At 41.2% G+C, this 69374-nt stretch overlaps 7 protein-coding genes across 9 annotated transcripts; 4 read left to right on the top strand and 3 right to left on the bottom strand.

The window, feature by feature from the left end:
• Positions 1-4884: 4884 nt before the first annotated feature.
• Positions 4885-13277, bottom strand: cpsf2 (cleavage and polyadenylation specific factor 2). Its single transcript, XM_029496283.1, has 15 exons — positions 13141-13277; positions 12605-12771; positions 11713-11872; positions 11506-11611; positions 11288-11417; positions 11088-11203; positions 10498-10685; positions 10011-10301; positions 9733-9833; positions 9339-9542; positions 9105-9257; positions 8615-8837; positions 8182-8496; positions 6998-7132; positions 4885-5857 (listed from the first exon to the last, which is right to left on the bottom strand). The coding sequence occupies exons 2-15, from the start codon at positions 12751-12753 to the stop codon at positions 5765-5767; spliced, it is 2364 nt and encodes a 787-aa protein (XP_029352143.1). The 5' UTR covers positions 12754-12771; positions 13141-13277; the 3' UTR covers positions 4885-5764.
• Positions 13278-13507: 230 nt separating this feature from the next.
• Positions 13508-15291, top strand: ndufb1 (NADH:ubiquinone oxidoreductase subunit B1). The gene is made up of 3 exons (XM_029496811.1): positions 13508-13585; positions 14549-14693; positions 15114-15291. The coding sequence occupies exons 2-3, from the start codon at positions 14554-14556 to the stop codon at positions 15148-15150; spliced, it is 177 nt and encodes a 58-aa protein (XP_029352671.1). The 5' UTR covers positions 13508-13585; positions 14549-14553; the 3' UTR covers positions 15151-15291.
• A 108-nt stretch (positions 15292-15399) lies between these two features.
• On the bottom strand, positions 15400-19908 carry riox1 (ribosomal oxygenase 1). Of its 2 annotated transcripts, none has more exons than XM_029496785.1 (15): positions 19811-19908; positions 19547-19687; positions 19207-19358; positions 18853-18952; positions 18364-18477; positions 17852-17958; positions 17662-17769; positions 17282-17316; positions 16994-17172; positions 16764-16868; positions 16528-16669; positions 16229-16349; positions 15967-16066; positions 15787-15873; positions 15400-15541 (listed from the first exon to the last, which is right to left on the bottom strand). In XM_029496785.1, exons 1-15 carry the CDS (start codon positions 19895-19897, stop codon positions 15482-15484), a joined length of 1638 nt encoding a protein of 545 aa, XP_029352645.1. In that variant the 5' UTR covers positions 19898-19908; the 3' UTR covers positions 15400-15481. The 2 variants fall into 2 exon arrangements, with proteins under 2 accessions (XP_029352645.1, XP_029352646.1); XM_029496786.1 differs by having other exon boundaries at positions 19541-19687.
• Positions 19909-20919: 1011 nt separating this feature from the next.
• LOC115038028 (NADH dehydrogenase [ubiquinone] 1 alpha subcomplex subunit 12-like) lies at positions 20920-22161 on the top strand. Its single transcript, XM_029496842.1, has 4 exons — positions 20920-21048; positions 21470-21555; positions 21681-21768; positions 21873-22161. Exons 1-4 carry the CDS (start codon positions 20960-20962, stop codon positions 22051-22053), a joined length of 444 nt encoding a protein of 147 aa, XP_029352702.1. The 5' UTR covers positions 20920-20959; the 3' UTR covers positions 22054-22161.
• A 1663-nt stretch (positions 22162-23824) lies between these two features.
• On the top strand, positions 23825-48946 carry extl3 (exostosin-like glycosyltransferase 3). The gene is made up of 6 exons (XM_029497174.1): positions 23825-23880; positions 39559-42161; positions 42942-43069; positions 44141-44285; positions 44380-44508; positions 45961-48946. The coding sequence occupies exons 2-6, from the start codon at positions 40026-40028 to the stop codon at positions 46168-46170; spliced, it is 2748 nt and encodes a 915-aa protein (XP_029353034.1). The 5' UTR covers positions 23825-23880; positions 39559-40025; the 3' UTR covers positions 46171-48946.
• Positions 48947-51463: 2517 nt separating this feature from the next.
• Positions 51464-56410, bottom strand: LOC115037980 (synaptotagmin-14-like). Its single transcript, XM_029496781.1, has 7 exons — positions 55507-56410; positions 55206-55343; positions 54080-54342; positions 53062-53499; positions 52595-52775; positions 52246-52302; positions 51464-51799 (listed from the first exon to the last, which is right to left on the bottom strand). The coding sequence occupies exons 1-7, from the start codon at positions 56408-56410 to the stop codon at positions 51483-51485; spliced, it is 2298 nt and encodes a 765-aa protein (XP_029352641.1). The 3' UTR covers positions 51464-51482.
• Positions 56411-63923: 7513 nt separating this feature from the next.
• On the top strand, positions 63924-68321 carry LOC115037666 (cytosolic 5'-nucleotidase 1A-like). 2 transcript variants are annotated; one of them, XM_029496348.1, is made up of 6 exons: positions 63924-64103; positions 64232-64399; positions 64850-64979; positions 65153-65275; positions 66438-66622; positions 66893-68321. In XM_029496348.1, exons 1-6 carry the CDS (start codon positions 63990-63992, stop codon positions 67256-67258), a joined length of 1086 nt encoding a protein of 361 aa, XP_029352208.1. In that variant the 5' UTR covers positions 63924-63989; the 3' UTR covers positions 67259-68321. The 2 variants fall into 2 exon arrangements, with proteins under 2 accessions (XP_029352208.1, XP_029352209.1); XM_029496349.1 differs by having other exon boundaries at positions 63965-64103; positions 64263-64399.
• Positions 68322-69374: the final 1053 nt, after the last annotated feature.

The following is a 69374-nucleotide window of genomic DNA, read 5'->3' on the forward strand; positions in this document are numbered from 1 at the left end:
CCCTTTTATTTTCTTGTACCTGCCAATTATTCCCGTGTCCACCTTGGCCAATAGCTTTTACTAACAGTACATCAGAGAGCTCAGCGTGCATGCACACAGGAAACGTCTCAGGAGACACCCTGATTTTACTCCTTGCAAAAGCTCCTCAGTCGGCTGCAGGGGAAATAAAATATTCATCATGAGTGATGAGCATTCTGTGGCATCACCGCAGGTTTATTTGTATGCCTGCTCAGGTGTGATGAGTAAACAGGGGAGGGAAGCGCAACAGAAAGTCTAATCTGTGTATTCTGAAGGCAAAAGTTGTTTCCTGTACTGCTGTCTTCATCTCCCACTACACGAACACTCAGCCATTCAGCTGTCAACAGCATCGGGAAAGACATTCAACCACAGAGTCAACGTTAGCACTGTGAGGCAAACAGCGCTTTTTACTGCATGATATCCACTTTTGCACGCTCCAGAAAACTGCTGTTTTATCAATCATGGGTGTTTCATGTCTTTTGACTTTGATCTACTTCTTTATCTCTAAAAAAAACTGTTACATAACACGTGATGAGTACCAGAGAGACATATAGACAGCAACAACTGCTGCAATTATTTGAATTATTCATTTAGAGATTATCAATCTGTTTTCAAAACAGGTAACATCTTTAAACTGCTTTTTTCATTAGGGAAACAAATCCAACAGTTTCATATGTTGTATGACAAAGAAACATGGGACATGACATGATAAGCCGTTATCTGCTAATACTTTCATTTTTGGTTGAACTATGACTTGAACAATAACTATCGATGACGATTCACTTTCAGATTTATTAATCTTGTTTCATTTTAACATAGAAGAGCTGCCTTCTGACCCTTTGGATTTGAATCCTTAGTGGTGAAAGTAGCTCTTTAATCTACTAAATCTACTGGTCATACTTGTATCATGTTTAATGCAGTCTAATCTTAAAGCCCTGCAACATAAACATATATCATCCTTATAATATTTGAGTCATCTTAAACTGTGCAACTGTAAATTGTGACTCAGTGGTTGTTGCAAACCCTATTTCTGCCCAGTCGCAGCAAGGCAGGTCAGCTCTTCCGCCTATTATACTGAAGCCTGAGGCTGAAGCAGAAGGTGTAGCTGCTCTACCAAACAGAAGAAAAAGGTTGCTGACAGCGACTGAGCCTTTTTGTAAAGAGCAGCACATATATAACTTCATTGTTTTCTCTGCAAAGCAGAAAAGCTAAGGACAGGCGGACAAAGAGAAAGCTATTCTCCTTGCGAAGAACAGAGCGGATAATCCCATTCACACTGACCACAGAGGTCAAAGCAGCAGAAAAATACAGCCTATTCATTCCGGGGTGATAGCATCAGAGTTGCAGACACAGGCTAGAAAGTCCATATTAATACAGACCGCACTTATATGAAACAGGGGACAATTGAGGGTGCGATCTTCTCTTCGCCCAGTGCTGGCGGTGGAGGGGTATGCAGTAAAGTTAGTGAGCCAGTAAATTTCCCTGCTGTGTGATTTCATCACCGTGCACACCTCCATACTGGACACAAACGCTATGGGCACTCTGTAGTAGGAGGGAGAGTAGGAGTTCTTTATGTCAGTTGCTTGTTATTCATTAGAAGGCACAAGGACTGAAAAATGAAATGAAACATTCATGGACAACTTATGAAAAATGCTTTTGTTTAAAGAGAACTCCACTAATTTGAATTAAAATGAGCTGAATAACTGGGACATTGTGCTTCTCTGATGTCTGCAAGGCAGCGCGCAGAAGATTGGAATGCACAAACACAAACAGCTGTAGCGCTGAATCACTTTTCTGGATTCAAACTCGTCATCTACTCCTCTTTACATCAGCTACGTTCACTGCCAATGATTCAGCCTTATTACAAAGCCCTGTGTCATGTAAGGTAGTCTCCCTGAGTTTATGAGAGATGTCTGCAGGGGTAAACACAGGGAACTTATCCTCTTCATGTTTTCTGAGCTTGAATTAATCATCACCAGGGTCTTCTCTCAGCTCTCAAGGTGGTGTCAGCCATGTCACATTAGATGGGAGCGCTTCCCTCTGATGTGCTGAACAGAAAGAGCAGGCCAGCCAGGTTGGATTCTGCTGAATGGCTGGAAGCGCATGTCAGCCTGAATGCAGTTTTCTAAGAGGCTAACACTGCCATGATCCAGGAGCGTGTTTCCTCATCCTTTTGCTTGCATGGCCTCAAATTACGGAAAACCAATTTGTCAGGTTTGGTTTTCTGTGGAAGGGGAGGAATGTGCCGTTTGTAATCAGGCCAAGCAAAACTATCTCATGTGATTTGTACTAAATATCCAGTCACACAAACATGATCACTAAGCCATCCACATAGCTCTGCCAGAGAGCAGGACAGAATCAGTTGCATCAGGCATGAATGCACCCAACAAATCGCATTGTTTTATCTAAAAGGCAACATGGCAGCTGCAGTATTGTGGACTGTGGATAATCTGGCAGTGAGTGCCTTCGTGGATTTATGCTCGTGAGCATTCCCCGCTTTGTGGATGGGGTGTGAAGAGCAGGTTGCATAAGAGGATCACCTACGTAATGGTGTAATTCAGGATTCCTGCTCAGCACAGCCCTTTTATGTGTATCTTAAAGAGTGGGTGGATATTAGTAGTTCCTTTCCTGGGGGACCATAGAACTACAGAAAGATGTTCAACACTGGGATAACCCACAGAGGCAGAAATTAGGGAAGAGGGGGAGGGAGTGAGGCTCTGAAATTTAGAGGAGAGAAATATGAAGGGAAAGATACCTCAGAGTGTCAAAAGTGGAAATTATTTAATCCATAATGATTATTTTCAATTTCAAACACAATCTAAAAGCATAAATGTTATCATAGGGGGGGCACAGGGTTGAATTTGGGTCAGTTTACGGCTCTTTAATGTGACTTCATTTGAACCTCTGGTGTAAAAACTCCATAAGACCAAATCTCATTTTGCAAAGTCAATCTGCTTTAACAGCAGAAACAAAAACAGTGTTAGCTCCCTGGAAACTATTTTACTTTGATGCAATAACCATTACAGTAATGGGTTGTTTTCACCTCTATAGTTACCTAAATTATCAGATTCTGCTGAAACTTGCAAAATGAGTCACATGAATTGTATTTATCCATTATTTGTATGTGAATATTGCTTAGAGCTTGAAACAAATCTCTTCATTAAATTATTTTTTCCTCTACTCATTGGTTAAGAGAAAACTGTCGCAATGGTGTACATTAGTAATACTACAGAAGTATGATGGCACCATTTATCTATCAACTAGTGTTCTTTTACAGCCTGTGTCAAACCTTGTGTGACTGTAATAAATTAAATTTTCATGTTAGTTTGGGCAGACTGACAAGGTCCATTCTGAGAGCTGGAGACCATGAGACTTTTGTGCCTAATGATATCTTTGAATATTGTGAGGTTTCATAAAAATTTGTCCCCTTTTCACATTATTACATTGATGTCATTGGCATTAAGTGGTCTGCTTAGTGAGGAGGCCTGAAATTCAAAAAGGATTAAATTCATTCATCCTCCAATCCACACAGATGAATGGATATGCAGCACCAAGATGCTTTCCTTTTGAGTACAGCTGCACGGCAGCTCGAACAGTGTGAAGAGCAGAGGGCCGCTCACCCTGCAGCCAGGTTATAGAAACATGATTTGATGTGGCCCGACCCGACAGACTGGCAGGGGCACTTGTTGAGCAGAGAGCAGATCTTGCGCTGGCCTCCAGGGGGCAGAGCCTGCCTCTGTGCCCCGGGCCACTCTGCCCTGTGCTCTGGGCTTAGCTGCTCGTTACATTAAAACAGGGGCTTCTGTGACAGAGTCAGCATTATGAAAGCTAAGAGGATTAGCTGATGGACATTTCTGGCGTTGCCGGTCAATTATCAAAATGAAAAGCAGTGACTGGGCAGGGCTGGCATGCTCTGTGGCACAGAAGAGCTCCTCTCTCCTCATCTCCATTCTACCTCTCTATCTCTCACTCAGCCTCAGTCTGTCATAGGTTACAGAGTTTCAGAGGGAAGAAAAAGAAATAAATAAAAGGACCCGCTGGTGCGTTTGTGAACATAAAAGTTTTTTTACTGTGTATGTGAGCCATGGATTAAAAAAAGAGCATTTAAATTTTAATGTTTCTAAAGTGCAAGACTGTATGTTATGCAACTGTATAAAAAGGGGCCTGCATGTCAGCTAGCCATCCAGGCTCAAGTCTTACTCCCCCAGCCACGAGCATTATCACCACCTTACGGACGCACGCCTTCTGCCGCTGTCCCTGTGTATGTGTATCCTCCCTAGGATTGTTTAATTGGTTATCAGTGTAGGAGGCGTCTCCATCAGCGAGCGTGTCATAACACTGTGGGCATGTGTGAGGTTGGAGTGTTGGGGAGCGATGGAGATGCCTGTGGGGGAGGCAGTTTGTTTTGGTACGTCCATAAAAGTGGCATTTCACAGCTGCCTGTGTTAAGGATCTACCCCCGGGATTCACACAACACTGCAAACGTAATCAACCAATTCAATGTGCCACCACGGCTGCAGCGGACACATCACTCCGGTGATGACACCCAGCCCCCCTCCTTCCATCCTCAACACTCCCCCTTATCAACTGACTTTCTAATACTCTGGTTACACCTCACTGGGGAGCAGTAGAGGTGAGGCTGTATATTCATGTGTGCCAGAAAAATTAAAAAATTTAAACACACTGCTAAACCATTTATATATTTTTTTTTTCTCTATTGTCACAAACAGCCAGAGAGGTAAACTGTTTTGTTTTTTTATATATATATATATATATATATAAAAAAGGTACAGTTATTCTATCTCACCACATAGAAGGATCAAATACATGCAATCCCAGTTATTACTTCAGAGACGTCATCATCTCACGCCTGTATTACAGATGGTGCAGCTGAATGGGGAGATGGGATATGGGTATTGAGAGGCTGGTTAGATAGGGCTGAAAAATGTCTCCATCTGCTGTTAATGCACTAACCAGTTGACCTAGTAAGCAGAAAAGCTTATGGGATGATGGAACAGAAAGCACATGCAAAACATTACATTTAATATAGGCAGGTCTGTGTAGTATTGTGAAAATAATGTATTGTGTTTGGTGCCAAAATTAAAATTTTCATTTTCCGTTCAACGCACATCTGCATTTAAAGAGGACTTGCATCCATTTTACACATGATCAGTTGACAAGTCTTATTGGTATTTCAGCAGTTGTTCTCGGTTAAGACTCCTCAATTAAATACTAGTACTTTGTTGCTTCCTATCTTCAGTTAAATCAAATATTTTCAGTAATTCTTTTTGCTGCCTGTGACCCTGGTGATGTAGATAAATGGTAGATGGAGTGTTGACAGAATGTAAACTACTTTATGAATGGATTTGAATATGACTGTGGCTTTTGAATTTCAATACCCAGACCGAGGTATGGACATCTGACACAAACTTGAACACATATATGAAAATGAAAACTATTTTTAATCACATATGAGAAGGGGGTGCGGGTTGAGAGCATCCTGTAGTCCATCTAGCGCTTTAGATTGTTACTGTACAGTGAGAGGAGTTTTAGGGATACGAAAAAAAAAAAAACAACAACGGTTCGCTGGAGGGGAACTCTATAAAAAAGAAAATGTACAAGGTTTGCAGTAGAACAGTTGGAGCCGCCCATGGGGCAGAGGTAGCCCAAGTGTAGTACACTCTTGTCCTCTGGGTAAAGTTCTTGTAAAAGGATTGTCTCTGTAATGCCACGGTGAGCTCTGCTGCTATACCACAGCGTACTGCTGATACAGCAGCTCCCGGATCTTATAGTAGTCCTCACACAGGCAGCCTTCCAGGCCAATGCGCCCGGCCTCCGTCTGGACAAAGAGCATAAAGGTGCAAAGGTCATCTGATTCCTCACAGAACATGCACAACAGTTTAACATTTGAAAGTATTTATTTGAGACCTACTGCTGACCCCTTTCTTTTCTTTTTGCAGCGTCTAATGAATCCAAATCCATCATGAGTTCCAATTTAAGTAGCACAAGTACACACAGACACACAACGCTCCTTTAACAGTCTCAGTTCTCTTTGATTTCATTTTCTGGGTTGCATCTATTTTAGGTTCTCGTCAATTATGCATTTTGTTGTTGGTATCTTGGCTCACTCCTACTTTTCCTTTTACTTGAGTTGTTAAGTTCGGCCTGTGATTCTTTTTTGCGTGTTGTCTTCTGAGGTGAGACATTCCCATTTGCCTTTGAGTTTTGATACGATTTAGACTGTATTTGTTTCATTTTGGTAAAAAATTCCATTTTGTGTTGAGCACTGGAATTTTATTTTATAGTGTGTCAGTAAAGAAACCTTTAATTCATCACTTGTTCTTGACATTTCTAGCTAATTATAGCCAGAAGCTTTCCAGTAAAAAAACAAAACAAAAACAAATAAATAAATAAATTATTAAACTTGTGGTTAACACAAAAAAAGACACTCATAAATTACATACAGCCTCCTGCTGCTGCTGCTGCTGCTGCATTTCTTATGTCCTCTACTCTGAAAAGTGCAGCTGGCTTGGGATGCACAATAGTCAAAGAAAGACACTGAATGTGTCATACCTCTTCAAAGCAATCTGGCTCAAAGTAAACAGAAGCTAAGGCGATATATATTTATCCTGTTTCAGTTTGTTTTAGCTATGCATTATTTCTCCTTAAGCAAATTATTGTCTGATCTGAGGGCTACAGGCAGCAGAGGAGAAAGAAGGTCTCAAGAGGCCTCTTATGTTGCTTTTTAACTTGTGTGGACATGTGATTATATTCAGGCTTCATTCATGCTGATAAATATGATTTGATATGGAATAAAATCTGGAGCGCAACATTTTGATTGTGTGGTTTTTGGGGAAAACAAGCCTGCTCCCAATGTCTTTTCTGCTGGCTGCTTTCTCTGTTGAGATGTTGGGGTGACTTGCCTAGTGAGGGGGCTGATGGACAGCGTGCTCAGAGAGCCGGGGGGAAGGACACTCACCCTGCGGACGGCGACCATGTTGTTGCATACCAGCACTCCGCCCACAAACTCAGCCTGGATGCCTTCTCTCAGCAGGACCTGTTTAAAGTCAGACAGGCGAGGCTCGTTGATGAACACCGACTGATGCCCTGGAATCTGAGGGGAGAAGAGACAGCACCAGTCAGAGTGTTTCTCGAAGCCGTGTCTCATTTCTATGAAAAATTACTTTTAGCCTGACATTTTATTGTAAGCTGGTAGTTCTTAATACACATTTAATAGGATTTTATACAACAATTCTCCTCAGTTGTGCAAGCAACAAGAATAAGGCTGGTTATGTATTTGTTTTCCATACATCTTCATTATCTGTAGTAATTGTGGTACCAAGTTCCCCTTATCTCGTTCTTATGTAACTACAGCAGCATTCTCTAAACTCAGTGAACTTTTGGTTCTTGAGCTGTTAATTTCACTGTTAATTGGCTCTTTACGGGATAACGCTTTAGAACTAAAGTGTCAGTCTTCGAGGTTTGAGAAATATCTCATGACATGACAAAAGATTTCTCATTCACTGCAGCTGCTGGGTCTTATTGTCTCTGATTCATCTCGAAATTAGGTCATTTGGTGATTTGACAAGCCTTTCACCTAAAGACTCCCATCCTAAGGCAAATAAAGGTCCAGCAGCCTCTGTAGCTTTCCTCTAATCTCTTTGATGAACCCGACACTCAGCAGTGACAACACTATTAACCTGTCACAGTTAACACAGGAAAAAATTATCCACCAATAGTTTCTGGTGTTCTGCTGATAATAGAAACCAATATAGAAAGTCCCTTTTTCTAACTCCACATGGATGTTGGAGTTTCACCTGTGGTAAAGATTCTTCGTGCTCAATTTTACGTAAAGAACTTCATTTAACTGAATAAGAGACAATCCTAGTCAGACAATGGAATATACTGAAACCTCCACAGCACAGGATTCATAGATCATTTGCATATTTACATTTTTATTTTAGGGAGGTGATGAAGATGCAATTGTAATTCAAACTATATTTTTTTTTTAGTTTGCAGAGAAAACTTTTAAGCTTATTAGCCACAAACGCTGACACTGAATTTTCACACACATACCCAAACGCTAAACTCATATTCAGCAATAATGAGCCATCATTGCAGCAAATTTGCTAGACAACGTAGGGTCTACATGGATTTCCTTACCTCGTGTGGAGGCAGTGGTTCTAGTGTGGGAATCACATCACTCTCTTCAGAAAACTCCTTCTCATCCTCTCCAAATAGGTTCTTAATTGCACGCTGTGCAGCCACTGCTGTGGCACTGTGATCAATGCCAAGATCAGGGGTGATATCCATGGACAGATCGCCATCCTCGCCCTCCTCCTTCACACCCTCCTCAAGCATCACACCTGTGTCCACCTTCACCACACGCATGTCTAGCACACCATCAATCCAAGCTAGCTCTGTATCTTTGGCTTTGCAGAACTGCAGAGAGCTGACCAAGGAGTCTTTCAACCGCACCTTTTTTGTAAGGAAACAAGAGAATACAGAAAACGGCCTGTCATGGAAGGCTTTATGTTCTGGTGCAGTAACTGAAAAGAGGCAACAAGCAGAGCTTCAGAATTTTACTGAAGCTGACCTGGTAGATGTGTGTTTCACTGGTGGCGTCTACAGTCTCCTGCAGTTTGGGTGTGTAGACTTTGATGTCCTTGCTAAAAGCTTTGCAGGACTCAGCGAGGTCCAGGCTGGCTTCTGGTGGCCCATGAACAATCACAAGCTGTCTGGGCTTCATCTGATTGATAATCTTCTTGATGGAGTCTCCATCAGAGCGACCTTCGTAGTCTATATACATTATCCTCGCCCTGTAAAAGAACAAAGGCACAGTAAAGCCTTTTAGAAATACTGATTTGTCAAACATTGCTTAACACTAGTGCAGATGAGATGCCTTGACAGTTAAAAGCTAGGAAGCTTTGCTGACAACACCTAACCTTTTTCAGCATCATTTAGCTTGGCATTCAAACATTTACACACACCTGGAGGTCACCCAACAACCACAACACTATACTGTTCTGCACTGTACGGGCTGTACTATGTGGGGTGACAGTGCTATGGTTGACATGATCACTGACCTAATTTCAAGATTCTCAACACTGGAGATGCATTTGGTGGGAACAACAGAGAGATCTTGGTCCATAGGTTCATCACCATTGGTTAGCCCGGACTCCAGTTTACTTTTCTCCTCCTCTGTGGCTTGCAGTTCAGGAACCAGAAACTCTTCCAGCCTTTAAGAATATTACAGTATTTTATAGATAATGCCAGAAATATGCTGAGTGTAACTAATCTCATATGAAACACTGCAGTACCTGATGATTTCCCCATACTCGTCCCACTTGATCCTTTCCTCATGCGCAGGAAACATTGGATAAGACTTCTTGGCCTGTTTAAAGAAACTGCCTTTGCGACTCCCCTCGCCCTTCATCATCAAGTCATGGTGTTTGTTTTTTACTGTAGCTGGCTGATCCAGATCATCATCCAAATCACTCTCATCACTGGAGTCTACATCCACCCTGCAGCATCAGATAAATAATAAATAGAGTAAATATGAGATACAGTTATCTGAGAACAGACAGCAGTATGTTGAGTATGGAAGTCTTGCAAGCATCATTGCATACATTTGTCTACTAGATCATTTGCACTTCACATAATTTGCTGATTTAGTGTTTTGCACTCCAAGACATACATAAAGGAGGGACCTACTCTTTTGCTTGTTCAAGTTTCTTGGCTGCTTCTTTCTTTACTTTCTCCTTTTCTAGGTATTCCTCCAGCTCTTTGCCTTCAAGTTTCACTCTTTTCCGCACCTGTCCATGAAAATAGTGAAAGGATGGATATGGTTTCAATGACAGAGTGACACATTTTGTTGTTTCTTCAGCTACATCTGAGTGTGAGAGACAGGAGCCTTCCATGGGGCAAGTGCTCCATGACAAAGCTCAACCACCTCTGTCATAGTAAATCAGCATTGTGACTGATGTTCTGACCTCCAGATCGAGCATCTTTTCTCCGGGGTTGTCGATGAGGTAGCGAGCCAAGGTTCCAGGTGTAGTGCGGTACGTCAGGATTATGGAGTTTTTGGTGTCTTGGCACCACTGAATGAAAAGTTCTCGAGAAAAGCCAGACTCTAGGTCTGGCTGGCTGCAAAGCACTACTTTGGGGCTGGGCACCCGGGCCAGGTCTGCCAGACTGTGGCAGAGAGTCAAGTGACGGAATTGGAATGGGTTGTTTCTCTTGTCCTCAAAACACCTCATGAGCTTGTCACTCATCCACTCCACCTGCACACAAACAGTAGATTATACGACCTCTGAAAAGTGTTTATATTTTACTATTATTTGCTGCCTGTCCCTGCACCAGTGAAACCAAGACAATATTATATTTCATTGCTTTTGACAAATAAAGATTCTAATTGTAAAAATCACTAAATTAAAAAGTATGGAATACTAGATCTAAAGTATGATCAGTGAATAATACCTGGGACTTGGAAAACTCCACCACATTGTAGCTGACATTGTTAAGAAGCGCTAGTGGGTAAACTCCCAGACCAGCATCCTTTGTCCTCCAAATCTGATCTAGGAGCTGAGCCAGCTCCAAGACACGCCCAGCCGTATCCACTGCAATAAGGACATTACCATCACCACGCAGAGTCTCCATTACATTAGCTGTGAGAGAAAAAGGACACAAAATTTATCTGCTTTTATTCACCCATTAAATGATTTTATTGAACAGTAAAACAGAAATAAAGCACAAGAGAAACAGAACAAAGAACACAGGGGGTCATCTAAAAGAAAAATTGTCATATAGTTTAACTTTTGCCAAACAGAGGTGCAAAACATCACAGTGTCCAATTATTTTCTGCACAGACTACACACCATTTCTGTCTTGAAGAGCAGAAAGAGAAGACTTTAAGAATTAACACGTTGCTTCTCTGAGTTTCAATTTTAATATGGAAGAAAAAGTGAGGATTAAAAGTTCAATTTGTTTGGCCAAAGTCTTTGTTATATTGAAATCAATAAATATTCTCTAATGCACAGTTATACTATTGTCTTATGAAGATCACTTACTAAGGAGCTGCTCATCCCGTTGTTTACGACGTGGCTGCACATATGTTGCATTGAAGGAGTCTGTAATAAGTAAAGATGGTCGACTAATGCTCTCCAGCGAACACCCGTTCAAGTGGCTAGAAAAATAATGAGGACAGTAATTCAGAGCCTAAATTACGAGTAAAAGTCCAGTTTATATGTTTTAGTTTTGCCAGTCTTACATTTCTCTCTTGTGATTGAAGTCCACAGCATAAACAATCTCCTCCTCTCCATCCTTTACAATTTTCCAAATGGTTCCTCCTATCATGTGACCTGCTGGTAGTGGTGTGATGGAGAGACCATGTCCTTTGCCTGTCAAGTGCAAAGAAAGACACTTTGGTAACTGTGATACTTAACTCTAGGTATCTCAAAGCCTATGACGATCTGCAACTAAACTCACCTTTTAGGTTGACAATCTGAGAGTATTTCAGCTGCTGGATTTTATCAAAAGCACAGTCCACATCATCAAGAGTGAAGAGAGTGAAATCTTCACTGTTGTTTCGGGACTAAATTGAAAAGAAAAAAGTTTAAAAAGAAAGTGGAGGCACATAATGGGGCTCCAGTAATCAATAATCAAACAAATACTGTCTTCCATTTCCTTTCTTACCTGATATAGATCATACATGAACATCTGACCCATTTTGTAAACAGGGATTGTAGCATAGATAGTACAGTTTAGACCCAGTTTCCCCACAGCATATGGTAGCGCTCCCAGGTGTATTGGGTCAGGGTGAGAGAGGAGCACAGCATCGATCTGATGAACATACCTGAACAAATAAATAGCAATTTATATACATTCATTGGGCAGATGTTTTCCCCCCACATTGTATTTTACAAATAAGATACAAACCACACTACAAGGTATTAAAAAGAAATCATCACATGTATAAAATAAGTGCCTAAAGTAAATGAAAGAAGCTAGAGAAGTATTAAGAGAAAGATTTGGTGTATAAGGTTTGTTAACATTGCCAGAAGTAGGAGGATTTGAGACTAATTTTACCACCAGCAGAACACAAGAGATTTTCTGCCATGCAGTGATGGAAGGAAAGGGCATCATGCTTTCGGATGCTTTGGCAGCCACTCTGGAGGTGATACGTTGAGTTTTGCAAGCTATTGAATCCTATTTACTTTTGGATAAGAAACCCTTTCTTATCACCACTGCAACGCCCCTACTACATACAATCTCTTGAATTTTGCTGGTTACATCTTTTTTTAAGTTGCCTATCAATTTTATAAAGTTGTACATGGCCTGGTACCTCATCTTTTGAAGAATATTAAAGCAGAAAAATTACGTTATCAGTGGCTTTAGCCCACAATGGTCAGAACCACCTATAGAGGTGATTATGAGCCTTCAATGAGACGGAATTCCTCAGAAAATCCCGTCATTCAAAGGTAGTATACCATCCCAAGTTCTTTAAAGGGTGTCCTCGTGATCACCAGCTACGACCAAATGAACATCATGCATTTGAATCTACAAGATGACCGGGTATGACCATTACCGTTTCATAGCATCAATGATGTCCACGGAGAAGTTCTCATCCCAGCCACAGTCAAGGAGGAAGCGAAATTCATCCACCTGCAGCAGGTAGCAGAGGGCCGACTCCTCCTGGACCCCCGACACGGCTGTCAGCTTGATAATGGACGTCATTGTTCTTCAGCTGTCAGGCTAAAAGTACAATGAAGTTACAGTTTCTCTTTGGTCGAGAGAAATGCAAAATAAGGACATAATAGCCTATAATACTAACAATAATCACACTTTCCCAGTAGAATCAATTAAATCAACGAAGAAACGAACACATAGTGTGGTCCTGTTAATAAACTAAACTACACAACAGCATAAAGTTGCACAGGCTGCCTGTGAGATGCGGTTATGGCATTTTGAGACAGTAAGTGAACTAAAGTAAACACGGTTTGGTTGCTAGCCACAGCTACCTCACACAATCAATAACGATGCCCACTTAGCACGCTAGCGACATTTTAGCACCCGGGATATCGATAAATGGAGACAAAACGGACAAATTAACGTGCTACACACCATTAAATGTGAGAAAATAAAAATCTTCTCGAGTTCTGATGCACAAAAAAATTATGTGGAATCTTTACAATCCCAACTTTACGACATTTTAGCTACCATCATCGAACACACTTCACTAGCTGGCGGACATATTTGCCGCTGCATCATGGGTGAAAGGGCAAAGGAGCTTACCAAGTGTAGGGGTTACGATAATCACGATTTCCTGTCAAAAAACCCAATGGTGATTATTTATCACACTGCATTTGAATATGCTGGCATGAATAATATTTAAAATTCATATAAACACATTCTGTTGCTTAAATAATCTGCTTTTTGGCGTAAATATTGATATATATAATGTTTTTCTTAGTTCAGTTACCGCTGCTTAGGTGACTAAGTGGACGAGTCCAATGTCCTCTGCCTAGTGAGGGAAGAGCTGAAGGCCGCAGCCGGGTGTGAAGAGAAGGTACTTTTTCATTTTACCCCACAGTCCTTTGTCTTTGTTTGTTTAGCATTTAAGATGTATTATGTTTACTGTGCTAAACGTGAAGTAACCATTTTAACTGAGAGATCGTTCTCAGTGAAAACCTGACATGCATTGCAGATGCTACATAGCTAGCTGTTTAGCTAGCCAGGCGCTGGTAACCATAGTGCGACTTGTATTTAAAATGTGTGCAATCTGGCCATATTCTCAAGACCATAAACACTCTTTAGCGCATTGCAAACGATTATACATCAGTTACCACAAATTAGTTTTTAAGTTGAGATAGGTGTTTATTTAATCAAAACCAACTACACCTCAGTATAAAAACACTGCTACAAGAAAAGGTGCTGCTGTCAAATACTATTCAAGGAAAAACTATTTACATATCAGATAGAAGTACTTCAAAAATCCAAATAAAAAGCACTCATGTATGCTAATTCGCCATATAGTGCCATGTAAGCTTGTGCTTTATCTGCCAAGGTGCAGCTGGATATACAAACCATTGCTTTGTATTTCACTGTCATCCGCTCAGTCCACTTCAGATGAAAACAGTCCAATACAACGTTCATGAATGCACTCATTCTCAGTGTTACTAAGTATATGAATTTAGCAGTTCACCCAGAACGACGTAGATTTATCAGCAAATGTCATTTTACTGTAGGCTATTCTTTGCTCAAGTCAGATGGATACTTGAATGTATTCAGCTTTTTTTACCATTAGATTTCTTTCAGTTGAAAGAGAGTGCGATAATCAGACCCAGAGTTCAAGGAAACGCCAATTAATCTATTGATTTCATGTAACCACATAAAGCTGTCATGAATCCATTAGTTTTAAATGTGTGGGTAATGAATCAGTGACTGCTTGATTCACTCTGCACAGTGATAATTGTAATAGGATATGGCAGTAAAATTAGTGTTGCAATGTGTCTTGTGGTTGTTTCTGTAGAAACCATGGTTAACTTTGTAGCACTTGCACGTGAGCACTGGGTGAACATTTTGGTGCCCATGGGATTTGTGATTGGATGGTACCTTGACAAACAACAGGACCAGAAGTTGACGGCTTTCAGGAACAAAAGTGTTTTGTACAGCAGGTGAGAAAAAGCAAATATCTACATCCATGTAAGAACAATTCAAGTTGGTAAATTAAGTTGCTAGTGCCATTTATTCAATGGACCTATTATTATGCATTCTGTTTATAGTTTTCTTCAACCCAGCAAATATTTGATTAAAAAGCCTATAGAGGTTACAGATGCGACAGTGATAGCAGTTACTTAGTATATGAGTCCAGAAAACATTTGACAATCACAAAAAGGTGATAACAGCCTGTAGTGTTGTGATAGTAAGCATTTTAAAAGAACTGCTTAACAAATTAAATTTAGATATGGTTCCTACATTTAGTTTGAAGTTTGATTGTGAATATTTATTCTTGGGCGGACTGACTGAAAAGGTAATCTAAAGCCACCTCTGTTTCACGTACAATGCTCATATGCAACTTTGTAATTTCTTTGTAGGGAGCTGAAGCCCGGAGAGGAGGTGACCTGGAAGTAGAAGACTCCTACCTGAAACATGTCCTATTACCTGTGGTGTGAATGACTGTTGGGTGGCCCTCAAATGAAATTATTTAAGATGAATTCTATTCCTCTGCTTTTGAGTTGTATCAACCAATAATAAACATGCCCTTTCTCATCAAACTCATCTTTTTGTCAAAACTGAGTTATTTTATGCAGAACACATGCAGAATGGATAATTCAGGACAACCAATGAAAATGACTTGGAACAACTTTTTTTTTTTTTCTTTTTTAATCAAAGATTGTAGTTAGTACAAAGGCTATTCAAATGCACTGATGCAGTCAGCAACACTGAATGAATCTGAGGCCATTTACAAAAGTTCGGCAGTGTGAATAATACCCCTCTCGAATAGCAGCTCGGCCAACACAACCTGGGTAACACAGGAAAACAAATAACAAAATAAAATATTCAAAATCAATATGAATGTAAAATGGGAGTGTGTTTTAATAGGTCCTTGCACACGGGACAAATGGAGGGACAGACATTTCTCCAAAACATCTGAACAAGCTACCAAATGCAACACCTTGCCCCATGTCACCATTAAGAGAAAATGAAGCCTGAACATAGAGTTGAATTATAGCGCAACAAAGATCATGTTTACATAGAACACCATACCTTATCTCCTGCAGAATCACATGGGAAGCTTCCAACTGTTACAAATGTTGGATAAGAATGGATCAGAAACTCAACAGCTTCTGTGTGCTGAAAGGAAAAAAAAAAAAGATTATTAGGCAACAACAATGTCAATAGGACATGATGTACGAGATATTATTTTTGCATTGCTCTGATCCCTACTTCTGGATTTATTTCGAAACTCTTGAGCTCCTCTTTGTGGTACACTCTGGAGTTGTCTGTGGTGTAATAAAGATGTACGCCTTCTCCATCACTGCATAACCTGGCAATAGAAATACTAAATCAATTGCATCTTCCTGCAGTAATGGATCATTGAAGCAGTTGATTTTGACAAGAAAGACACCGCGGTCTGCATTTTGAAACATTCCATTTTGATTATGCCTGCTGTGAATATGCTGCAAAATCTATTCAAAACTTCAATTACCTGGCACATCCAGCACGGAGGAGTCTCACTTGGGTCTGGGGAGTGATGCATCCACCCACATCCATAACTCGCCCACGTTCCCACCGCACAGGGGCACCTTTAACGCTACTGGCCAATTCCTCTGTAGAGGATGCAATGAATATGTCAGCTAGAAGCATAATGTATTCATTATTCATACACAATCTGCAAAAGTTGAAATGGGGATCCAGGAAACCACAATTTTCTACTCTTCCATGGGGTTTGTGAACTCAATTAATCAAAAGTGCGGTGATTGTGGACTGACATGTCCACCACATCACCTGGAGTCAGCACAGGAGGCAGACAGTCATGGAGGAAGTCTTTTGCTTTCTGATCCACAGCAGCATCTACTGGGGCGTAATCCACAAGTTTCTTCATAAGCGTCTCAATTCGTGAGAGGAACTTTGACCTGCGTGTGTCGTCCTGCACAAGAAGAACTTGTCTTGAGTCGATAAAGGGTTAAAAGACGGAAGTGTGGCGAATTAACTAGTTGTTTAAACAATATCTGATTCTGTACCTTGTCAGAGTTCTGTATTCCCATGAACGTCAGGTAGTCAAGAGGTAAGCCCTGTCTGAACTCCACGTCCTCCTCCATTGCTATTTCCAATGCTGCTGGAACCACCTATAAAGACAGTTGAAATGTGTAAGGTTTTTGGTATTTATAATAGATTTAACAGCAACAAAGTGGGAGTTATACCAAAACCACTTTTGTAAGCTAATGTAAAAGGAAAGTGCAGAGAGCATTACCTTCTCCAGCAGGTCTCCCCAGCTGTTCTTCTGGTAAGATGAGATGGTTATGTGCAGGGAGTGAGCGTCTGGCAGGCAATCACCTTGGTGGATGAACCCCCTGGGAAAGTAGAGGAGATCTCCAGCTTCCAGCACGACCTCCAGGATTGGCTTTCCGATATCTGCCTGATCAAAGTTTGCTGGAGAGAAAACCCAAAATGAAAACTGTAACACATCCTGAAGAATTACAAATGAATGAGCAAAGGTGATATGTGTGCATGTTTGAAATCAAGCTAAATTGCCACTCACGACTTGAAAGTACAGGCAAGACTTCATCCTCTGTCCTAAAAAAAGTTTCAATGTGTTTTTTAATATCTGTGTCTCAGAGATTGTTTAGTAGAATTAGACAGTCAAAAACAAAGTGGACTAACTTGATATCTTCAATTATTTTTGTATCAAGGCTACTATATTTTATATTTGTTGAATAGAAACGACAATGGTACATGTGATGCGTTTCATTATGGATCTCCTAGGGATGTTTCCAAGCCAACTCTCATGGCCCTGCTTCTTAAGTATCACATTGTGTGAACAAAATACATCCACCTTATCTTTTTGATGCATAGCTACATGAAATTTGACAGTGTGAATTTAACTTGGTGCTGTACTTTTAAGAGGTTGATGAATCTGACCTTGGGTTGTACACTCTCCAGTGTTTCTTCCCTTCCAGCTGAACCACAAAGGCTTCAATGTCGTCATAATGTGGAGCAAAGCCTTGTGTCCCAGGAGGTGTCAGGTATCTAGTGAAGAAAAACACCCGTTCAACACTGACACCAAAAAAGTGAAATAGCTTACCTTAATGTTTTACTGTCAAACACTCACACATTCGCTCCTGCCATGCTGCCAAACTGCTCTTGAAGGATGGACAGCACATTCCACACGGTGGAGGAGAAAGCCTGGGGGTTGAGCATTCGGAGGGAGCAGCCCCTCTGCAGAACGGAGATACAACAAATACCATAGTTACTGATCTGCAGTGGGAACACTGCAAACGAAGCACTGCTATGGTTAATGTACAAAATGACTTCAAAGTTTTAGGACTGCAAATATTAAACGCAATATATCCCTTAGTAGGTAATTATGCATCTAACTGCTTTTAAATTATGGTGCCCCTGGAAATTTTGAAAGCTAGATGAAACTTTAATGCCCACCAGCTCCCTTTCTACACAACCCCACACCCACATAAAGTTGGTGTAGATAATTTTTCTGCAAAAGGACTCAGCTATTAGAAAAGTAATCAGAACCATAAGAACACATAATTAATGTAATTTGGATGACAAATAATCACATGGTGTGCATTCACAAATCAACTGCATCCATTACTTTCTGCTCTTTACCTCATAGAAGTCCCAAACAGTGAATGGTAGAGCTCTCCCTGGAGGATTGTGCGTCTCCCTCTTGCCATTAGTGTAGCTTGTGACATCCAGGTTCACTCCGTACTGGACATCTTCCTGAAAATCAAACCGAGCAATCAAGTAGTTTAGTATGAATTATTTCTTTCTTAGTTTTCTATACATTTTTCTTTAAATTTAGCACATAGTATTGTAGTTAAATCTCTGAAGAGACCAGGTAGCACACCAAACAGAAGCATGAGCTGATAAAATACCCCCCCCAAAAAAAAAGACGAAAAGATATACAGTTACTGGGCTTTGTTTGACTTTTCAAGTGCTTACACAAGTCTGATTTCTGCCTTAGATAGATTCCTTTTTTTTAATTCATTTTTTTATATATATATAAAAAAGAAAAACTATTCACATTAAATATAATCTTTCAAACTACAAGTCCTACAGTATAGTGTATATAGATAACAGATTTCATATCCTTACCTCTCTTAATACACGATCAAACTCTGCTGTTGAAAACAGTCCCTTGTAAAAATCCGGATTCCTCCGTTGAACCAGAATCGGCTTCTTTTCCCATGTTTCTCTTATGAAGGAAAAAAAATGAATGAAACTAAACAATGAAAACTTTAACAGGGTTTTGAATTTAAAAGTTAGGCACAAGAATTCACCTATCTCTACATATGGGAGATTTTTAATGAGTCATAAAAATTGGAGGATGGAAATCAGAAACTCTTCCAATTTCAAAACAAATAAGATGGTCTGGGTCTGGTCTGATCTGGGTTTCACTTCTACATGATCATACAGGCAGAGAGACACCAGCAGCTGACCCATATGTACCTGAAGAAGGCTTTGATGGGGATGGGGTTGATGAGCCACTGGAACAGTTTGCTCGCTCTCTCCCTACTGTTGTTGACCTTCGCCAGATCGGCCAGCAAAGCATCTAGGGCCTCACCATCTCCACACTCCTCATCCTCCTGCTGCTGCTGCTCCTGGAAACCCAAAGACTGAATGAGGATTAAACTGCACCTTTAATTTTTGTCAAATTCAGACCAGTCATACTGGAATCAGTTACAGGGACATAAAATATTGACATTCAGTTATATGACTCACACCTTAAATGGATGTGTGATCATCAAAATGACATCTATCTTTGCTTGCCTGCAACAGACACACTGACCTCAGCAGTTCCCTTCAGACTCTCCTGTCTTTGTGAAGACTTCTTTCTTTTCTTCTTTTCAGGCCTCACTTGAGCTTTGAATGTGCTGATCTTACTGACTGCAACTCCATTCTCCTTTTTCTTCTTCTTCTTAGAAACCACCTAGAGACCCATACATGATGCAGACATTCAGGTAGTTTCAGTAGTGCTGCTACTGCAGCTGTGAGCGCAGAGAACAACATACAGGACATACATTATTATTATTATTATTTTAATACTGTCTACCTGCAGCGAAGGCTTCTTAGCTGAAGGGGGGCCCTCTGATGAAAACGTTTGGTACAAAGCAAAAGCTGACATGTGTTTTCTCTCCATTTTCCAGTGTCTACGTCATCACACTGCGCCGATGGGTAATGCCTTTTCTTCTTCTTCGCATTTATCGGCCGATTGCTATACTAATTTATAGGTGCGTACCGCCACCTACCGTGCCGGAGTATGTAGAACGGGATCCTGTTTACAGTAACTTATTCAAAAATGGAAAAAGGGTGTTCTAACACCTACTAAATTCTGTTAAACAATCTGGTGTTTGCTAAGAATTTTAATCCCGCTCTCTGAATTTCCCTCACCCTATCCCCGTGAATGCGTTCAAGTTAAAGGTCTTACCTGGTAACAGACACTTGGTTGGATGCCGGTTCTCTGCTGTCACCTGGTGGATAATCATGGAAGCAGAAACCTACAAGGTAAGGTAAATAAGGTTATTTATTGACAAATTGAGTATGTTAATGACTCAGTCATAAAGAAGTCCATTGGCTTAACCAGATGTATTTGAGTATTTGCTTCGGTTGCGCTGTGCACAATTAATGATGAATATTGGTATCCTATGATGCTCACAGAGAGATAAAAGTTACATTAAAGCTTAATAAATTCTAAGAGCCAAATATTGTGTTGAATGCTTGTCTAGTTTACATTTATATGTGTATGTGTGTGATATATATAGATGTGATTAAGACCTGCGTAATAAAAAATCTAATCAAATCAAATAATAAAATTGATTATTAAAAGTAAAATACAATATTAGTTGAATTTAATTTCATTTCTAACATTAGTACGTGTGTGGGATTTTTTTTTATATCATAACATATTATAAACTAGTTTGGACTTCTGGTGTAGATTTTTTTTTTTTTTTTTTTTTTTTGATTGATTATTATGGATTTTTCTAATTTGTTATGATTCTAATTTTGACTGTTATTATTATTATAAAGAGCAGGAGCGATATTCGCCGCCGTCTTTGTAATATTTAACACATTTATAACTTAGGTTATTTGTGTCACAACTGCGGAATAAATATGTAGAAACGGAAACAAAGCGTTGTATGTTTTCCGCCCGGACCGCTTTAGGACCCGGCGTCGTCCGTCTCCGTTAGCCTTCCGTCTCAAAATGGCGGAGTATGTCAACATCGCTCGAAGGGCTTTGGGACAGCTGGGAGGTCACGGCGGAGTCCGAGGTTTCCTCCTGCAGTTATTCCGGTCAGTTCAATAAAATATGTTTGTTTGTTATGTGCCGAAACATAAAAAAATGTTTAAATGTTTAAAAATCGACATGAAGAGAGAGAGAGAGCTAACTTAGCATGTTGATGTAATCCAGCTACAAACACTCTTCAGATCTCTATTTGATAAATAAACTTTATATTTATTCACCTTCCTTGGTTTAGAGTCGCGGTTCACCAAACTCCATTCAAAATCTAAATTCCGAGAATTAAAATGGTGTTTTTTTACACACACACACACACACACACACACATATATATATATATATATATATATAAATTTAACGCGTTTAGGATAAAGACAAACAAAGAAGCCGTCAGTGGCACAAAACTCACCGGGAGTGAGACAAACTTAAACTGTAAATAAACAAATCCGGTAACGTCTCTCATTCTGATTTCAGGGTGAATGACGTGAAGACAGGGACTCTGATCGGTGTGGATAAGTATGGGAACAAATACTACGAAGACAAGAAACACTACTTCTTTGGTGAGTTGTTTGTTTTTACACCAATAATCGGATTTTTTTTTAAAGTGATTATTTATCTGGAAGTGGGAGCTGTTTTATAACTGCGAAGTGCAGTTCATAAATGAAATGCTTGTGTTTTGTCTCAGGACGTCACCGCTGGGTGATCTACACCACAGAGATGAACGGAAAGAAAACGCTGTGGGACGTGGATGGCAGCATGGTGCCTGCTGAATGGTGTGACCTGTCGTTTGCTATATAAAAAAAATACACCCAATAAATTAAAGAAAAACAATAGTTTGAACTTGCTTTTTGGTATTTATATATATTTCTTTTTTTAGGCATCGCTGGCTGCACTGTATGACGGATGACCCCCCCACCACACACCCGCCGGAGCCCAAGAAGTTCCTGGCTGAAGTTCACCAGTTCAATGTGAGCGGCAGCCCCCAGCAGTATGTGCCCTACTCCACCACCTGCAAGAAGATCCACGAGTGGGTTCCACCCAAAGCCGGAGCTCAGTAAACTCTGACCGGATTAATGACCATGTGACCATGTCAATAAATGTTAATAAATGTTAATAAATTATGCTTTTCCCAAAAAGTCCTAATAAAATCTCCACACATATGTTTACGACGGAGGTGGCTGTTTTTACAAAGCTGTTTCTCACATATGCAGAAGATTGATTTGTTTCTGCTCGATCTCTGATCAAAGTCAAAGGTCCAAAGGTGTCAAATAAAGTACATTTTAGGGAATTTGTTAAAAGGACATCTAGAATATTCCCAACTGACTGAAGGAGAAGTCTAATCTGGTTCTTCCCATACCATCGAATCACTCTTGTTTTATTAAAGAAACAAGCCTGTGATTTAAAATTTCAAGTAAAAATATGAACAGGAAACACTCAATAGGTCAAAATAAAAGGTATCATAAAATTTGAGAATTTCTGCATCTTTGTCTATTGAATATATTGTATAGTTTTACTATTTAAAATTAATTTATGAACTATTCAATGTGTACACAACAAATGGTAAGATAATGGTCATTAAATATCACTTACCTCATACATTTAAAAAAAAAAAAAAGCTGTATGCAATAAATCTCTCACCATGAAGGTCGTAATGTTGACTGTTGTGAAAAATGTATTACAGAGATGTTGATTCAACTGAATTATCAAGTAACTAACAAATCAATTAGATATTTAGAATGAAAAAATAAGGAAATATACATAAACGACACAACATTGTATTTTCAAGTTATGTTTTCGACCACTCTAGACCATTTATGTAAAATGATGTTTAATTTGTCTTTACAGATAGTACCGACACTGGGCGCCAGGTGGCACACTTACCCCTTTCATAATCTCATTTCTGAGATACCTTAATGAAACCCATTTCTTATGTAATTCACGTATAGATCAAGCCAAACACAAAACAGAGAAAATAATTGTGACAGGATCTGAAAAATATTTAGCTTTGAAAGATGTATCTTGGGAGCAGATCAACATAAGGCTTCAGGCAGATGGGAAACTGTCACTGGAGATAGGAACCAATAATTATTTTTCAGTTGATACAAGATTATATTGGAAGTAACTACAACGATCACATTCAAATATATACAGATGCATCGAAAGGTTCAGACAACAGAATAGGCATTTAATTCATAATTCCAAAATTTAACATTAAAGTATGCAAAAGAATAGCACACAAACAAACATGTCTCAGGAAATTGTGACTATTGTGATTAACAGGAAACAATAGGTCAGGTCATACTGTACTGTCCAAAATATAATGAAGAGAAACATCTAATTTTGAGCCTCACAAAACTGAAGCTGAGGTTAAATTTAATAGACATTTTACAGAGAAGTTCGAATGAAAAATGTTAAGAAGCTCTGATACAGTATCTTAGAAGAACAAGTTTAATAAAAAAGAATTTAATTGTATGTTATTTACTTGTCTAAGTTTCCCTTAGTACAGCTACGCTCGATCCACACTCCATACCAGTCGGTGGCGGTAATGCACCATAAAGTCTTTTTTTTTTAGCCAACCGCCATTAAAAACCAACAAGGCAAGACCTAATGAACCTCAATTCCCAGAATGCCGTGCGGCGAGGCAGTCTGGGCCGTTTGTCCGCTTGTCGCTTCGACAATGCAGCTTTTAATGGAGCTGTGAGCGGTGCGGGCAGAAAACGCAGCGGCACCGCAGGCTTGTCTGGAGACCAGAGCTCATTTACGCCGTCACCACCACCAGCGAGCTGTTTTTCACGGGCTGGACGAACCTGCCGAGAGGCAGTGATTCAGTTTTTTTTTTTTTTTTTTTTTTTTTTGCCTGGGCACCCCGACTCTTCTGTTGGAGGGTGAGTAGCTACTGAAGCTAATGTTGCTTCTGCCAGTTTTTGCGAGCGAAAATGCGTTTTGTTGTGACCAGCGCTGGCTAGCAGGCTATAAGCTAATTGGCCAGATGAGACATATGGCCCCTTGTGCATTTCCCCTGCAGCCCCCCGACACCACCCCCCACCCTGTCCCTCTGAAAGACACTACTTTCACGTCCTGTTCTCAGTCCTAGACGTGGCATTTGAAACTGCTGCAAACGTGAACCGTGTTTAGTTTTTGTGAGACTTTTGGACAGTTGAGCCATTTTCTCTTTTTGGCAGCCTCTTCCAGTCGTGAGTGTGTTTTGCTTTGATCTCGGCTGAGGCACACGTCAACCCAGCCGGTGTTTGGTCGGGATGTAGACAACAAACGACTGTACTTGTTAAGGTTCATGCCATTTATTCATATTTTGCCTCCCTTATCAGATAATCTTAAAGTGTAAGTTGAAGTTGTCACGCCGAATTCCATTCAAAAAAGTGCAATTTTAACGTGGAGCCGCTTGTAGAGACCCGCACTCACTGGCCTGATCTTTTGGTGATAAAGGAGACCACTGTGGGGTTTTCGGCTCAGTGAATATCAGTAAATACACCAATGATCATCCTGCCAGCTAACATGCACTTAAATATGCATTTTCACTATTGTTATAAAATTGTGAAACTAAAGATGTGCCATTAGAGATTCTGTAAGGAGTGCTGGAAAATGGTGTGTCTTGTGTGGGGTTCAAAAATTTTGCTCCATTCTGGTGTTATCTTTAACCAAAGTGGCTCATAATTTCTTTGCTCTGATAGACACAATGACCCGCATAACACAGACAGGAGTATGACTGCATCAGTCCATGTGAAATATTTCTCTGTTGGTGGGGGAATTTTAAGTGTTAGGTTTTAATAACCAAACAGCTGCATTGATTTTCCCCAGCTGGCACCCCTTATATTTAAGTGTAGTTATAGTTATTTTCAGGCAAATATATTGCTATCATTCAATGCACTCTTCAACTAACTGTTCAACAAAATATTGTACAGCATGTAATGCATTCGCCTGCATTAGTCTTTGCCTGTGCCTAATAATGTGGTAACTTAGGACAGCTGTGTAATTTTCCTGATAGGACAAAGGAATTGAGTACAATCCTCTTGAAGCAGTTTCCTCTTTGTGGACTGTGAGCTGAGAACGAAGATGAGGCTCAGCATGTTTGTGGAAATGCTGAGGTTCCTCCGCTGGTCAATGCTTTCAAAACGTGTTTTAGTCACAAGTGAATCAGTTTTTGCTGAGCCAAAAGTTGTTGGCGTGGAGCGCCAAATACATATGGTTTTGTCAAATACATCAACTAATCATAGTTAATGAGATGAAATTACGATTTTACAACTTGATTACGTGTTATATTGTAGCTTTTCAAAGTCGGAAACTTTGGAATGGAGAACAAAGAGAACAAAGTTGCTGACTGTGAACATATGCAGCGTCCTGAATCTGATGATGCAAAGAAAATTGAAAAGGGATTGCAATGTATTGGTTGTGTGCAAAAATTGAGATTTCACATTGGCGTCTGGACTGAATGGTCTTTCCTTGTGTCCAAAGCAAATATTCTCTTAGTTTAAATTCTTAGGTATATTTGTCCTGAATGATCTAATTTCAGAGGCTTGTGGTGTTGAGAACTGGGCAGTAGTTGCCCTATACAAAGGTTTAGATTGTAGATTTTGCAGGTCAGGTGTCTCCCACCCAGTCTTTGCCAAGGCCAGTGAATAAATCACAGCAGGATGCAAACCATGTTCACTGCTGTTTTTATTTGTAGGCATTCTTCTGTCGTAGATGTTTATTTTTTACACTGAGACATAAACAACAGCAGTATGTTATTTCAGTATTTGTAAGCTATGTACTAAACAGAAGAGGCTGTTTATAAAAAAATAAAATCACAATCAAACAAACCCTTTCAAAAATAAATCTCAGTGCTCGTCTGTCTGAAAGCAGCCCTGCCATGGCCATACTGAACCGCGGACTGTGTGGGACTGCATGTACTCCACTAGTGACAAGGATATTGATCTTTTTTTTCCCATTGGGGTGAGATTACCACAACTTTGCATTTTTTTTTTCTTGTGGTCACATTGTAATCAACAACCACTGCAATACAGAATAATTGCACAGTCAGCTTTTCAATGTATTGCTCTTCGCTGCAAATATCAGTCATTAAGTCATTATAGATGGATAATTAGTAAAGTTTCAATTTATTTATTATTATTTTTAAAATACAGATATATTAATTGGGACTAAACAGATGACTAGAGGTGTCAGATAGCATGGATTGATGTCTTTTTGAAATGCATTTACATGCAAACAAAGTGCTGGCTTATGTTTATTTTGCCACACTATTTAACCTTTCCATGATCATATCTTCTTACACACCACACCAAAATTATAACTTGGTCACATACAGGGATGTGTGTAGTTTAATAAGTTGATATGGTTACAATATAGTAACCTCAGTTTCTTTCTCTCTCTCTCTTTTTTTTTTTTTTAATAATGGCTTACATTGCACCTGTGCATATTTTTGGTTGTGATGTGGTTTGACACTGGATCAGTATCCCAGATTCAACAGCTGAGACTCAAATATTTAATTTACGGATATACAAGCATGAATTTGTGATCTTTTTCTTTTTCCTTAAAAACAACATCAACAAAGTTGTTTCTTTCTGTTGAGTAACTGATTAATTGACCTATGGATTTACTGCTGTATACTGCTGTGGACTGCAATTCATATGTGGTCATTCTGATTTGTGACTTATCTGGTATAAACCTCACAAGCCACACTGAGAGATTGTGGCGGTGTCCTTGAACATAAAGGATTGGGCATTAATCGGCATATCTTCATCATGAAGGTGTGGAAATTCAGCGGCGGGCTGTCAACTGATCCGTCCTGCTCCTCTGTGAGAAAGTACAGAGGTTTAGTTCAATTAGAACAAAAGAGTGTCCTCGTCATGGAGGAGTGAGCTTCTCTACTCTAATGAACATCTGCTTTAAGAGGCAGGAAAAGTTAGGCTACATTAACCTAGGACATTTAGTTCTCTGTTTATTGAATAACAGCAGGATAGGGCTCTTTTTTTGGGGGGGGGGGGGGGGGGGGGGGGGCTAGGCAGAGAGAAATAAATGGCATGGATAAAATTTCTGACAAGAACAGATGTAACAGCTCGTAGCTGTGTGAGAAAAGAAAAATGCTGGGGAATGATCGAAGAGATGGCAGGACTAGTTTTACTTTTGGCAGAATAAGCAAACATCAGCTCCTTCCGCCATGCCTGCTAGTCAGACTGATTTCTCAGCTAATTCATTTTCCGAGCAGCAATAGTTCTTTAAATAGAGCACAGTTTTCCCTTCTTCAGTGGACCTTAGTTAGTGCATTTCACTGTCAAGCTCAAGGTAAGTGCCATATGTGACTGAAGCAGTTAAAAATAAACCTTTTGTTGCAAGGCAAGGGTGAATATTTGAGTGTCACTCCTGCTTTTCTTTTTACGCAATTAACAGAGAGCATGATGTCTTGTGCAAAGAAGACAATCACTCTGACAACGCGGTCAGTACTTTTATGTATGCTACCATGTAACACTTTTGAATGATGCCTGCAAACAATTCTGCCACTAGCTGTTATTGACATGCTCTGAGTCTTGGTAAGACGGAGTTGCCGTTAAGAATTTGACCTACTACGGTGTGACTGCCCTATGTTGACACTCAGGTGCAATCTCTTTTGGGGTGGTACAGTGCAATAATTCTCTCATGTCAGGGGCTAATCACCCTGGCTTCTATCCCACAATCCATCAGTGTCTGGAGGACTAGGCTTGCAGGGTTCTGGCAGCTGTTGCCGGGCTGAGTCAATCTGTTATGGTCTATGCCAGCCTGTGCAGGAGGGGGAGAGGAAGAGCTCTCAGGAGGCAGCAGCAAGCAGGGCTGCTGGCGCTGCTGTGGCAAGATAACAAGAGGATTTATTTGCGAGGAGGGCAGGATTTTAGGGCTTGTGTGTGCATTTTTGTGTGTTACCCGCTAAATATTTCCTCTGTGGACTATTTGTAGAGGAAAGCCAGGTTTTGTCATGTATGAATTAAGCAGGAACGCTGGAATGAGTAGTTGATCAACCTAAAGTTAATTGTCTCAGTAATTGTTCAAGGTATTTAACAACTAAAAAGTTAGTTTCTCCAGTGTGAGAATTATTTTATAAATTAAATACTGTTTTAAGCTGTTTTAAGCTTTCAGTCAGATCAGACCAATAAAGACATTTGAAGACATCAAAGACATTAATTAAAGAAAAAGTAATCTAATAATGTAATTAAAGTAAATGAAGTTCAAAATACACAAAATAGCTCATAATAGCAATTTCATTTGTAGATCATTGTGAAGAGTCTGGCTTATTTAACATTTCAACACAAAGTCATATGCCACTGATTTTTAAGCTATCCATGCTAACAGCATCAAAGTGATAGTTGTTTAAATTGGTCTTATTAGGGAACAAGGAGAGCATTCGGTGGACTTAGCCAGGACTTTTTTATTTCTCTGATTATCAAACTGGCTTACAAGCTAGTCCTATTTATGGATTTAGCCTACTATGTTGATATTGCAGGGCTGGCATGAAGTGGTGTTGATGCTGAGAAAGGGAATTGGCAGAGACCTCACAATTAGACTCAGTCGTCAAAGCAAATATTAGCAGTCATACTTCCGTTTGCAGACTGTTCAGAGTTCCCATCTATTCACCACTTTTGGAGGGTAAATGGAGGGTGAAGCCACAATAACTTAACTTTGTGTCACATCCTATGAAATTTGTCAAACCTGAAAATGCTAAAAAAACTAAATTGTGGGACGTGAATAAATGGTTAACTTTAAATTCATTAAATCTCGCTGCTACCACAAATACTAATTAATGAAATTAATATAACAACCTCCCACTGCAAGTCAGCGCCACACTGGCAAACAGCAGCTGCCCCATCTGCTTATGTCAATGTCTGGAATTTCTAAAAAAGCTCGGTGGAAAGTGGGGAAACTAAACTTTTATGAAGGCTGTGTCTCATAAACTGCCATATAGGCATTCAACTGGAGCAACATGTGACCAAGTGTAAACACAGGGTGTTAACCTGCCTGGAGAAAAGGCCAATGTTAATCACGCTGTAAACATAATGACTTTCTGGGTCTTCTCTCAGACTAGTCAGCTATACCATTTTCCAATTTTTGTTTAATTGACATGGAATTTTATCAATAGGTGCATCGTCAATGAAAACTTAGTGAGGTATTTTGAGTAGTCAGCAGAAAAAGCACAAGTTAAACCTCTTACATTTATGAATGTGCTGTTCATTTCAGCTGTCAGTAAGCCAGCATGCAAAACTCCTGGACCATGGCACAATGCAACAATGAAAACTGTTTCATTGCTACATTTGTTTTACTTAGCGGCATTTTATTCATGAGAAATCAAAATAAATTGCTGTTGCCATCAAATGTTTCACGGTTCATCTCTCATATGCAGAGTTGTTTTTTGGGGAACCCCAGTAGAAAGTTATATTTATCAGAGAGAGGCCAAACGCTCAATTTCACAGTTAAGGATTCACAGCAATATGTGAAGATCTCTTTTAAACCACTTCACGTACTGAGAAAGCTCAGATGTGAAACTAGATTAATGTCTTGACTGGTCCTATCCTGCACATTGCATTTCCTCCATCACCACACAAACCTACTTCAGAGTGGGTCAAACATAATACATGACATTGTCATGCCACATACTTTTACTATGGTAGCTATGTCCGTATTCATTTTATCGAACAACGTTCTAACAGTTTATTAATGAGAGTATTAATGTGTAATGTGTACTGTCACTGGGGGGAAAAGGGGGATTTTTTTGGGCAATGTCTCGTTGCAAATTGCTCAACATCACAGAAGTTTGTTTTTTTTTTCCCCCTCCTTTCTTTCTTTTTGACATACTCCAACCTCTGCTGCAGTGAATTCGACGTGTATTCAATCACTGAAGCAGCTACCACATTGGAATACAAAAAGACTTTGTCCTGTCCTCATTCTTTCCTTTGACTCAGAAAAAAACCTGTGTAACACTGAGTTGTTGAAATTGGTGCATGTGTGATGACTAGATACGCTTTGCTCTTGACAAAGCTTGATTATATCCCAGTTGACTAATTAAAGTCGGTCCTGCCCTTCAGAAATATGACATTTCAGCTTTTGAAAGGTCCCGAGCTTTTGATTAATGAGAGCAGTTTTAATTTAGCTCTGCGTAGCTGCAGAAATACTTACTTGATATGCACCTGGTTGGGAAAACATAGCCTCAAACTGCTCTGCCCCTTTTCATCTCTACGTAAAGTAATTGTGCAGACGCAAATGGTGAAATGAGGACCACGTGGCAGCCTGTAATTAGATTTTTGGTAATGAATGGGTCAAATACCCGTTTCTGGCATTTGGGCTCAGAAATTGTCTTCGAAGAGAGCTAGAAGATGAAATCACTGTGTCACATGAGACGGGTGCCTGCTGTATCACATGACATGGATGCACAGCTTTTTTTTTTTTTTTTTTCCTTCAACTTTGGTTTCCCAAAATGGTCAATATTCAGGAGGGCTACACATGATATTCCCATGTGAGAATTGGGATTGTCGATAAATGTTTTTCAGGATCAGGTTTTACACAATCAGCTTTAAATCTGAAAAATTTCTTCACATATTGAAAACATTACTATTTATGAAATTTTTAACTGTTTGGGCAGTCTTACTATAACAGAAATGTGTTAGTTGTTAACAATCCCAATAAAATTCCACAGTTCTTGACACCAAAGTAACATAGCTAAACACAAAACAAAAGAGGCTTCTACACGCACACATTAACAAACGCATGCGCACAACCCATTATAATCAGTGTGCCAGCAGTAGTTTAAATGGGCTGATAAGTTCACAGAGCAGCAATGTGACCTCAAAAGTTTTTGTTTGCTTTTTTTTTTTTTTTTTAAACTGACATATCAGGCCATTGGGATTTGTCCCTTGATCCCAATGGCCGTTCTCACTTTGGCTGTTCTTGGGCCAATGGCAAAACTGAGCACGGAGCTGTCACTGGCTCTGGTTTGTGAAGTGTTGTAACCAACAGAAGTTGATGGTGAACTTTCAAATCTTTATATTTAGGTTTCTGACCAAACTGATACTCAGGACAAACAAACCACCAGACCACACACTGGTTAACCCCCCGCCGACACTAATGTAAACCCCCGAAGTTGTATTCTTTTCAAAGAGACAAGATGCAGTCAAGTGCAGTTGAGCTAGGCCTGTTTTGGTTGTGGTGCTATACAAACACTTTTAGGTTTCAGCAACATCTCACTTTTTCCATGTTAGATTGCTGAATATTTTTCAACATCATCATCTGTGACCACATCATTCTGTAGTTTCTTTTCTGATCAGTAAACAGCAGCAGCTCCAACAGCATTGATTAATCCAGGAAGCTCATCAGTGGCAACTATGCAGAGTAATCAAGAGAGCGAGGCTAGCTAATTTATTTGTAAACTGTGACACACAGAAGAGAAACATCTGCTGGGTCAGAAATCGCAGAGACTCCATGCATCAGATTACTGAAACCATCTATGCAGATGTGACTTTCTTTTTTTAGGTCCTTTCCTCTGGCTCACCCTGTCAGACATTTTCCCCCACTGATCAATGAAATGACAACCATATCAGTGGTAACAAACAACATGTACTTAGGTGTCCTGTTCACGATCAGTTCAGACTTAAGAGCCAGTGCCGTTGTCCTCAGAGATGGAGGACACCTATGCAAACAGGAACCATGTGAACCATTAGATTTTGTATGGAATCTCATTAGATATTCATGTTTTCCTGTAACCTTATTTAAAAAGTTCAGATCAAGTTGAAAAAAGATAAATGCATGAACAGGCCAAGTTGTTCTTATCATATGTTCTGTACATATCTTCATTTCAACAATGCAGATTTGACTTAAAAAATTGAAAACTTTAAGTCCTCCATCCACCAAAGTGTGGACTGCCATTCTTGGGCAAAAACTTGTACATGTACATAAAATAGTTTTGACTGCACTGCACAGAAGATTAATTCCACTCTCATGTATCATCAATGCCAGTAAAACCATGATTAGAAGAAAGAGGGGAAAACCAAACTCACATTTTCAACTTACTCTGTTTTTGTGAGGAGCAAAGTAACAAAGCTAACTAACCACTTTTGGGAGACAGAAAGGCACCTAATTAAATTCAAAAGTCAAAGAATCCCTTCTTTTTATAAAGTTTAAAAATCATCAGAAAAATGTGTGGGCTGTTGTATGTGTGTTGAAAAACGGGGGAGTCCTGTGTGTCTGCATGTCTTATGCTGACTCTAATTGGCTGTCACACTCTCAGTTCTCACCATCGTGGCAAGAGTCTCTCCTCGCCTCACCCCTGCAGGGCACAGTACCCAAGCCACAGCAGTTTTCCAGCGCTGGCTTCGGTGACAGATTAGCACTCGCTGCAGAGACAACATGATGCATTTTGTTTGTCACTCTTGCAGCCTTTACAAACACAGAGCATCGTCACTCAAGAGCTTCACAGACTGGTCAGCAGGTCTTGAGAGAAATCCCAGCGTACAATCGTGTATACCTTTTACCTTTGATCATCTCCTAAAGGTCAAAAATGTGCAATCCTGCTAGGGCACGGGCACCTTTTTTTGCTCTACTATGTAATCTTGTTCATATTTCAGGAGCTTTGGAGGTTGGAAGGCACCCAGAGCCATCTGTCATTATGCACTCATTCCATCTCTCCTTCTTTCTCTGCTGGTGTCTCTTTCTTTCTGTCTCTCTCTTTCTCTCTAAAATAGTTTACTGCAAAGTTATAAATACACATCATCAGACAACATGACTATGCATGTAAGAGAGATGGTTGTTTTCAAAAAATGGGGCAGTGAAGGGTGTGTTTTCTGCCTGCCTCCGTTTGTCTCTCGCCTTTTAATAGTCACACTGACCGACAAAGATCAGCAACGTGCTCGTAGATTTTGCACTGAGTAGGAGGTGTTCCACATGGAGGGCAATTTTAATTGTTCCTGCGCTGGGTCATCACCACACTGATGCTCCTGCTGATGATAACTGCCTCAGTGTGATCTCCTCAGCATTATTAAAATAATAAAAAGAAGATGGCAGAAAGCACCACCCACAGGAAAGTTTTCAGTGCTGAGACGGGGTGTGGTTCTGTATAGCTTGGTAGTGTTATTAATTACATTATTATAAGAACATAAGTGTGTGTGTGTGTGTGTGTGTGTGTGTGTTATTTAAGATACTACTAAATAGTTTATAGCATGGATGATAATTTGCAATTATGCAAATTTAGCAATTACTTTTGCTTGGCAAAGCAGCATTTTTGTACTCGTGTGATGTAGCATCTTGATTTCTTCAGTCTTTTCTTAATTGGATTAGATTTGGTCCAGTTATTTTCTTCCTCCAAAGATTGCTTCTCGGTTAAAGAATATTTAGTGATATTTCATTGCAATTATGTCATGATGAGTTCATTTGAACCAAATAATTTCACTGAAGCAGCAACCAGCAACAAATCTAGTGCATAAATGGATTTAATGCCATATCTCCACACATAAACAGGTGTCAGAAAACTGGTTGAGGTTGATTTTTCTAGAAACTCTAATTGCATCTGTCTGGCTGTGATCTTTGTCAGAGTCAATCTGTTACACACATACAAGTGAAGTTTCATCTACTACATATGGGTCACTCATTTAGTCTGGCCTCAATGAGTGAACATTAATAAGTTTAAGTCAATAATAAAATAGGAACATTTTTTTAAAGATGATGAAATTGAGAATTTATATGATAAAATTAGATAAATCAAAATGCCTGATTTGGTTTTCAGTAAATTAATCTACTGAGAGTTTCTGAACAAAATCAGACAATGAGCCATTTTGTTTAGTAAAGAACTAAAAAATTGTCTTCTGTCAATTTGAGAAGTTGTACATTTTCTGACTTTCTGTGACCTTTGGAGTGTCACTCCACCTCCCTGCAGGCACCTCTGTAATTTACCAGTGAAAAAGGTCCTTGAGATGGTTCAGTCAGCCGTCTGGAGATGAGCTGTGATCCATGGCTGCAACAGCTGCTCCCTTCACACAGCCCTGTGACTGTGCCTTCCGCTGCAGCTGCCTCCATCTATTTTTTTCTTTTTTCCATCACCTCCACAGGGAATGCCTTACCTCAGTCTCTTCCATGAAATCACAATTAATCATGGTGAGAATAGTCTCCCTAAGTACAATAAGTGAAAGCCTTTTAAGGAGAGAAGTTCATCAGGCTAACCTGAACTCCCAGTAGGCGTGATGGTTTTCTGAAGTGCAGGAGTATCACCTCCAGTTGTCTGTGCTGAGCCTGAGCTTTGTACGTTTAGATTTCTGCTAAGGTTGCACAATATGAAAAAATGTCATTGCGGTTATTTGTGGCATTGGGTTTGAGTTCAAATTGTTGCTTTTTGTGTTTTCTTTTCACTGAAAAATCATTTAAAAGGACAAAGTGATTTTTGTTGGGTCAAATTTAAATTTTCCTATATCTGTAGGATATGATTTATAGATCAGGGCGTCTCTTACACATCACACGCTCATTGTTAACAGTGACACATTTTACTGAAATCAAAAAAATTGCAGATCTTTTAATTTGAATCTAGCACAAGGCCGTATTACAATTTTGATGAATAAACTTAAATAAATTGTGCTTCACTTGTCATTCTTTCTTCTTGAAGTTGCAACTTTGCTGTGACTGTTATTTTCAGTTACGGCCGGTTTTTATTTATTTATATTTTTTTCAGTTAATGTTGTACTCCATGCAGTGCAGGTTTTTTAACCAGTGATTAAATATAATTTCATTTTCAATTGATGACAATCATAACTTGTAGCTCAGTTACACATACAAGGTGAGAAAATCCATAAGCGAAATGAGCACATGATATAAATGCTTTCAGTGCCATCAGCACCAACAATATTTTTTTTGTTGTGTGTGTGTGTGTGTGTATTGATTTTCACGGTATTTATGATAAGTGGTTTTAGTGTTGGAGTATATGTTACTCCCTTAGTTCTGCAGTGACATGACAGTGCTTAAACAGTCAGGTATTAATGTGAGAAATGTTGTAATGCTGCAAAAAAAGCATGTCTTTCCTTGTCCTTGGACATTTTCCTCTAAGATTACTGTGGATATGTGTCAGCATGCTGAAGTTACAATTCACTTCAAAGTACCACTGTGCCTAAATACAGATGCATCACTGTAGTCTTTATGCCATTTATAAGATTTACTTTTTGCTTTTAGGGGCAGAACCCCAACCTGACTGTCAAATTACTGATTCCTTTATTGTAGTTTTTATTTGTGTATCATTTATATCCAAATCACTTTAGTGGAGAGTCATTGGAAGACAGCATTTGAAATCTTGGGATTTCAAATGATTTTTTTTTTTTTTTTTTGAGACATTAAAAGAAAAAATCAAAGGTCTATCTTGTTAATATTTCAGTTCTTAGAGTCACTACCACTTGGAAACTTGCTCTTCGGAGCCTCATTAAAAATACAAGCTATGTGATCTCTCTGTCAGCCTGAGATTCGTCAGTTCATCCCCCAATGTTTCAAAAGCTCCGTCAGACATCTCTTGTAGACGGACAGAGAAATGCCAAACAATCCTGAATTCTGCTGCAGGATGTGCCGTTTCCCAGAAACCTCATCTTCAGCTCACTCATGGGCTGCTAATGCTGTCTTTCTCCACACCCCACACGCAGTGCTATCTTTCAGTCAGCTTGATTGCATTCAGGTGGAAATCTAGTTGTCCCACTGAGCAACAATCCTATCTTTTCTATGCTTCCACTTCCTTCACAGAGGAATGTCAGGACTGTCTTCGAAAGCAAGGCCAGTGTGCAGGGAGACTGTTAAAACATTTATATAAGCGCTTCCCCTCAAATGTCTGGGAACTTGGATGCAGCTTCCTCACTTCAATCAAGCTTGGAGATCAGCACCTGCTGCGGTTATTCTTTTGACTTCAGATGAAGCCATTTTGCTCAGACCTGCTCAGCATTAATCACAGCGTGATGCACGTCTGAGTGCCTGCAAACATTACTGTAAATTCTTTCACACTCCGTGACTGGGCTTAGGCTAAGAATGTGCTTTTGATTGACATCATCGTGTGTTCCAAATCTCTGTCCAATAAACCCCATTGGTACCTCAAAATCAAATTAACACGCAGCTAGACTGTTGCGGCCTGTGTTATTCATAGGCCTGACCAGTAATTTGCTGACTAAGTCGTTTCTCCCTTAGTGTTCACCATGTGGAGCAAAAGCTTTTTATCTGGGTCATCAGCGTGGCGGCTGTGCTTCAGCTTCTCATTTCCCCCGAGAAGACCGCACAGTATTTCATTTAAAAGTGTTGTAAGATTTTACCCCTCTGCAAATGGACTGGATTCTGTATCAAATTTATATTGATTTTCAGCATGACTAATGGAATATTTATGGTATATTATACAGAGATTAGTCATCTGTCAGCATCTGTGGAGAATTATTTCAACATAATATCATCAAATTATATTATTCCAAAATAACCAGAACATAACACTTGGTGCCTGCCGCCCAGTGCCTTCAGGCTGTGATGTGTAAGGTGAAATCAAGGACGGGAGTGTCAGTATCTGTTAAATGTTTAAGTTCACTCTCAGAGCTCTGCAGCCTGGCTTTGTATGGCTAAAGCCTAGAAGTGAAAATGGCCACATCGGCAGCCCCTTTATATGCTTAACACCGAACCGCCTCGCAGCTCAGTGGTAGGTAATGATGGCATTATCATTGATCCCCCTGCTAAGTAAGTCCAGAGTGATCGATGCTTCTCTATCTGTTTTCCATGCAGACAGATTAAGCTGACTGGAGTGGAGAGAAGACATTCTGCAGATTACAAAGCTACAATTGAAGGGATTGAGGCTTAGTTTCTTTTGTGTGTGTGTATGTCTGGCTCTGTGTGTGTTTCTGAGAAGCAGCCACAGGCAGAGCTTTAAACCAGCATGTTTTCTGGCCCCAGATTAGGCCGTGCAACAGCCTTTGCCAACATCTGTCTGCTATTACCCCTGTGACACTGGCAGTCATGCAGCAATTAATCAGACTTGTGATAGTTGCCTCTCGTTCGCTCTGCACCTCAGGCACATCACTGAGTAGCAGGATGGAGGTCAGTGTTCAAAGGGTTGTAAGCTCCGGGACTTTTTCTGTACACCTCCCCTCCTAACTACATCAGACGCCACTGACCTGTAGTTACTTTGCAGCACCAGAGCATCTTGTCTAATAATAAACCAAGGTGGTCTATTTTCAGATTTGCCTGACCTTTGAAGCCAACAATATACCCCACATCCATCTGTCTGGTTCACACGGATGTTATTTTTTAATCTATTTCACTTCTCCTAAAACAGGCATTTCGAATATTAACTCTTTTTTTTTTTTTTTTTTCTATTCACGTATTAACGGATTAATCAAGGAAACGCTTTAAAACGCAATTAGATTAATAGTGTTTTTCAGTGGTCTGTGGCAAATGGTAAAGTGTTTTATGTCAACCGATACAAACTTTGTAACTATGTAATAATTAAGGTGCAGTCAGACGTGAGAAGGAAGAGGATGTTGGTCACTTTAAGGGAGATAAACTTGCTTGCCTGTCCTGTGAGTGGCCGATTACCTATCCTTATTTAAAGGTGCTGCATTTCAGGAGAGCTGGGAATTGCTACGTGTTCGAAATACCAGGCACATGAAGGCACCAGGAAGAAATGTTTGTTTGACACAGAGCAAACATTAAGATGGCATCTGCCCCCTCAATCTAACTGAACTGTAAAGAACAACATTACTACCACAAAGGTTTGAATTTGGTAGTAGCCCAGGGAATAATAATCCTTATCCCGGAGCGCTGTTATGTCGGCTCATGGTAAACGCCACCTGCATTCTTCTTTACCTCTGTTTTCTGTGACTGTGTCATCCTCAATTGTACCGATTTATCAAGGCTGGCTCTCAGTGTTGCTGCTTTAGTAATGCATTCGATAAAGGCTTTGTGGCACTCGGCCTATCAGCTGACATCCTCAAGGCTTGTGTTGCGGTGTGATAATAACGAGCTCAGAGAGCCTTCTGCTTGTAGAATGAAAGAATCCACAGCGTTTAGATTATGCTCGTGATGTGGGAACATTTCAGACATTTACGCCGCTTAAAGTGTAGTTTCTGTGACTTCCACTGTTGCTATGGATTTTAGCCCAGAGCTATCTTTTCAAAATATCTGTAAACTGGAAAAGCAACTCCTAAGGTGTTGAATTTTCTCTTGCATTACCTATCACAAGGTGAAAGTGAGTTGAAGCAGAAGGATTTGAATTGTTTTTGCATTAATTTCAAGATGAGACACAAGCCACTAGTCTGAAAGGAACCCCCTGTGGCCTCGCCCCGCAAACTTACAGAAATAAAACTAGCAAACTGAAAATGTCTACTTCAGAGGGTGCATCTGTTTTCCTTTGGTGTTTCCTTTTAATCCTTTTCTCCTCTGGACTAGTGATGATAATTTGAATCACTCTCTAAGATGGTGCGTTATCAGGGAGGCCCAGTAATTTGAGTCAGTGATGAGGTCGGGATGCAGAAGGGGGCCTTTAATGAGATTTGCTGGTGGTGCTGTTGGTGTTGGCTTGCCTACTGCGTATAGTTTACCACTGATGTCTCTCCCTTGCTTTGTACTGAAACTCAGAAAAAAAGGATATTGAGAGAAAAAGATATCCCTTGACATTTAGTGGCATACTGATTTATTTTATTTTATTTTTTTCCCCCTCCTCCAACTAAGCAACTATGCACAGAATGTAGGAAAAAACAGAATGAGTCTCGCTCTTACAGTGATTGTACACTGTAAATTTTAAAGATTGACTTTTCTGTGTTCTCTGCAGCCTTTCAAAACTCAAATTTCCGTTGACAATTTAGGCTGCCATTATAAAACCAAAGTCGATCTTTGGAGAATCAGTATATTACACTGTCTTTCTACACTGCTGTGACTTTCACTACATTGCCCCAGAATTGGAGTGTTACAGAAACACTGCTGTACCATTTCAGGTTGAAAAGTTTGAAGTTGTCTTGTTGTCTAGATAGACAAAAACTGAGAGCTTTGGAAAGTATGAGGCGATCATAACTAAGTCATAGACTACATGTGGGTCAAAGCAACAACAGAAATGGGTCTGAGGAGTCGTCTTTGTTTGCAGCTGTTGTGCAGTGAAATTCTGTACATGACCACAACTTGGTCTGCTCTCAGTTGCCCTCAGCTGATTATGTGCAGAAAATACTGTGAGTGAGTAAAGCAATCTAATCCACTTTCTGTTTGCACCTGCCTCCACATGCCCAGTGTCATCTATATATTTAGATGTTTTCAGGTGTGTTCTTACAGACGCAGACTGGTTCTGATGAGGAGCTAAAACACCTATCTGGTTACAGATTATCATTTTTAAAATGTTCATTTTAAAATTTCATTGGAATAAATTTATATCTTGCTCAGTCATGTGTTTTTAAGAAGAGCAAGAAAAATTTTAGATTTTTAATCTTAAAAATTTCCCATGGGCTGAACATCAGATTCTGATTGTACTTTCATATATTTAAGCAGTCTTCTGTTTGATCATACTCCACATAATCTGTCTCTCATTGGCTCATTTTCATGTTCTCCTGTTACAGGTTTTGTATTAAGACGGAGGATTCTGTGATTTCTTCACTAAAGGAGAGAGAAAATGAGCACATCCTGGAAGGAAGCTACTGGCCCACCCAGCTTCCTCACTCACCTGTGAGCAGCCATGCCCTCTCTGCATCACCCATCGAGGGGCACCCCTCCCCACCTCTGGGACTGTTTCCTGACATAGAAGTGGAAGAAAAGCTGAACAATAGAAATGGCATTAGTTTGTGTTGTTGATAACGCTTCAGAGTACACGTTAGAGTGCAGGTGAGGCTGAATCCCTAGCCAATACCCACAGGACACTTAGTAGGAGGTAAACAGCCTCAGATGACCTTTACAGAAGGACAGTGCTACATCCTGCCTTGATGAATTAGTTGCTCTCTGCCTTGCTGACAAGGTCGATCATGGCTGTTGCCCATCCCCATAGCAACGGTTCCTTGGTGGGGCGAGGAGCAGACTGAGAAAGTCAACAATGCAGCGTAACAGTGGTGGCGTGGGTGCTGGAGGCCAGCCGTGGGTGTTGCGGCGTGTGCGTCTCACATGGCTCAGTTTCATGCTCTTCTTTATCCTGGTCTTCTTCCCACTTATTGCCCACTACTACCTCACCACCATTGACGAAGCTGGAGGTCCTGATAAGCGCATCTTTGGACCGCGGCCCGGTGGTGAACTTTGCGAGGCCAAACATGTGCAAGACCTTTGCCGCATCCGAGAATCGGTCAGTGAAGAGCTACTCCAGCTGGAGGCCAAAAGGCAGGAGCTCAACGGGGAGATCGCCCGGCTCAACCTGCGCATTGAAGCCTGCAAGCGGAGTATTGACAGTGCCAAGCAGGATCTGCTGCAGCTGAAGAATGTTATAAGCCAAACAGAGCATTCCTATAAAGAACTAATGGCCCAAAATCAGCCCAAGCTGTCTCTACCTGTAAGGTTGCTTCCAGACAAGGAAGACCCAGGACTGCCACCCCCCAAGTCTGCACGGTCCTGCCGCCTGCGATCTTGCTTCGACTATGGCCGCTGCCCTCTTACGTCTGGGTTTCCTGTGTACGTCTATGACACGGGCTCATATCCATGGGGGGAGCATCTCAACCCACTGGTGAAGCAGGCTTTTGCAGCATCAGTGAAGAACAACATTTATGTAACTGATAATCCCAGTATCGCCTGTCTATATTTGGTGCTGGTAGGAGAGTTGCAGGAGTCCTCTTCCCCACTGCCATCTCCCTCAGAGCTGGAGAAGCAACTAAAAAGTCTTCCTTACTGGAGAACTGATGGACACAACCACGTACTGGTGCATCTCTCTAGAAAGTCCATGACACAGAACTTCCTGTATAATGTGAGTACAGGACGTGCAGCAGTTGCTCAGTCAACCTTTTTGGAGCAGCAGTACCGTGAGGGCTTTGACTTAGTTGTGTCCCCACTGGTTCATGCTCTTTCAGAACCAAACTTTTTGGAAGTTCCCCCTCAAGTTCCTGTAAAGAGGAAATACCTTTTCACCTTCCAGGGGGAGAGGGTTGAGTCACTAAGGAGCAGCTTACAGGAGGCACCTCCTCAGTCTTTTGAGGAGGAAATGGAAGGAGACCCTCCAGCCGACTATGATGATCGCATAATAGGCACCTTAAAGGCCGTGCAGGACAGCCACTTGGACCAGGTGCTGGTGGAGTTCACTTGCAAGAATCCACGACCAAGTTTACCTACTGAGTGGGCTCTTTGTGGGGAAAGGGAGGACAGGATGGAGGTGCTCAAGGCTTCCACCTTTGCCCTGGTGATTGCTCCAGGAGATGGACAGCTGGTGGCCTCAGCAGGCTGTGGAATGAGACTCTTTGAGGCTCTTGAGGTAGGAGCCATCCCAGTCATGTTGGGGGACCACTCCAGACTACCTTACCACCAGTTTATCCGCTGGAGTGAAGCTGTCATTATAGTCCCCAAGCCTCGTGTCACGGAGCTACATTTCCTGCTGCGCAGTTTGTCAGATAATGATATGTTAGCTATGAGGCGGCAGGGCCGCTTCCTGTGGGAGACCTACTTCTCCACCTCTGAGAATGTAATCAGTACCATCCTTGCCAGCATCAGAACTAGCATCCAAGTTCCCGCTGCACCAATTAAAGAGGAACCAGCCCACGAGATTCCTCACAAAGCTGGGAAGCTGGCAGGAACTGATGCCAACCTGGCTGACAATGGGGATCTGGATTTGGGCCCTGTAGAGACAGAACCCCCCTACGCTTCTCCATGTTTTCTCCGGAACTTCACATACACAGCTGCAGACACCTATAGAGCATGGAACCGGGCCCCAGGGCCTTTCCACCTTTTTCCTCACACTCCCCTAGATCCTGTGCTACCCTCTGAGGCCAAATTCCTTGGCTCCGGGACTGGTTTCAGGCCTATTGGCGGAGGTACAGGGGGCTCGGGGAAGGAGTTCCAGGCTGCTTTAGGAGGGAACGTGCCACGTGAACAGTTCACTGTGGTCATGCTGACGTATGAGAGAGAGGAGGTGCTGATGAACTCTCTGGAGAGACTGAATGGGCTGCCGTACTTGAACAAAGTAGTGGTGGTGTGGAATTCCCCCAAGCCTCCTTCAGATGACCTGTTGTGGCCTGACATCGGTCTGCCCATTGTGGTGAGTGATACTCCAGAAATATTAACATGAACAGATTCATACGGATGATTGTTTTCTTTAATAAGGAACCCCTCTCTATTTCATCCTGACCCTCTTAGATGCATCTAAAAGCTCATCAGTAATATGTATCAAAGGTGTTGTCGTTTGCTTTAAACCTTTACAATGAGCTGCTTGGATCAGTGCCTCTTTGAATTATTCAGGAGTCCATACAAATGACCAACAAGATTTAAAGATTTCTAACATCCATGAGTAATAAAATTATCACTTTTACACCTTCAAAATAAAATATTCTTATGTTCGTATTCACACCATTCGTGACTGTTGGAAGCTCCATGGACAAAAGGAAATATGACATGGCTCTGCATTTGTCAGTGCTGTTTAGTTGTTGGTGCAAACCAATATTGGGCAAGAGTTAATGCTACTTTTGATCAATTTAGCAAAATTGACAAATCTCCAGTTAAGCTTCTTGAATTTGAGGCCTTATTGTGTTTGTAAACTGAGTATCTTTGAGTTTCTGTCGGACAAACATAATATGAAGTTGCCATCTTGGAATCTGGACAATTGAAGGATAATTTCCTGTATACGTTATAATTAAAGATTTTAACAGACCTTAACAGAGCACATGTATAATACATAGTTTCTAAGATCTTAATTTGAGATTAGTCATCTTCAGTGAAATGCCAGACAGTATCAGACAGTAGCTCCACCGTGGTTCTCCTGCTCTAAAAAGTATTCTCTGTGAATACACTTGCCAAGTCATGTCTTGTCTCATGCCTGCAGGTTGTCCGCACAGAGAAAAACAGCCTCAACAACCGCTTCCTTCCCTGGGATGCAGTGGAAACCGAAGCCATTCTCTCGATTGATGACGATGCTCATCTCCGCCATGATGAGATCATGTTTGGATTCAGGTGAGTGACAGGGACCTGATTGATGGCCCTCAACAGATTCATATGGAATAAAAGTTTGTAATTGCTCTAGGCTTTGTATTGGTTTTACAATTAGTGGATATAATGAATCGAAAAGAATGTGAAATCCACGGATTAATTGAGGAAGGTAATCTTCTCTGGAGTGGAACTGTGAAGGAAGGTCAACACAAAAATGCAGTAAATTAGAGGAGAATGCTTTGCCTATTATCAGTGAAAATGTCCAGAAAAATGCAGTTACATGACATTCATGAAAACACAGAATCGGTCACTGGACCAACCACTGCAGGCATAAAATGGAAACATGATGTCAGCATCTTGAATTTGCGATTAATTTGCAAATGTTTTGCTCAGATAAGCTGAATTTGAAGGCCACTTTTAAACCAATTAAAACATCAAAAACTTGGTAAGTTATTTCAGTGCCCGCACTCCTCCCCCTAACTCAGACTTGTCTACAACTTAGTGCTGTAGCAGCTTGTCCAGACAGGCAAAAATTGGCTCCGTCACTGTGTATGGGGTCATTCATTGTGAATTATCTCAGAACCAGACAACCCCCCCCCCCCCCCCCCCCCCGCCCAAACCACTCATAAGAATTAGTCAGGAATGCCTTTCTCCTTCATCTCCCCAAAGAACAAAAATTAAAGTGATCTCTCATGAACTGGGGTTTTGTTTTTTGTTTTTTTGCGTTTTCGCCTCAATATCTCCTCGGATAAATGGACGTGCTCTTTTTCCTTCTCCCATACTTTGAAGGATATTTTTGTTTTAAATAATGATACATGATGAATCGTCATTTTCTAGCACAAAACAACAGAATGGTTATTGAATTGCTCCCATGAGAGAATTTGTCATATTGCTTAAGTCGATAAAAAGCTGAAACAGATGGATGGAAAAGTGTGGCATAGTCATAGACAGACACTTGGAAGCCAAAGTAATGGCCATTGAAAGAATTACTTTATTAAAATTACATTACATTCTTTCTTTATTAAAGCTTGTGTTATTTAATTTATTGAAAAAAAGGAGTTCTGCTGACTGTATGTTTTCGCCGGCGTCTCACAGAGTGTGGCGTGAGGCCAGAGATCGCATTGTGGGTTTCCCCGGGAGGTATCACGCGTGGGACGTCAACCATCAGTCGTGGCTCTACAACTCCAACTACTCATGTGAGCTCTCCATGGTCCTGACAGGAGCTGCTTTCTTCCATAAGGTCAGAAAAACTCCAAAAACCACCTTGTTCCACAGATTTCTCTTTTTAACTCTATCATGGCTATTTCACACGCATCTCCTTTTTGTTCTTTTAGTACTATGCCTATCTCTACTCCTACGTGATGCCCCAGGCCATCAGGGACATGGTGGACGAATATATAAACTGTGAGGACATAGCTATGAACTTTCTGGTCTCTCACATCACCCGCAAACCACCCATCAAGGTCAGTGACAGAGCATGTAGTGCAATGGTGCTCAGCTCAGCATCGATGAGCATTGTATCTCCCTCAGGGCCTGTGTATTTATATTTTTGCCCACTTAGCCTCGCCATTACTCAAACTGACACATCTAATACTCCACACAAATAGTAAATCAAAAACACTAAATCGAATTGGTGCATTATGCCTGGTTTTCCTGCTGTTTTTTTTATTGGAAGGACATTTATTACCAGAGAGCATATTTATGGCGAGACAAATAATTGTCGCAATCAAGCCAGGGAAGCTGTTGGAACAGAAATGTCATTGCAGCCCGCAATTTAAGTTGGTTCTGATTCAGGGGGGTGTTAGTATTCAGGGGTGTTTCAGGGGGGAATTAAGCTTGGCTTTGATGGAGTGTGTTACATGACAGCATTCCCCTGTAAGGAATAAGCCTTGTGAATAATGAATTTGGGCCAAGTTTGAATGTGGCATTCTAAACGTTGACAGACAACATTTCCCCATTTAGTCCAAATAAGACAAATAAAGCCAAAAATAAATAGATTTTGCTATGAATTTGTATGTCATTGGTGTTGAATTGACATCTTTTCTGTATTTTTACTTCTTTTCCAGGCAGCTTATTTATTTATTTATTTATTTATTTTTAACCAATGGTCAGTGTGGCAGCACCCATTTTATAATTTCTGTGCTGCTGTGTAATCTAGAAATGATTACATCAGTTAGCAGAAAGCTGCAGCTTGTTGCTGTTAGCTAATTAAGAATTCATAGCAGATTTTTTTTTTTTTTTTGGGGGGGGGAAATCTTTAATAAGGAAGAAGGAAATATCCACGTGATGCCTACATAAATGATATCCTGAGCAGATGATCTGTGAAGAAACCATGGGAATGATGAAGCAGCAATAATACTTGTTTTCTCTCATCAGTCTTTGTATTATGAGTTAACATTGTCAGACAGTATTTCACAAGTGTTATATAAGATTGAGGGTCTTTGATTCAGGATTAACAAATGTGCTCGGATATCACAGCACCATCTATGGTAATATTGGTAATGCTAACTGGCCACCCAAATCCACGTTGGAGACACTAAAAGGGAGCTTAAACTCTCATGGAGTCCAGGATCAGCATATGAGTCATGATATGGTTTATGTAAACCCCACACACTGAGTGGTGAGTTAATGACGGGCGCCCTGTGGAAGTAAACACCAGTTACTGCTGCGCATCGTTAGCTGCAGATGCTGACATTCAAGCAACTAGTCACAGTTTTGTTGATTTTTAAAAGCCTCTTAGACACAGCAGCTTACAGTTTGTCTGGTATCCTGTGCCTTGGTTAGACAACACACTGTTAGAGGGAGGGGTTTTGCAAGTAACCAATTCCTTCTCTTCCTATCATGCAGCATCATTAGGCTTTGAATTACTACGTGCACAGGTGCGAGGTAATTATGATTTTCTCTACCTTTCTTAGGTAACGTCTCGTTGGACTTTCCGCTGCCCCGGCTGCCCTCAAGCCCTCTCACACGATGACTCACATTTCCACGAGCGCCACAAGTGCATCAACTTCTTTGTCAAAGTGTACGGCTACATGCCACTGCTGTACACTCAGTTTCGTGTTGACTCAGTGCTGTTTAAGACTCGTTTACCCCATGACAAGACCAAGTGCTTCAAGTTCATCTAGGATTGGGCTGAGTTGTCTGGCGTAGAGTCAGAAGACAGAATAGCTCTGAAAGGCAGGAAGTATTTAAAGAGAACAGCAGCTTCCACTGTGTGCAGTGATGAAGATGGATGGATGGACTGTCAGAAAATGTACAGAAGAAAAGTTTTGGGTTAGGTTTCTGCCCAGAGAGATAGACAAGGATCCTCAAACGCTGTTGGCTTCTGGTCTAATCCACAACTCTAGTGAAAATTAGAAAAATGGAAGCTGAAAAGGACCACTGCCAACAACATAAGCCTTTTCAGTGGATGTCACTCCTCCTGTTTCATGTTGTTCAGTCATGCTCAATCATTAACCACTACAGATGTCATTTGCACTTCCTGATGGCCTGCTGAGGAAACAGGGCAGTTGTACAGAGTGTACAGAAACTCTCCAAGGATAAACTCTCCCTGACAACGGCGCAATCAGTTGGTGAATCACTGACAGACTGATGTCGGGCTGCATTTGGCTCAGCAGCCAGTTGATGGTTTCCGTTCGGAGAGCAGAAATGACAGAGGCACATGGTTGCCACTGTTTGCTCTCCATTTTACAGTTACAAACTGTACTGAGAAAGGCACTGATGCTCAGAAGTATTTTATTGAAAAAACTTTTTTTTTTTTTAATGTTGTTTAAATGTGTAAATCTATATGTGGAATGAACATTATACAGGACTTTTCTGCCTGTGGGAAATCAGACGAAGACTGAGAACGAGACAGGAACTCGACTCGAGTAAAACAAGTCAGCCCGATCATGTTTAGTATTGTCACATGCTCAAGAAGGAGAGAATTCACTTCAGCAGTCACCATAATGCCTCAAACCTGTCATGAAAACCAGCCACCATTTTGTCATTTTGTTATGCTTACAGGCACATGGCTCCTCTTTGAGGACTGCTTAAAATGGTCTGTTTTTTATGCTATAGAGTGTTTACTAATGTTTCTAAAACTAGTCCAAGGTCCAAGTAGTCCTCTGTAAATGTAATGGTGTCGACCAATCAATGGTTACAGTTTCCTGTAGAATCACAACCACCCAAAAGAATGAAAAAAACTTTGATTTCTGATTAACGTTATAAATATGCAGAAGGTCTCAGTCAAGTTACGTATACTATCAAAAAATATTTCCAGAGGAAAAATCTACCTATTTTCTTTATGGCACAAAGCTGGACAAGAAGGTCGAGAGCTCTCATTATCATGGTAGTCTATTAAATAAAAAGCTACAGCCAGAGTGCAGCTTATCTTGCATCTTCACACAAACACTGCAAACGGAAGGCATCACTTCTCTTGACTTTGTGAGAAAGTAACAAAGTTCACAGAGCACATCTCTAAAGCTCTGCTGAGTAACCCATCATCTCTTGTTAAATCCATTAAGGAAATTAAGTTAAGCTCGATCCCTGCACTTGCTCGACAAGTGTGTTGGCACAAGAGGGTGTATTCATTTGTTTCCAGTCTGTTTGCTAAGCTAAGCTAACAGGCTTCCGGCTGTAGCTTTATATTTTACAAATATGAAAACAAAATGAAGCGTCCCAGCTAACGTAAGATGGCAAATAAAAGTATTTTTTCCAAATTGTTAGAAAAGGCTTTGCATTTGAATGATTAGATTTGCCCCACCATGTTCATGTGAGCCTGCTGTATAGACCTCTCCCAGCTCAGACAGAAACGCCATTTAATAGCGCTGCCATATTGGTTTTGTTTTGTATTTTTGTTGAACCATTTTGATGAATGTTTCCTTTGCCAAATAGGTACGATGTAATTTTCAGGGTGCTTGCAAAGCGATGCAGTCTGATACACCTATATCCACTCTGCATGGTACTTTCTTAAGACACAACCCAGACCATCATGTATTATAAATCCAAAGTCTTTTATTTGACCTCGTCATCTTAAATTCCTGTAATCCGAACAAAAGATCGACCTGAAGAGAGCCCTGTTAAATATATTTAGATTAGTGTCTTCTCTCCCAAATTATGCTCTAACTGTTCTACTAAAAGTTCACGGTTCCTGTATATTTATTGAATATATTATGAAAAAAATGTTTTGTTTTTTTTTAACCGATAATGACACATGCAATAAAATTATAAGTCATTGTAGTTTATTCTTCCTAATGACAAAGAGGACCCAGGCTGAGCCGACATCTCCTCTCATTTCCAAGGAAAACAAGCCTGTGCCACGGAGGGACTGAGGGGATCTTTGCTGACCTGAGAGCAGCTCTTTGTTAGATATTGTGGACTGAGAGGTCAGTCTACAGTCAGAGTGAGTCAGAGGCTCTGAAGCCAAATCCCTTCCTGCTCCTGCACTCTGAGCTCTCCACTGAATGAACATGGAGGGATAAATGAGGAGCCGGCTTCCTCCTCGCTTCGGTGTAAGATGCCAATCCAGTTGAAACAAATCCAAATTAACACTTTGTCCCCCAACAAGCCAGGCTTCTCAAACTTTCATCTATTATTGACACTTTTATTGCAGCTCCAGCGGCCTCCTGATCACCTGCCTGTCCTCAGGGCAGAGTTTTGGTCAGCTGGTGTTTTGGAAATAAACCTCTCCCTTTCTCCACTCCCTCCCTGCTATCAGGAATCTGTGGCACAGCTGGTTTTCCGAGGCCTAAAGCAGGAAGTGTTTCCCTTGAAGGCTGCAGTCACTGTGTGGTGTGAGGAGCTGTGAAACTATGTGCTCCTGGGTCTGATCCACAGCTACAGGTGAGGCTGCAGCGCTGCCCAAGCTGTATGAGACTGAAACATACTCCTGAAGGCCAGATGAATGAAAATAAAAACTCAACATTGTCAAAAAAAAAAAAAGCATTCTATGAATGTCCTTGTTTTGTTTTGTTTGTTTTGGGTTTTTTTTTTCTCTCTCCTTTACAAAACACAATTCTGCACTTTGAATATTTGGTTAAGCCTTAAAAGTGAAGCAGAGCGCGGCACAACAGGTTCCAGTTGGTGTCGTTTCCTGCATTTCCTTCCTCACACGCTCTCCTTCGTTTCCTGTCACCCATCAACTGTCCCATCAGAAAAAAGTCTGCAGCAGCAGCTCAACTCATGATAGGAGAATTTAGTGCTGCACTGAATGGCCCTATAGTAGTTTGATGATGTGTTGAACTTTATTTAAACATGCAGTATAAAGTGACGCCGTAAAGAATTACTGGGTGGAAATTATCTTAGATGCTTGAAAATTGTTGGGGCAATAATCCCTATGCAGCAACAAAGTGCGAACCCAACACAGGATCTAAATAGTGACTGTGAGGTTTAGAGAACAACTGTGCTGGCTGGCAGGTTTTGTCTGTCTGTTAGTCCAGATGTGACCCATATCCAGAGAGAATTGTAAAACAAATCTTCCTTTTTAATGACAGTTAACTGAAGCTGAATGAGCCACATTATAACCTTAATTTTATTTGGAGGTAATTAACCTTTGACAAGACACATTATTTTAAAGAAAAGCCTGGCACAGGGCTCACATCTACGGATTAAATGTGGAACTCATAAAGAGATACGATAGTCTGGTTCTATCCAGAGTGAATGAAATCCACCGTGCATCAGCATTTACCTCATCTCTCTACACATTGCATATAAAATAAAAATAAAAAGAGAAGTGTAAAAATAACATTGTGGTTGTGGAGCTATCTGGGCCAGCAGAAGTGACTACAGTCCCCCCCCCCCCATGTTCAGCAGCGCGGTGAATAAGTTGATCTCCCAAAATGTCACACTTTTAGTGGCCGTAAATGCTGGTTATGCACAAATAGTGTCAAGAACGAAATGCAAGTCCGACTTGTGATAAAAAGCACTCCAGTGGCTGCTTTTCCCTTCTCTGCAATCAGAAGCCAATCATTTGTCCTGTACGTCTGTTTTTCATTCAGTTGTGTGAAATAATCTTATGAGGAATAAAAATGTGGCGGTTTGTTTTGCCAGGAGAGGCAAAGGGACGAGGAGTGGCGGGGTAGCGCCCCTAACCCCGAAGAGGGGTTCAATTCTGACATCACCAGGACAAGGGGAAAGAAAAATGTGCCCCACGCCCCTGAGAGAAAGAGAGGAGACAGGGGAGAGCGTTCACACTGTACTGAATCATGGGTGTGGTGGGTGTCCTCAGCTGTCTTTTCAGGGATCTTCTGACTCATACTTTTACTTTTCTGATGGAAGCTCAACATTTGCTCTTTGCTTGATGAAGGCAGCACAGGTAGAAGCAGATTCCTGGACAGTCACTTTCATTTATTTCATCGCATTTAACAACACGTCCATTTACTTTGAATGGGAACATATGGTTTACCTTTCCCTGCTTTTTTTTTTTTTTTTTTTAATCCTTCTCTTTTTTGGGCCACCTCAATTCCCCTCACAGCAAACACAGCTGAAGCTGTCATCAGCAATGCCTCAGACAAACAGCCAGATTTATTGGACTGCGCAGCCTTTTGCATATTCCTCCACAGCGGGAAGCACCGTGTTTCTACATGAATGAACATGGTTGGGCTGTCAGAAGGCTGAATGGTGAAATAGGCTCAGCCTGTATTACACAGGAAAGGAAGCTGCTTTTTGATACCAGTGGCATGCAGAACAGTGTCCAATTCTGTAATTCTCAATGAGCACGAAACAGTTTCATACCTCTCCTTTAACGTGGCATCAGATGCATAGTGGACTGAGACCATGATTTAAAAAGAGAGAAAGTCAGTAAACCTTTTGACCGATAATCCCAAAACATAAAAGTGGAAACTGATGAATGGATCTTGCATAATGTCATGTGCATGTAAACAAACTGTACAAAGCATAGCTTGTAAGCAGAGTTGCAGCATGTTGTAGGCCTTTAGTAACAGTCTTCATTGCATTCTCTTTTGTCAGTGGCTGTGACTGAAAGAGAAATGTCTGGTATGCTGGTGACAGCAGAAGTCTAGAGAAGCCCAGAAGAAACAGGGAGGGGTCTGCTAGTCCTGGACCACGCTCTTTGGTCCGAGTTTCAGAGACGGAAGGTGTTTGGTAGTGTCTTGATTTTTGTCCTGTAAACAGTGAGTGTGCATGCAGATTTTGCTCTGTCATCGTTCTGTTCTGGTCATTCATTTTTCAGCCGAACAGACTCCTCGTTCTGTCAGTGGAAACGCTGGAAGTGCAGTTAACACCTCCACCAATAAAGTCAGTGCGTCTGCCTCAGATTAAAGGGTATCCATGCAGTCTCTGGCAGTGAAGACTGGAAACCCAGGCCTGTCCTCACATCTCTATGCAGAGCGCACACACACACACACACACACACACACACACACACACACACCTCTCTCATAAGGTGCTTCCTGCACCAGGGAATGCTGTTAATAGAAATTGCTTATGAGTCCTCCCCCTATGTGTCGGTGAGGGTGTGCCAGTGGCAGACCTGCTGTCCCTCCGCCTCCTTCATCTCTGTCCAGTGAGCCTGCTGCTCCTCGCCGGTGCTGTTGAGGCCTAGGGAGACCCAGCCCAGCCTCTCCCTGGGCCTCATGCTGCTCCGGCGGCAGAACACCGACACCACCAGAGACACCTCGGACAGCTGGAAGAGCGCCACCTGGAACATGAATGTCTCCTTGTAGGTGGGGTTGGGCTGGCCGCGGCACACGGCTGTCTTGCACTTGGACATCTCCTTCCCCTTGGAGTCCAGCATGGTGAGCTTCACGTAGGTGTCTGAAAGGCGAAGAGGGAGAGCAGTGAGAGAGTGCCATCAGGTGGTGGAACATGAGGATAGAGATGTGAAATTTTCTGCAGCACTGGTTTGAAGTCAGCTTTCTTCAGGCACATTTTCCCTTTTGTGTCCTTTAGAAAAGCTTGAGAAGCCAAGTTACGGGCCGATGTCCTGAAAGATCAGACAATCTCGTTTTCCAGGACTAAGGAGCCTCCAAACCAAGTCAAGGTATGAAAGGAAACCAGGACTGAAATATATTTTATCTGGCTTGTCCCTTGTCATATTCAATCATGAAAAGATTCTGCCGTCCAGGATCCAAGATGTGTTCATAGTGAAGTCTGTGGCCCTTAAATGTAAAGTTATGTGAGCATTGTTTACTTCAACAGCTTTATCTGGTGACCCAAATTGGTATTTTAGTAATAAGATTTCAAGCTCAGCGGTGACTTACCTCTCATGATATAAAGCTGCCCCCCTACGAAGTGTTTTATACAACAAAACAGACCATCTGTGACGCGCACACACACACACACACAAACACACACACCACACCACACAAAGTTAGAAAGGAGAAAGAGAGGCAACAGTCAGAAAGAAAAGATTACACACTAGAAAGTCAACTTTTATGGGAAACTGATGAGCAGCTATTGGCTCAGTATCAATCAATTCAGAAAACCATGTTGGTGTTGTTTGTTTTTGCAGGTGCGACTTTTAAAGCCAAGGCAACATTTTGCTGTCCCACGCCGACACAAAGCCCCAGAATTAAATGCTGATCTAAACATGGCGGCTCTCGTACTCACTGACGGGCTTATCGGACATTGTCGTTTTGAAGTGGCTTCCCTGGATGACCTCGGCAGATAACCTCCCAGTGGCAGAGTTGTAGATGAGGCCCAGGAGGATCTCCGGAAAGGACGAGTCTTCGGTGGAACGGTAGGACAGAGCTCCTGCAGAACGGGACACGCTCACCAGAGAGCCACAACCCTGCAAGTTGGAACACAACACGATGTTACTCCCACTGAAGAATCCTAATCAATGAACATTGTTCAAGCTAATTACAATTCAAATGATTTCATTGTCTTATATTACGGTAAATACAATATTGCTGATAATGAATTATTACCATAATTAAGCCACCACAGTAACAATAGATAGAGAAAATGCTGATAAAGTAGCCCTAGACGTATTTGTAGTTGTAGAAATGCAGTATCACATTCCCACAGACAAAGCTGTGCATAGTGCAAAATCAAAATTCACAAAGTGTTCTCACAGTGAGTTCAGAGCCAGGCTCCAAGGTGACAGGGAGAGCAATCTTCCCCTGCAGGTTGAGCTTCGTCAGGTAGAACACCTTCTCCCCCAGGACCTTCTCCTTTTTCATCCGCCGGATGCTGTATAGGCGGAATCGAACGGCGTAGTCCCCCAGAGCGTCCTGTTCCACTCTGGAAAACTTGAATGTTTCCGTGAAGACGGGACACGGGCCCTTCTGCACCCCAGTCTTGGCTCGCTGCTTCTTGGTTGGCAGCAGGACCAGGTGGACCTGCCACGAGATGTTTCCCGTCTGTTTGAGGGCAGGGATGTCTGTCGCCGCGGTGACGGTGACGGCCAACCACTGCTCACTGGAGTCGTACTCGAAAGCAACGTCCAGCGTGCCGTACTTGGCGAGGGGCTCTGGCTCGTAGGCCAAGGGGAGGTGAGGACCAGAGCCATCCTGACAACGGGAGTGAAGCAGGACAGTTTCAGACTGAAAGGTTCATTCTAACAACCCTTAAAGAACCATCACTAATCGTATAGCCGCATTTTTAAATAACTAACTATGAGTTTGTTTTGTTTTGTTTTTTTTACAGATTTTCACAGCAAAAAGTTAAGAAAATATATTTACACAAAATAGATAGGCCTAATAATAAAACATGTTTTGAAATGTATATTTAAAATGTTTTTTTTAATCTGATATTAAACAGTTTTCCATCTTTGCAATCAACACTATTGACCATTGAAAAACAGAGTAATGTGTAATATGTTTCTATTTCTGTTATCACCTGTCAGACGTCATGTGGCTTCAGTATTGACAAATTACGGAGGGACTGAGTTATTAGGAATTCAGTTACAGTTTTGGATTAACATAGACATAACATAATTAACATAAACAAACTATTATTCTTGTTGGTGCTAGCTAACATGATAATTTTTGTTTTTATACTCAGTGTACAGTGAATTACAGGCCTGTGCAGGTCTGAAACTTTGTCCTGTTGTGTTCTGCTTAAAGACACGTTAGGTAACTGTCATCTCACGTCTGGTCCGAGAACAGCAGTGCTGTCGCTGGGAATGTCCTCCTCACAGCCTTTGTTGATGTAGCTCTCAGTGTCCTGCTCCACGCTGGCCTCACTGGAGCAGCGGGGGCTGTCACAGCGCTGCGGGGGGGACGACCCCCTCCGGACCCCTCGGTCAGAGCGGGAACGAGAGGACACGCAGGCCGCCGGGCCCTTGTCCTGGTAGGGAGGAGGCTGAAGCTCAGCGAGAGAGGAATCTGCCTTGATCCTCTGGATGCTGTTGGCTGTTCAGACAGTGACGCAGATACAGAAGAAGTTATGTGACATGGAAGGATGCCACCGGAGACAAACTGCACAGGCAGACGTTCTTATTAAATATGCAACATACCATCCACTGAGCCAAGTTGACCTCCTAAACTGTGGGTGAGTCCATCCTACCAAACCCATGTTGTTACTTTAAACACTATCAGTTTTCAATAGCTTAGTTCTTCCTTCCATGTTTTAATCCATCAATAAATAATGTGTTTTTTTCTTGTTAGAATTAAAGTAGGTTAAAAAAACTTATTCCTGTTTTGGCAAATACTGATACAGACCTGTCTGATATCGGTCTCATAAATGTCGATAGTGTGTGTGTGTGTGTGTGTGTGTGAAAACAGCCAGCAACTATCTTAACACAGCATAAATAAAGCCATCCAGCACTGGCACCTCTGGGCCGAGGACTGTTGCTGCACACAAGCCCCTGCTGGTTTTACACTTTGGTGTTGTGTCTTAAACAAATGGGATTAACATTGGGTCTTTGTGTTAAGATAAAGTAACACTCTGCTGGTGGCAGCCTCACAGTTCAATGCATATTTGTATTTATTTATAGAGGTACTGATCTTCCTACGTGGCTCCTGACAAGACAAATACAGTATTATCCATAATATTGAGCTCCTATGGTTTTAAATTTAGGAGGATCTAAGAAACCCCCAAACAAATATAGCTGAAGCTCCCCACGTGAGAAGAAATCATAATTCATAATATGTTTCATAATAATCAAATACACAAGTTAAAGAAATAATTCAAAATGCACTAAAGGCACAAAGTAGCACTTCACGGTAAATGAAACCATAAAAGCTTTCGTGTAACGGTGGCTTCCATTTCCCACCCTGTTCGCTGGACGCCTCGCTGCTGTATCCTCCCTGCTCAGCCAGCTCTTTGCGTTTGCTGCTCCACACAGAGGCGGTGTCCTGCTGGGCCACAGCCTCGGGGCCTCTGTCCTCCTCGCTGTCTGATAAAACTCCCTCTGCGCACAAAACACAAACACTTCAGCTCAAACATTACATTTATCTTGCGGAGCACAAGAAGCGAGAGGCACCAGAGCTGAGATTCTGATTTCAGCGAGGTGAAGAGTTCCGGTAGAAGAAGAAGAAGAAATCCAAAGAAATCCAAGAGCCACACCCTCTAACCTTGGTTGCCTTTCTTTTTCTTCTTGCTCTTCTTGCCTTTCTCCTTCTTTTTGGCATTTGGGGCTTTTTCCGATTTTTTTGAATCTTCTTTTGCACCTTTTTCTTTCTTCTTGTCAGACTTTTTCTTTTTCACAGTTAAAGACATCTTGGAAGGCTCAGGCTCTGTCTCCTCCTCCCCGTCTCTCTCCTCGCTGCTCTTTATCTCGTCCCCTCCATCTTCTTCCTGCCTGCTTTCATTTTTGGAACCAGGAGGATTTTGAGCTTCATCGCAGTCATCACTTCTCTGCTGAGCAGCTGATTGGCCCCCGCTGTCACTCGCCTCTCTGTCTTGTCCACCGCTGTCACCTGTCTTCTCCTCAGCTTCCTCCCCTCGCTCTTCCTCCTTATTCCTCTTTGCTTCTCTCTCCCGCTGCTTCTCTCTCCTTTCTTTTATCCTCTGCTCCCTCTTTTCCTGCAGCTCCTTCTCCTCTGTTTTCCTCCTCTCTTCCTCTGCTAACTCAGCCTCTGTCTTTTTAACTCGCCAGCACCCGTCCCTCCATTCCCACTCCAGCTGGCTCGGACTGTATTCTGCCTCAGCTGATTCACTGGGCTGGTTGTTTTTAGAAACTGTGTTACCTGTTTCTGAGTCTCTAGACATTTGCCACATGCTTTTACTGGCGGCATTTCCCTCCTGTGCAGCAGCAGCCTGACCAGGCCCCTGCCCGCCGCCACTGTTTTCTCCCTCCTCCTCCTCTTGCACCTTGCTGATGATAGTGGTGACCTGTTCAGTCAGCTGGTCGCTGACAGCGTAGGTGACATCACTGACGGCGTTGGCCAAATCGTCCACGCGGCTGGTGACTGAGTCCAGGATGGAGGAAATGTTGACAGATGGAAGGTTCTGCTGGAAGCTCTTGAAGAAGGCCATCTCTCAGCTGGGGAGCTCGTCTCCACGCTGACCACCAGATTAGCTCATCAGAGGCGCTGACACGGACATGTGGTTGTTAGCAGGGTGTGGTGCGATCATCACAGTGTGTGCTCAAACCAACATCATGGACACACACAACAATATGGCTGTGTTCATCAACAAACCCCTCACTGTGTTTTACATTTAGCTATTTGTATGCAAATAACAGAAAGGCAAGCCATTTTTTTTGTTTTGCATCTAATGATAGTCACAATGCTGTATTTAGCTGGTGATTTGCTGAGATCTTTATGTGGATATCAGAAGACTTTTTTAGTTTCCAACTTTATTAATGGACAAATTAATTGTGTCACCTCAAATAATATAAAATGAGTGCAGTTAGTTTTATCTTTATATCTCATGATCTGTTTAAGACCTCAAGATCAGTGTGCGTGCTGTTCACGTGAAAACTTTTGTTATTTCTTTATTGTTGTGGAACCACAACAAAGTTAATAAGCATCCTAACGTGTGTAAGTCAGAGGTGTCCAGCTCCGATCCTGGAGGGTCACTGTGCTGCATGTTTTAGATGTTTCCTGCTCCAACACACCTGATTCAAATGAGTGACTCCTGATCAGACTCCTGATGACGAGCTGATCATTTGAATCAGGTCTGTTGGAGCAGGAAACATCCAAAACGTGCAGGTCAGTGGCCCTCCAGGACCGGCGCTGGACACCTGTGGTGTAAGTCCAACTGCTGAGGTAATGTGAGTGTGTTGAGTACCTGGCCGGGTGTTTCTATAGCTGCTGAGATGTGACAGCTCGTCAGGACTCCCAACTGACAGCTTGTTGCTGAGGTAAAGAAAAAACAGAGCCATCAACGCCATGAAGGCTGCAATGGAAGACAGGACACCCAGAAGCTCAGGAGAGACTGAGGAGAAGAAGAACAGAAATAAAGAGGCAGGGAAGAGGGAAAAGAAACGACAGACAGAAAAAGAGACGAAAAACTAATTAGACACAGACAAAAGTAAGCAGTGCTGATAGTGGAGATACGCAGCAGTTCAACTCTCAAAGTCAACCAAATGAGAAAAATAAAGCCCCATGGGATTTAAGTAAAAAGAAACACATGGCTGAAACTAAAAAAATGCTATGGGGAGCAAAATGCTTTTAAATGCTGTAAGCAACCCAGCTTTGATACCACAAATCATTTTGTTTGATGATAACATCTTGTTTTGGAATCCAAACTCCCCAAATATTGATCTATCAGGGGAGCATTGGCTATTTTAGGTTTCAATAGTCAGAGATTTCCCCACTTCAAAGACACACCAGATACAATCTGCAGATCTACAGTATGTAGGCCAACCATCCTTCATGTGCTGCAGCCCAGTAGCTGCTGATGTGTTATTTTTATGGCGGCCTCAAAGGGACATTATCAGAGCGAAACCTACAGTCAGTGAAGCCAACAAAACTGCACTTAATGGGCTACACCAGTGTAATGGCTGAAGAAAAAAGGGAAGTCAGAGGACGATAAAGCATGAGAGACATTTTTAAAGGCCAAATGCATCCCTGGAAAGGCCAACTGTTAAAGAAAAAAGTACTGCAGGGAAGGTTCACTAATAAGAAGGATCTGAGACCTCACTTTAAATGCTCGAGGCACATAATGCAATTTTTTTGATCCCCATAGTCAACAATAAATATAATAGTATTTCATTAGAGACACCGAATATGAGGTATAGCAGATCTGTCCAAGTCTGGAGAATGGTGGAATCCCTCACTGGCCTCAGCAGCAGCAGCCTCAAGAGTTAACAGCCCATTAAATACTATTTAGATAACTAAACTAGTGCAGACGAATTTCCTGATTTTCCTCAACTTAAGTGATGGTGATTCAGATTTTTTTATTAAAATTGTGGCCAGCACAATGAGCTTGGTAAAATATCATAGGCCTATTTCACCACCTTCTGACATTTTATAGAAATGTCAGATGAGTTAACTGAGTTAACCGATTAGGACACCAACGACTGATATATTAAACAATAATGAAATTTATCATTATTGAAGCTATTTTTCCCATTCAGAACGAACAAACAAACAAAAAAACCAAAACAAGGAAACAAAATGGTGGTGCATTTGAGGACAGTTCTTCTGGGGAAGCAGACACAGCCCAAATGTTGCAGCATGTGGTTTGTAGCAAACACTCATCAGCAGTTACTGATTAAGTGGGTCAGCTGTGTGAAAACTGGTATCTCCCTGAGAACACTAATGAGAGAACAACAGACAAGTCGAATCTCCTGACTGCAGGCTGAACTTACTGTGGACCAACTTGTTTCACCATGGCAACAGGCAGGGACCACTGCAGCCTAAAAAACTAGCGCTGATTGCTGCAGACTGCCAAAATGATGAATGCTAAATTCCCAAGAAGTGGAAGACAGGTAGGAGAGAGATAACAGAGCAACGTGGCTTACCTTCTCTAAATGAATATCCTATTTAAAAAACGCTGCTCCCAAAAAGTACAACTACTTCTGCAAATACGGATAGCAAACTTTCTCAGAGGAGGGAAGAAGCTGTCCTGCTCTGGAGTAATCCGACATGTAACAAATCCCTTACACTTGGTCATGTCCAACACTTGCTGGACTTGCGTATCAACTCTCACTGCTGACGGTTGTGTTGATTGAACCAGAATGACCTCCACAGGCGCAGCAGACGTGTGTTGAAAATGAACAGCTTATGGCCCTCTGCGCCCTGCTGTGTGATGACACTTCATACATGGCCCTGCTCTGTAAATGTCAACGTCAGCTGAATAATTTAAGCACCTGTAGTAACCAGATCCCTCGGTCGACGTACACTGGAAAGTGGAGTGGCAGAGAGCTGGCCTTACAGAGGCCTCACCCCGTTGTCAATATTGCTTTTTATCAATAATTCTCTGAGGTCTTTGAATTTAAGAAAAATCTGAAAATTTTCTTCACAGCAGAGCAAATTAATGGTGTTTCTTTTCTTCCCTCCAGCTTTTCTACTTTTTTTTTTTTTTGTAAAGTACTTTTGGGACATTAAAAAAAAAAAAAAAACACAGACAGGGAGAGAGATATGCAGAGAAAGGCCAGAGGTCAGACTTGAACCCCGGTCACTGTGGTGTATCCTCAGCATTAATGTTAGGCATTCAACCAGGTGAGCCACTAGGGTGCTCCCTTGTGGTCTGATCTGAACACACACACTAACTAACTTGAAAGCACAGCCATTGCGCAAACATGTAATGTAAAAACGCAAACTCAATAATAAGCTCAGATAAATGGGAGTTCAATTCAAAATAACTGCTTGTGTCAAATAAATGCAAGTGAAACAACATATTACACGATGTTGCTACATTAATGAGACAGAGCTGTAAACAAATTAGGTGAAAGCTGCTTCCTTCATTCATTTGTTCACTTTCCCACATTGAAGTTTTAGATCGCTGCTTACTTAACTTTTCTGTTGTTTTTATGACATGCTTGTTTAAAAAGTAGGTAGGCAATCTGGAAATGTTGCTTACACATGGACCTCTGATACGAAACAAAACCTCCACACTGAATAAATCATGATCACACAGCTGCTGTCTTTTGCTGAAGTGAAGTAAAACTTGATAGGCCATGCATAATGCACACACGGACATTATGCTTTCTGGAGTCTATAGAAAAACTTCCTGCACATCCAGCTTTGGGTTAAATTCAATGGGGCATGTTGAGAGCTCGGGCTAAATAGTTGGACGTTGAAATCACTGGCAATCAGTAATCCTGCCAAACAGATGATGATGGTCAAACAAACAAAGAAGCGCACACTGAAAAAAGGCACCCATATGCACACTCAGAAGAATGTAGGAATAAGATGATAAGATGGGCTCTAATGTGACACTGTACATTGGCCTTACCTCGTCTGGCACAGATGAGCTCATGGACACCACAGTTTCTGCCCCCTCCTGGAAGAAAGAGACAGATGAAATGGCATCTGAGGTTAAAATATGGACTTCATGTACTGTGGAAACATATGCTCAGGCCTCAGGTTAGAGGAGCTTGCAGATGGTCATAATGTCCACAAACATAAACCTGATTAGGTGGAACCAAATGAAAAAAAATAACCCTTACATACGAACATTAATTTATGAATTAAAGTGATGTAGTCTGAACAAGCAAGTGTACAGGTATTTTTTTATTTTAAAAGGAGCTGGCATTGTGAAATAATGTGTGTTTTTCCTGCAGTTGGATGTGAAAATACTCTACTCTGTATGTGGGTCAAAATGCACTAAAGTCTATGAATATAATAAATGATACCTAACCTATTCAGTGCAGTGATCATTACAAAATTGAATTATTAGAAATGCTGTTAGTAAACGCTCAGTAAGACTAAAAGTCTGCTAAGGAAGGAGTAAGCCATGGACAGCTGTCAATGGTATCCACCATGTGGAACAGAAACTTCCTGCACTGGCGCAGCATTTCCGGCCGGACACGGCACGCCACACAGCTTTAATGTCGCTTAAGTGTCGGTTTGCGGCTGTTTCAAGCACACGCTGAGTTTTCTAACGTGAACCAACTTGTGGCTACAGGTATGCTATTATATCAAATGAGAGGTTGCATTTCAACACTTTTGAACTTTGATGATTTTGTACATAGTTTTGCTGCAAACCATGATAATCACAGAATGCAGTGGCTGTAAGATGAATGTGTGACAAATAAAATGAGTATGATAGTTTTTGCGATGTTTGTTCATGTCTATTTTGAAATTTAAATTAAATCAGACGTTGATTTAAATGAGCCAGTATTTTTGTAATTATGTATCTGTCTCTGTATTTTTGATGACACACTGATTGGCTGCGCTGAACATCTGCTCCTAGTAGTAGTGATAATCAGCAGTTTGTGACAGTTGTCTTGTTGAAGGGAGCAGAATGCCTTGTCATCACAGATGGAATTGTGTGTAACTTCCCAGCAGCAGGCCCTACATACAACATATATACAACAGTCAGCAACAAATGAATCACCTCAACTCTTCACGGAGTTGAAAAACAAGCATGAATATAAAAATAGAATAATAATTTGATAATTGTGAATTAGAAGAGTCTATATCGCAGTGTATTTGTAAATTTGTATAGTGTAAGTATATAGCGTATATATGTATTTTAAACTTTTTATGTTCGTGCAACAGTGATTTCTATGCCACCACCAAATTATTTCAGGCGCCATCCTGGCCACCCCACTGACCAAAGGTTTCCCAACTCACTGAATTCATTGAGAAATCTATCAAGGTCATGACCTCAGCTGTTTTTGCTATCAATTCTTAAGCAACCATAAAAGTATGCTTTGATTAATATGAGCTTCTTACAGTATCTGTTTGATTAGCTTCACTGGCGCACATGGAAGCTTTTCTAAAATGTTATTACAAAACCTGATGGCTACATATCGTGTTCTTCAAGGTAAGGTAATGAAGGATGGTGACACTCAAATTGCTCTCACACATGCGCAAAGCTTATGCAGTTACATTTGCACATTATCCTTCTTGGATAAGGTGGATTATCCTTCTTGGCTTGATCTATGATTCTTGAATCTACTGATTCAGGTGTCTACAGTCTACAGTCAGAGAATGGTGGGATCTGTGTGTATCTCTTGAAAAGAAAATAAAGATGGTGGAAATGTCTTAGTTGAGCGCTTGATGGCAGAGAAAAAGATTTTACCCCGAGCAAACTCAAAAACTTTCTATAAATGATTCATGGATTAGTGTACCACTCTCCCTCCATGTTGGAAGTGGTCTGAGGCTCAGACTCAGTGCCAGATCCAAAACATTTGTCTTTAGTCTCACGGCAGACCAATTCCCTTAATGGTGCAAGAACTCTCATTTGGATATTGTGGCAGAAATGAAAATGCACAATCACAAGAACTGCGTTTCTCTGGAGGTCAAGGTACAACTTTTTTTTTTAGCCAGAATGGAGGCAAACTATGAAGCAAAGCATCCGACTTAGACTCACAATGAACTGTTTGAATATTTGCTGTTGTTATCCTCACCTTGACAGATCCTGTGCGCTGCACGAATTTAATTTTTACTGAATTGCATCACAGCAGCACGCAGGGCTGCACGTGACACAATAACAAACCGTGTCCGTGACTGCTGCTCGGTCACTTCTCCAAAACCGAAGAGACACCGGACCCTGATGCTGCTGTGAACATTATCCGCGATGAGCTTATCATTATTATTATTATTATTATTACCGATCGACACATATCCGTCGTTATGCTGAAGGAAAGCATCATCGGCACGTGTTGGACGGAAATGGTTTGGTCAATAGCGGAGTAATGTGGAACTGAATCTTTCCTTTTTAAATTAAACTACATTCATCCGCCAATTCATGTAGGTCAGTCGGTGACAGAAAAGTAGTTGGCGCGGATGCTGCCGTGATTTTTCACTTCCAGCCGTTTCGTGAATCAATCGCTGCACTGTCACGCGCGTGTTATAATCAAACACATCGGGCCAGTTAAAGCACCGGGACGAACCGTGTCTCTGTCCACTTCCCGCATCACTTCACGTGGCTGCCAGATCACTACATTCCCGCATCAGTGCGGGCGTCCACGCTTCAGCATCATCAGCCCCCAGTCAGCTGCTGTCCCAGCTCCGGAGCACTGCGGTACTCGGCCCGCGATTTATAAAGAAAACCGGAGAAATAGCACTGATGACCGTGACTGAGTCCGCAAAATAGAAATAGAAATCATTTTTACACTCCGATCGCTCTTTCCGTCCCGAGCAAAGTTTCACGTGAGTCCCGCAGGACACCTGAGAGCGAGTACCTACCGTCAATCGCCATGATGCTCAGCCTTGGACTCTACCAACTTTGAGGGTGGGGGGGAGGGGGGGGGGGGGGGGCGGGGGGTGTCATTCATGAACCACTACACGCTTTGTGTGTGTGTGTGTGTGCACGCGCGCGTGTGTGACAGATGGAGAAATTGCGCAAGAGTTGTAAAACCTATGGCAGTGGGCATGGGGAATATTCAGATTATAATATACTATAATATGATAAAGCATAATAAGATATATAGCTTTTTGTATGCCTTAGTTGTAAGTGTTGCCCCTCTTAGATGTCATTTGCTTCCCCTTGTGTCTCTCTTTTACAGTTGGTGTAAAATGTCACAAAAAACACATCTTGGTACAATAATGTATTAAGCTTTATTTTAAAGGGATTTTTTCTCTGCTTGTTCTCTCCGTACAGTGTATTGTTTACAAACAGCCAGAGGCCCAGGAGGTCAAAGGTCAGGACGCCCCTGGGCCTGTGACCTTGTTGACCCACCAGTCCTCCCTAATGAGCATGAGCTCCACACCGAACTTAGACAGCTACTTCAAGGGCATGGTCAAGTCTCTACCAGCCTGCTGCCACAAAGCTGGAAGCTCAGCATTTTCCTGAAACATCTTTGGCTGCTGTTGGATCAAGACTAATATCTGAACAGAGAGAAGTGTGTTCCCGGGACACGGTGACGTCACGGCCGGAGGACACGCCCACCAACCTCCCCCTTCCAGCATTTCCGCAAAGTTTCCAGTTTTTTTTTTCGTTTTCGTCGCCGCCGGCTCGTCTTTTCAGGCTCCCTTTTAGGGATTTTAGGAAAATGAGTGAACTGAAACCGAACGACTCAGCGGCCACCGGGGACAGCGGAGACGAAACCGACTGGATTGCTGCCAAAAAATTTTTTGACAACCTTAAAACTAAAGTACCGAGACCGGTAAGTGTCGCTGCTCAGCGGGTCCACCGGAGAAACCAAGCGTGCATCCGGACAGTACTTTGCTGCTTCATATCATTTGTCTGCGATCGATCGCGTTTTATTTCAAACTTTCGCTCTTCGCCCCTCAGCCCAAACCCAAGTTTGCTGTCACCATTGCAGTTTCCTCTCGGACCCTCTTCAACATGGTGGCCGAGAGGAAGATCTACGAGCAGGACGGAGTGGAGAAATACGTGGCTTATCAGCTGGAGCATGAAAACGAGCCCCTGAAACCGGGAGCCGCTTTCCCCTTTGTCAAGGTACAGCACCCCGGAAGTGTGACCCTCCCTGGGGTTTGTGCAAGAGTTGTGTAGCTCAGAGCTATGTTACACACAGAAGTGACACACCCAGTTCAGATGTGTTTTACTCAGTTCATGGAAAGACAAGAGTTCTTTTCTGAGTGTGATAAAAGCTTAATTTAAGCAAAAAAAACTAAACAAAACAACAAACAAACCCAAAACACTTCTTAAGCGCTAACTTTTTATGTTGACATGAAACCGGACATATTTCCAGTTAACTTAATCTACTATATTGAGTATTTTGCCCAACATCTGACATAATTATCAGTGTGTGAAACTGCAGAAGCTATAGGGAGTGGATTGTGTGTTGCACAGCGCTGAAAATGCTGTAAAGGTGTTGTAACACCACACTAACCACAGGGACAAACACCCTGGTTTTTGTTGTGAATCTGTGCCTGTCCTCTCACAAAGGCTCTGATGAACGTCAACTCTCGGTTGAGGGAGCTCTACCCAGACAGCGAGGAGCTGTTTGACATCGTCTTAATGACCAACAACCACGCTCAAGTTGGAGTGCGCCTCATTAACAGCATTAATCACTACGGTATGGTGTGACATAAACCAGATATTGATGATTACCAGTGGTGGCTCGCACACTACAGCAACATGGTTAATCATGACGAGCACTCAGTCTGCTACGTACAAACTATAATACAGAATAGCTGTTGTAGTATAATAATTCTTTGCATAATCTCCAACCTGCTTTTATTCTTTCAGGGCTGACCATAGAGAGATTCTGTATGACAGGAGGGAAAAGTCCTATAGGCTACCTGAAGGCCTACATGACTAACCTTTACCTCTCCAAGGACTCAGAGAAGGTCACCGAGGCCATAGAGGAGGGTAAGACAAGATGCTGATAGATTATAGTCAAAGATGATCCCCTCTCCCTGCAGCAGTGAGATGCTTCCAGGCCTCACTGATATTTACAGATTTGAACTGTTGACTTTGTGTGTGACTCATTCATACTCTTGATAGAAATCCCATCCACATACTATGCAGTAAGAACTGCTTGCAGTCAGGTTGCAATTTATGGCTCCCCGATATCTAAATATGCCTAACAATTAGATAAGAAGCAAGAAGATTGAAATTACTGCAAATATTACTTGGTTAATTTATCAGTGAATTGACACTTTATTTGAGAAGCCTTATTCAGCAGAGTTCTTAAATACGCCCTCCTTTTCTTGTTTTAAATTTACTGTAAGATCAATGCATTCAGATTGGTGATAAAATTTAGACACAACTTTGCATAGAGAAGAGCCTGAAACCTGGATTCTATCTACTGATCATCAGAGGGCGACTCCACTGTTTCCAAGAGGACTTCTGTATAGAAACCTATGAAGAAATGGCCATACCTTTCACCTGATTCACTATGGTCATGGTTTGTGGTCATTTGTTTGAACTATTCTTCCATATGACACAGTGTTACACACTGTGTAAATAATATTTCAATCTAGAGGAAAATAGGGCAAATATAAAGGCATGCATGAAGGTGTGGCTGCTAGATCCACCTCTAATAGACCAAGACCAGACAGTCTACCATTTTTTGCAAAACAATTTAATGACAGTGCATAATCCCAGGAAATGTGACACTCTGAAAAGGAAACATAAAAAATTCAAGTCACTGTTTGCGAACAACCATATAGAAACATAGTGCGCGTGAGTGCGTAGGTCATCATCTTTCTCATTTATGTTTTGAGCTGTTTTATTTATAAGACACTCTGTCTTGCACTGATATATTTCTGTTGAGACCACAGTTTGCAGATAGTGTCGATCCTTTCATTCTTACCAAGTGTTTGGTATGTGTGGTTTGTTTTTTGTTTTATTTTGTAATCAAGTCTCTGACAAAGAAGCAGCATAATTTGTTCTGAATTTTTTTCTCTAATGAGGCAGCAGCTGATCAACATCACTGGCTGATCTGAAATATAAAATGTAGTAGAAAATAAGTTGTTCTTGACACCTTGTATCGAGCTGAGAAGTTCATGCTTTATCTCCCCTCCCTTAGGAATTGCTGCAGCCACAATGTTTATGCAGAAAACGGATACTCAGCTTAGTGACACTCAGCTTAAAGTGGCATTTGACGGTGATGCAGTCCTTTTTTCTGATGAGTCAGAGATCATCGTGAAGCAACACGGCTTGGACACTTTCTTTGAGCACGAGAAGAAGTTTGAGAACAAACCTCTTGCTCAGGTAACATTTTGTTTTCTTCATTCTGGGTTGTAGTAGTTCGTTATATAGTGACAATAGTTTTCTATATAATTGGCGTTATTTCATATTTAAAAAAGCAGATTGTAAGGTATTTTGGGATTTGCCTTTCAGTCATTCAGATGTAATCACACAGTTGCCCTAAAGTAAAATTTAAAATGTACACACGTTCATTAACAAACTTAGTTCTCGACTGTACTTTTTCACCATGTTTCTTGTCAATTGTGTTTAACTTTTTCTCTTAAACTCTTTAAGGGTCCTTTAAAGTGTTTCCTCGAGGTTCTGGGGAAGCTCCAGAGAAAATTCTATGCCAAGAATGAGCGTATGAACTGTCCCATCCGAACCTACCTGGTCACAGCCCGCAGTGCTGCCAGCTCGGGGGCTCGTGTCCTAAAGACTCTCCGCAGTTGGGGCCTGGAAATTGACGAGGCTCTGTTCCTGGCAGGGGCTCCAAAAGGGCCCCTTCTGCAGAAAATCAAACCACATATCTTCTTTGATGATCAAATGTTCCACATTGAGGGGGCCAAGGAGCTGGGAACCATAGCAGCACACGTCCCCTATGGGATCGGACAGAAGTACCGCAAAGGGAAACTGATTGAGCAACCAGTAAAAAAGGAATAGGCTCATGCAGTTAAATATTTAGTGTGCACTACACACAACTTTTGCTATTTTTTGTCATGAACCAGATTTAAATACTGCATTGAGGAAAATTGTCTGTTAGCTGCATTTTTTTAAGGATTCAGGTAATAAATTGGCAATATAGTTTTTAAGGTTTTCTACTTTGGGAGGTTTTATGAAGTCTTTCTTTATGATGGGACATATTCGTGAGTGGGGAAATGTATTCGGAGTTACACTAGGGGCTACTTAACTTTTATAGCATAAAAGAGAAAAAACTTTTTTTTAGTTTTATACTGCTTTTTAACAATAAGGCATCTGTTTACCCTTTGAAAGGTTTTCTAAAAAAGGAAAGAATGTTCTTCCCTTTTCTTTGGAGTTTATTTAATTTTTCTTTGCACTGTTAAGGCATAAATATCTGGTTATTTTATGTTTTTATTCTCACCACATATGACCCAAATGGGAGAAAAAACTGTTGTATTAGCTGGTTTATTGTTCATTGTATTTTTTTATAAAACAGCAGCTAGGTTGAGAATACATTTCCGCCTCCAAACAAAGGTTTATGTAGTTTTCATATTTTTTTGTGTCTGGCTATAATATTGCACATTTAATGGGACCTGTTAACATCCAGAATTTATGTTATTAAAAGTGACATTGATCAGGGCAGAGTCTCCAAGCTTGACAAGGAAAATTGATGCCGTTTGTTATTGTGTTTGCTGGTTATGCACGCCACATAAAACTTTTTATTATCCTCAAAATTTAACAGTCATGTTCTGTAAGTTGTTTATGTACAGGCAGCACACTGTAGCTACACTTTGATATCATTTAATGTGTTTCTCCTAGGTTTGACTCCGTGTTTCTCTTTTATATTGCTAATAGCTTGAAAGTGCACTTATTCATTTAAGATTTAATTTTCGATTTACAGTTACAGACACTTGTGTGTATCTTTAATGTCAACATTGGTAATGTTTCTCGACTTACTCCTGCTGTGGTAACATGTTACCATTTCACTTTTCTACACAATGAATTTTGGAGTGTGTTTCTAAATAAAGGAATGTGGTGCAACCTATTTGCTTGTCTATTTATACTAAAAGTAGTATTGAGTCAGGCCCATTGTTACGTTAGCAGTTATTCTCAGAATTTATCAGATTATTTTGTGTTGTTTTGGGTCTCTGGAGGGGTGAATATAAAAATAGAATAATAATAAATCTGTTAATTAAAAGAGTCTATATTGCAGTGCATTTGTAAGTTTGTACAGTGTAAGCATGTAGCGCAGTGTTTTCAACTTTTTTATGTTCGTGCAATAGTGATTTCTATGCCACCCCCAAATTATTTCAGGCGCCATCCTGGCCACCCCACTGAACATTTTCAGGCAGTCACCAATTAACCAATTAACCCACACTGCAGCAACCTCCACCTGTGTTTTTCATTTCCACCCCAGTTCCTCTAAATTAGCCCGGACCATTTCTGTCCAGAGGAGACAACACAACCAATCTGAGGCAGTGTAAGTAGAAAACTAACTTGTTGAATATACAACTTTCTCATCCTCCGAGTCTCCGAATTAGATAACTAACCGGTGGTTGGATGCTAACCTTAGTTAGCTTCTGCGTAAATCGTAAGTTACAGTTAAGCTAACTGGTGTTAGCTAGTTGACAGCAGTAATATATGTTAAAAAAAAGTTCTTTCTGTTACAGTACTTTTGGTTGACAACTTTAATTTAACAAAGAACATCCTGCAAGTGGATGCATCTCTACTATCTACAATGGTAAAATATATAAGGCATGAAATATTCATATCATGCGTAGTTCAGTTTCAGGTGCAGGGGAAATTTTCTGTACCTGAGTACTTTTGCTTTAATTAATAACGGATTTCTGTTTTTCATTCACAAAGATTTTGATCTTACTTTTACTTGGAGACTTAATGAAGTATCATTCAATTGATGTATTTGCTAAAGTGATCGGCCTGGACCTGGGTACTTTTTCCCCACCACTGGTTTTTGTGATCTTGCCATTAGATGGTGGTGCTTAGTTATAAATGTCCACTTTGATGCTTTGGCTTTGCATTGTCCTACAGCCCTGAGATGAGTCACATCCTTGTGAGCTCAAACACAATGAAATCATGA

This window comes from Echeneis naucrates, chromosome 24, assembly GCF_900963305.1.
Source record: "Echeneis naucrates chromosome 24, fEcheNa1.1, whole genome shotgun sequence".
NCBI lineage: Eukaryota > Metazoa > Chordata > Actinopteri > Carangiformes > Echeneidae > Echeneis > Echeneis naucrates.

Bases quoted from the DNA above. Each gene is read 5' to 3' on its own strand.
- cpsf2 (XM_029496283.1), bottom strand. From the start codon at position 12,753: ATGACGTCCATTATCAAGCTGACAGCCGTGTCGGGGGTCCAGGAGGAG. The intron at 11,418-11,505 runs GTGAGTTTAGTT...TGCACTTGACAG, and splicing joins TCAGATTGTCAACCTAAAAG to GCAAAGGACATGGTCTCTCC. The intron at 5,858-6,997 runs GTGAGTGTCCTT...CTCTTTGTCCAG, and splicing joins ACATGGTCGCCGTCCGCAGG to ACGGAGGCCGGGCGCATTGG.
- extl3 (XM_029497174.1), top strand. From the start codon at position 40,026: ATGCAGCGTAACAGTGGTGGCGTGGGTGCTGGAGGCCAGCCGTGGGTG. The intron at 44,286-44,379 runs GTCAGAAAAACT...TTGTTCTTTTAG, and splicing joins GAGCTGCTTTCTTCCATAAG to TACTATGCCTATCTCTACTC. The intron at 44,509-45,960 runs GTCAGTGACAGA...TACCTTTCTTAG, and splicing joins CCCGCAAACCACCCATCAAG to GTAACGTCTCGTTGGACTTT.
- LOC115038028 (XM_029496842.1), top strand. From the start codon at position 20,960: ATGGCGGAGTATGTCAACATCGCTCGAAGGGCTTTGGGACAGCTGGGA. The intron at 21,556-21,680 runs GTGAGTTGTTTG...GTTTTGTCTCAG, and splicing joins CAAGAAACACTACTTCTTTG to GACGTCACCGCTGGGTGATC. The intron at 21,769-21,872 runs GTGTGACCTGTC...TTCTTTTTTTAG, and splicing joins AGCATGGTGCCTGCTGAATG to GCATCGCTGGCTGCACTGTA.
- LOC115037666 (XM_029496348.1), top strand. From the start codon at position 63,990: ATGAGTGAACTGAAACCGAACGACTCAGCGGCCACCGGGGACAGCGGA. The intron at 64,104-64,231 runs GTAAGTGTCGCT...TTCGCCCCTCAG, and splicing joins AAACTAAAGTACCGAGACCG to CCCAAACCCAAGTTTGCTGT. The intron at 64,980-65,152 runs GTATGGTGTGAC...TTATTCTTTCAG, and splicing joins TAACAGCATTAATCACTACG to GGCTGACCATAGAGAGATTC.
- LOC115037980 (XM_029496781.1), bottom strand. From the start codon at position 56,410: ATGGCCTTCTTCAAGAGCTTCCAGCAGAACCTTCCATCTGTCAACATT. The intron at 55,344-55,506 runs GTTAGAGGGTGT...TTTTGTGCGCAG, and splicing joins GAAAAAGAAAGGCAACCAAG to AGGGAGTTTTATCAGACAGC. The intron at 51,800-52,245 runs GTAAGTCACCGC...TTCGCCTTTCAG, and splicing joins GCAGCTTTATATCATGAGAG to ACACCTACGTGAAGCTCACC.
- ndufb1 (XM_029496811.1), top strand. From the start codon at position 14,554: ATGGTTAACTTTGTAGCACTTGCACGTGAGCACTGGGTGAACATTTTG. The intron at 14,694-15,113 runs GTGAGAAAAAGC...ATTTCTTTGTAG, and splicing joins AAAAGTGTTTTGTACAGCAG to GGAGCTGAAGCCCGGAGAGG.
- riox1 (XM_029496786.1), bottom strand. From the start codon at position 19,897: ATGGAGAGAAAACACATGTCAGCTTTTGCTTTGTACCAAACGTTTTCA. The intron at 19,688-19,810 runs GTAGACAGTATT...ATGGGTCTCTAG, and splicing joins CTAAGAAGCCTTCGCTGCAG to GTGGTTTCTAAGAAGAAGAA. The intron at 17,770-17,851 runs GTGAGTGTTTGA...TTTCTTCACTAG, and splicing joins AGCATGGCAGGAGCGAATGT to ATACCTGACACCTCCTGGGA.